This window comes from Procambarus clarkii, chromosome 36 (genome assembly GCF_040958095.1).
Source record: "Procambarus clarkii isolate CNS0578487 chromosome 36, FALCON_Pclarkii_2.0, whole genome shotgun sequence".
NCBI lineage: Eukaryota > Metazoa > Arthropoda > Malacostraca > Decapoda > Cambaridae > Procambarus > Procambarus clarkii.
The window spans coordinates 28,087,441-28,159,529 of record NC_091185.1 but is presented as its reverse complement, the minus strand read 5'-3'; the positions used below and the strand labels follow the sequence as shown (position 1 = coordinate 28,159,529).

General features: G+C 42.4%; 1 long non-coding RNA gene across 1 annotated transcript; it reads right to left on the bottom strand.

Annotated features, from left to right (window-relative positions):
• Positions 1-44,053: 44,053 nt before the first annotated feature.
• LOC138371514 (uncharacterized) lies at positions 44,054-64,767 on the bottom strand. Its single transcript, XR_011230523.1, has 3 exons — positions 64,704-64,767; positions 49,487-49,680; positions 44,054-45,245 (listed from the first exon to the last, which is right to left on the bottom strand). It is a non-coding gene; the product is annotated as an uncharacterized lncRNA (long non-coding RNA).
• Positions 64,768-72,089: the final 7,322 nt, after the last annotated feature.

The following is a 72,089-nucleotide window of genomic DNA, read 5'->3' as shown; positions in this document are numbered from 1 at the left end:
ATGGAACATGAGTGGGTTAGGGAACATGATATGTAATTAGCAAAGGAGGAAAAAGAGAGGAAAATGAGTAAATCACACGAGGGGAAAGTGACCCAGAAGCAAGAGGAGAAGAAGTTGTGCTGCAACAAACTCTCCATCCTTGCATGATTGCTGTCTTCAATATTATGTTACATATAAATTGGCATCCACATTTCCATGTAAATCAACATAGACCAGTCGATAAAGCTTCGGCATCACACACGTGGGGGTCCAGGGTTCGAGCCTCCCAGAGCCCCAGGGGAATGGAATGTTTGGTCACATATATTTCAGATGGTCAAACAGGCTATTAAATGCCTTTCATCTGCTGAAAATGCTGATGAACTGATATTAATGGTGTTAAACCAGCGGTTTCTGCTCCTGAATTGCTGATAATGGTGTCGAACTACTGATAGTGATATTAAACCGTTTGTAGTGATATTGAACTATTTTCTATTCAACTATGTCTCTGCTAAACTGCTACTGAAACATTATTTCTTACAAAACATCTCTGAGAAACCGTTTCTGAGACCACATCAAAGATTAAATACCCTTAAACCCACAAAAACTGTCCATGGAGAGAAATCGTTAACAAACGATATTCCAGCTATCATGACTGATACTAAAGACCGATAACATGTTGTTTTTTTTTGGACATGAGCGTTGCAGCAAGCGACTATCTGGAGAGAGTCTGGGGCTGCGAGCACCGCTAGCCACGAGGGACACAAAGTTATACTAACTTGACTACACAAAGTTTTGTGGCTCTAATTATTTAGTGCCATTGTAGGTCTGTTCCCGTGGCACTTAACCCTTCCAAGGGCAATATTAACCTCGTTGAAAAATAGTAAGATAAATTATAGGTGTTCCTAATGTGTTTCTTCAGGTGGGGGCTCCATGATAGGGCTGCATGCTCTAAGACTGGTCTCACGTCGGTAGCGTTAAGTGCCCAAAATGCTTCTTTACTTATGTTTCTGAATGATGTTCTAACTTTTGCTAGAGTACGCTGCTGTCGTTTTCAGATTTATATGTGCCTCAGGAGTTAGATTTGGTGTTACGTTCCACTCCCAGGTAGGTCCCATTCGAATCGTCACAGGTAGTTAGTTTCCCTTCATTGTGTACTGGCCCTTTGGTCTCCTGTGGTGTGTGTTTGTATTCACCTAGTTGTGTTTGCGGGGGTTGAGCTTTGCTCTTTCAGCCTGCCACTCAACTGTCAATCAACTGTTTACTAACTACTTTTTTTTTCTCTTTCCACATAACACACACACACCCCAGGAAGCAGCCCGTGACAGCTGACTAACTCCCAGGTACCTATTTACTGCTAGGAGTATTCAGGGTGAAAGAAACTTTGCCCATTTGTTTCTGCCTGGTGCGGGAATCGAACCCGCGCCACAGAATTACGAGTCCTGCGCGCTATCCACCAGGCTACCAGGCCCTATGAGCCTGGTGGATAGGCTCTCACACACACATACACACACCTGGTGTGTGTGTGTGTGTGTGTGTGTGTGTGTGTGTGTGTGTGTGTGTGTGTGTGTGTGTGTGTGTGTGTGTGTGTGTGTGTGCGTGTGTGCGTGTGTGCGTGTGTGCGTGTGTGCGTGCGTGCGCGTGCGTGCGCGAGCGTGTGCGTGCGTGTGCGTGCGTGTGCGTGTGTGCGTGCGTGTGCGTGCGCGCGCAATGCTCGCTGAGTGATATCTTTATTACATTAATAACCAGTATTTTGCATGTTTTCGTTTTGTAAAATTCAAGACCACATAAAACCCATTCCACCCAGCTACCAGTACACCCTTCTGTTGTACCCCTACCTGTTGATCTAGATACTCAGGAAGGATTTCCTTCATCAGGATGTCAGTGGCCACTGAAGAGGACAGGAACGCTGGTACAGCAATTTGTGTTGCTGTGCGGACGCCGAGGCCCCCCGAGTCTGACAGGAAGGAAGGCTTGTTCCCACTGAGTCGCTGAAAGGTTGAGGGCTATTCCTAATAGTGATTTCAGCATGCTGTCATATCCCTCTAATTTAATATTATCAATAGATGCCGAGCATCTAAGAAAGTAGATCAGCCTGGGGAGGGACAAGCATCTGGTGATGAGGTAATGTGCATCATGAGCAATCAGGTAAGCGATCTTCTTACTAAGGACCCCGTCAATGGCATTCCCTCCAGGAGGAGCTCCTAGGAGTGTGCTGTCCTCAGGGTTGGTTATATGAATATCAGGCAAAACAGCCTTTATTCGCGCTATTATGTGCTGGTTGGTGGAGGTTATTTCGCACTTGGAAGAGTATTAATATATATATATATATATATATATATATATATATATATATATATATATATATATATATATATATATATATATATATATATATATATATATATATATATATATATTATACACACACACACACTTGAATATCACACTCAAGTATTAACGTTGAATTAGGTCTGTAATTAAATAAGTTTTCCTTTGTAACATAAAGCCGTGATTATACCCACGGTCCCTAATTAAATTAAGTTTTAATTGTAGACAGAGCAATGTTCTAAAATTATGATGATAACTCTTAATTATGAGATGTTTGAGGGTTTTTTGGAATTACGAAACATAAAAAACTATGACAATGGAACCCATGCCCAGCAAATGTAATGTATTTATATATGTAATCTTTGTCCCCCTCTAAAAATGTATTCATCGTTAAAATGTAACATATGTCAGGTAAATATAACATTTGTCCAGAAAATTGTACATTTGTCCAGAAAACTTAACATTTGTCCAGAAAATTTAACATGTGTCGAGAAAATTTAACATTCGCCCAGAAAATTTAACATGTGTCGAGAAAATTTAACATTCGCCCAGAAAATTTAACATGTGTCGAGAAAATTTAACATTCGCCCAGAAAATTTAACATTCGCCCAGAAAATTTAACATTTGTCTTGGATTTGTAGCATATTTTCAGAAAATTAACAATTTATCCCGAATATGTAACATTTATGTTTAGGCTGAAATGTAACATTTGTCCAACAAATGAGACATCTGACCTACTAATGAAGCTTATATTGCCAACAACTAAAAAAAAAGATATCCAGTAACTGAAACAAATGAACAAAAAAATGAAATCTTTAACAAGTAAATAAAAGCTATGACCAGTAAATTGAATCACCGTGACGCACTAAATGTGACCAATAAACAATAAATGGGTGATTAAGTGGCTGATGTTAACAGTTAACGTTGACCATAAAGACCGCATATATAGAATGAACAAGGTTAGGTTAGTAACGCAGTTTACAAAACCATTCCGCTGATCGTAGCGCTGCGTGGTGTTATATTGGAGATGGAACCAGTCAAACTGCGGTTGAAGATTGATCTGCTTGCTGATTCTGCTTGCTGACTCTGCCTGCTGAGTTAGCTGTAAATCTTTGTCTTGGTTGTATAAACTTAAATGTTTCGGTATGGTCTGAGAAAAGCTTTCTTTTACATCAACAATCATTTGTATGTCCCATCAGATACAAGCTTCCTTGTATATTGATAACCTATAGTAGCTGCGTTTGTCATTAAAAAAATTTAATAATATTTTAATTAATTTTAATTAATTTTTACTTCACCCTCTACTTCCAGGGTGCTTTTAGTCCCATATTGTTTACTATCTATCTTGATCTATTGCTGAAAAAGTTAAGAACCAGTAGAACTTGTAGTCACATAGGCGGTACTAAGGCCAATATTTTCTGTTATGCCGATCAACAAGTTGTATTCTCAAAGAGGCTGAAGAAAAAGCTTGGCACGAACATGCTAAAGATCTCGTGTAAAGTTCAGCTCAGCGTTCAGTCCAGGAAAATGTGGTGTAGTTGCTTCTGACTCATTGGACTCTACGTCTAACTCTTCTGACACGAGACTCGATCCCAGTCTCAAATAATAATGCAGAGAGTCCGGGAAACTCAGAAAAGCATCTGGGGCATGCTATATCCTCAAAGGGACTACCTATCAAGTTTTCTTATGCTGATATTTAAGAGACCAGAAGGCCAGGAGAAATGTTATCATTAGTGAATTTGGTCATCTTGATATCTGGTCGAAAATAGAAGTTATTTAACAATGTTTAAGTTTATGTGAATGTGAATTATTGGAATACAAATAGTAACTTTGATAAGCAACATAGTGAATGGAGGAAATTTTCTAGTCGTATCATGACTGATTATGTCCTAATCTACCCAGTTTTGACTGATATTGATACCATCTATTCTGTCGTTAGCACAAAATATGGAATGCTGCTACGAATTCAGTAATATATTTACAGTCTTGTATATCTTCTTTGTATATACACACACACACACACACACACACACACACACACACACACACACACACACACACACAGAGGAGATGCAGGAGGTCCCGGGTTCAAATCCCGGACAGGCCCGAGGATTTTACCTGTTGATTAACGGTTGAGAGGCGGGACCAAACAGCCAGAGCTCAACCCCCGCAAGCACAACTAGGTGAGTACACACACACACATATATATATATATATATATATATATATATATATATATATATATATATATATATATATATATATATATATATATATATATATATATATATATATATATATATATATATATATATATATATATATATATACATACAGCGCCGCGTGCTGTATCAGGATTGGAACCAGGAAAAGGCCCCAAAAATTCTTCACCTCTTCCTTGTAACATCTTGGTTCATAAAGTTTATTATCTCGTGTATAAAATTCCCCTATCATCACAATTTGCAGAAAATTATATGATATGGATCATATAATAATAAAAAAAGAGAGGATTCTAATGAATAACTTTGCTAGTGTTTTGTTAATTTTTCAATATTTGAATTTCTTGTTAAAAATATGCAAGACATTAACCCTTCCATAATGTTTTCTGAAAATGTATTCGCCACTCCAGTGAGTAAGGTGTAGACAATAGAGGGGTGGTGATGGTGTCAAGCTCGCAGGTCCTGAATGGCCTCGGGGTGCTCAGATTGTGCCGTTCCCCCGCCCTGATGGGCAGGAAGGCCCTAGGGGTGGTGGGGACACACGCATTCTGATACTCCCTTTTGCTTCATTTTGCTCACACCGGTGAGGGGGTGGTGATGATGGGAGGGGGGGGGAAGGAGAAGGGGCTGTAGGAGGGGTGAGGGGTCTGAGGGGAGGTGACGGGCACGTCAAGGGGGTGGTAGAGGGGAAAGGGAAGATATCCTGAGGGGCTTGGCAACTGACGTGCAAGAGGGGGAAGATGTTCTGATCTGACATCCTCCCGAGGTGAAGAGATCCTCCACAGCCTCTTCAACATCAATCAATCATGGAGATCAACAATTTTCTTTCGTAACAATTCTGAGCTTTGCGAGCAAACCACCATATATATTAGACTTATAAATTGTTAAGTTACGACATGAAAGGAATAGCAAACCGTCGCATGATTGGCCAAGGTAACTCTAGAGTGAGTCGACATAGAACCGAAACTATCTGGCACACCAAAGCTAATGAACTCACAAAGCAACAAAGCACAGAAAATCAAAGAAAAGATCTATAAAAAAAATGGACCTGATTTGACCAAAATTTGACCAAAAATGGATCTGATTTGACCAAAATTTGACCAAAAATGGACCTGATTTGGTGGTAACCAAAATCGTTTATATATGATTTTGAGAGTATAACATTTGTGAGGGAAATACAAGATAGTATATGGGGCAAGGTGGAGGGTCTGGCAGGCCTAATATAATACAACTGGGTCTTCGAGGTAGTTGTAGACAGAAATACAATCAGATACAAAGACTTCAATAATATCAATCTGATAGCAACAGGAAAATATTCAGTGATCAGGTGAGCTTCAACCTCCAAGCCATAAACAGAAGATTCAAACAGTAATTCGAAGACAGCAATGAATCCCTCAATCGACTTGAGAATGGTCCAAGACGAACCGAAACGTCGTCGTCCTTTCACATTCTAGTGTGTGGTCTGGTCAAAAAATTTCAGCCACGTTTATTGTGACTCCTCGTCTGCAATCCCACAAGGATGAACTTCAAAGAGCAGCACAGAAGATGCAGCAGCAACAGCAACATACAGAACCACAGGAATATTAATGTAAATTATTGTTAAAGAACTCCTTAGCAGAACTTGGAAAACTTTACAGAAGAAAAAGGAGGGATGGGATGAACCTAATTTAGTGGACATGATCTTCACCCAGAATGAGGAAATTAAAAACTTGGTTGCAAATATCAAACTAGTCTCTGACTATAAAATTGAACTAAATAGAGATCGGAATACACCAAAAAGAATTACACGAGAGTAATGTTCAGTCTGTAAAATGTTCAAGGCGAGAAAGAATTTGGGAGAGAAAGCCAGGTTAAAGAATGATGGAGCAAGCCAAAGGAATAACGCATAAATAATAATGGCATAAGGCATAAGAAAAAAGACTTAAGGCATAAGAAAAAGGCATAAAAGCTGGGAAGAGATGCATCCCAGCTGTACCGAACGAGGTGGATGGCTGAATATAACAATCCAATCACCTGGGCTGTAAGACACTCGAACCCTGAACGCCAGGCGTCCGAGGACGAAGCTCTATCGACCGAGCTATTGAGTGGTCTTAATAAGAAAAGTTATTAAGTTCACCAGATAATGCCATGGAGCTTGAGATGAAAGCAGGCTCATGAGGAACTGAGGTGTGAGGCAGACCCCTTGTTAGCAACAGATACTCATAACAGTTATGAGGAAGTGATCATTCACCTCCTCATAACTACCATAACGAGCAAGAAGAGTTCAATTCAATGCTCTTCATCAATTCATCATCTTCATCAAGCCCGCATCAGTTCACCTTCTCATCAGAAAAGATGAACATTAAAAAACTTGTTCCACCTATTAAACTCATGTGAACATTTCTGAGAAAACTCCTGAAATACATAATCAACAAAAAAGTAAATCACCTAACACTAAAAGGAAGATATCGCTCTTCTACAACAGTAAGAATATCACCAAATTGATCGTAAAGAATTTTCCTAAAACCCCCCCAATGGAGCTCTTAGGAAGAAAAAGACATATACCGACTCTGATAGCATGTTTTTTGGGACATTATTACCCTCAACGAGGTCACTGTATAGGCAGCAGGACATCATTCTTTTCAAGGTATTAAACATTGGATAAAAGATAACTATCTACGGGCTCACCATAGCCCGTGTTACTTGCAACTTTTTGTCCTAGGTAGCGAATCTTTAACAACAACAACTGGATAAGACAGTCCATTTACCTGGGTTCTAGGAGGCTCGAACCGCGGGCCCCACGTGTGTGAGGTTCTATGCTCTTTCGATCAAGCTATTGAGTGGTATTAATAAGGAATATTTTTGTTGGATATTCAACAAGGTTCATTTAGCATTCCTCCTATTCTCCTATTTCAGTTTTCTTTCCATTTTTCACCATCTTTTTACCTTCCTTCCCGCTCTCCTCTTTCTCTTTATCTCCTCCGTCACCTTTTCTCTGTCTCCCCCCGTCCGTATCTGTCTTCACCGTTCTTTCTCAACATTCACTCGTCAATCTTTCACTCCTCCTGTTCCCTCTTCACGTTCTCTCATCCGTCCCCTTCCTCCCCTTCATTCCTTCTACTCCTCTCTCTCTCTCTCTCTCTCTCTCTCTCTCTCTCTCTCTCTCTCTCTCTCTCTCTCTCTCTCTCTCTCTCTCTCTCTCTCTCTCTCTCTCTCTCTCTCTCTCTCTCTCTCTCTCTCTCTCTCTCTCTCTCTCTCTCTCTCTCTCTCTCTCTCTCTCTCTCTCTCTCTCTCTCTCTCTCTCTCTCTCTCTCTCTCTCTCTCTCTCTCTCTCTCTCTCTCTCTCTCTCTCTCTCTCTCTCTCTCTCTCTCTCTCTCTCTCTCTCTCTCTCTCTCTCTCTCTCTCTCTCTCTCTCTCTCTCTCTCTCTCTCTCTCTCTCTCTCTCTCTCTCTCTCTCTCTCTCTCTCTCTCTCTCTCTCTCTCTCTCTCTCTCTCTCTCTCTCTCTCTCTCTCTCTCTCTCTCTCTCTCTCTCTCTCTCTCTCTCTCTCTCTCTCTCTCTCTCTCTCTCTCTCTCTCTCTCTCTCTCTCTCTCTCTCTCTCTCTCTCTCTCTCTCTCTCTCTCTCTCTCTCTCTCTCTCTCTCTCTCTCTCTCTCTCTCTCTCTCTCTCTCTCTCTCTCTCTCTCTCTCTCTCTCTCTCTCTCTCTCTCTCTCTCTCTCTCTCTCTCTCTCTCTCTCTCTCTCTCTCTCTCTCTCTCTCTCTCTCTCTCTCTCTCTCTCTCTCTCTCTCTCTCTCTCTCTCTCTCTCTCTCTCTCTCTCTCTCTCTCTCTCTCTCTCTCTCTCTCTCTCTCTCTCTCTCTCTCTCTCTCTCTCTCTCTCTCTCTCTCTCTCTCTCTCCTCTCTCTCTCTCTCTCTCTCTCTCTCTCTCTCTCTCTCTCTCTCTCTCTCTCTCTCTCTCTCTCTCTCTCTCTCTCTCTCTCTCTCTCTCTCTCTCTCTCTCTCTCTCTCTCTCTCTCTCTCTCTCTCTCTCTCTCTCTCTCTCTCTCTCTCTCTCTCTCTCTCTCTCTCTCTCTCTCTCTCTCTCTCTCTCTCTCTCTCTCTCTCTCTCTCTCTCTCTCTCTCTCTCTCTCTCTCTCTCTCTCTCTCTCTCTCTCTCTCACTCTCCCACCTCACCCCTCCCTCTGCTCCCAAATCTCTCCTCACCACCTTTATTTCCCCCTCTTTCCCAAAATCCCCAACATATACCCCTCTCCTTCCCTCATTCTACCCCTCTCTTCCAATCTACCTCCTCTCTCTCACTCATCTCCTCATTCTCCTCTCCACTTCCATCTCGTCTATCTTTCTAGCTTCTCCCCTCTCCTCCGCCTTCTGTTCTTTTCACATCCCCTTCCTTTTCCTACCATTTCTCTACCTCTCCCCACTTTTTCTCTACCCCTACTCTCTCTCTCTCTCTCTCTCTCTCTCTCTCTCTCTCTCTCTCTCTCTCTGAGAACATGCAGTACACACACCCACAAAACACAAAGAGTTACCACAAGGATATTTTTACTATTGTTACTTTGAGTTAAAGGTGTAAGAACCTTGAGGTTACGTTTTCTGTGAAGGAGAAAAAATCTGTTGAAAAAACTCTATGGACAATCAATCCAACATTTCAGATGTTATTGGAGTCGTTGGTTGTCGCAATAGGGGCAAGTCGTTTATAAATATGGGACATAGGGGGTTAAAACCCCGACCGTCCAAATCACACTCCCAATACATTCGCAATTCATAGTTAGCATCTAATGATGTGCCAGTCTAGATGTGGTACCGGCTTGATGGTTTTCTGGTAGTTCTTCTACTCCCCAAGCCCGGTCAGAGGCCAGGCTCGACTTGCGAGAGCTTGGTCCAACAGGCTGTTGCTTGGAGCGGCTCGCAGGCCCACATACCCACCTCATCCTCTTGAAGACATCCATCATATATCCATCACAGCACCACAGAATGGGGTGTTCATATTCACTTGATGTTATTCGGTTGACATCCATTATTTCAAAATGTCTGGAGAGGTTTTGAAGGCGGGATAGAACGTGCTTTCAACCCAATGACCATAAGAAGGACTTATATCCTGCTGCTCACCTTAAAGCAGTGTTCATTGCGTGTAGACGTACGTACTTCTGCTCCATTCCAAGATGAGCAAGTTGGCATTCAATGCCTCAAATTTCTCCTTCACTTTTCTGTTGCTTTTCTAGTAACTGTTCATCTTCTCTAAGACACTAATTCGCCCATGTCCTTGCTATCTGAAAACTTTTAAATTTCTCGTGTTATATGAATAGTATTTTTGTTGTTCAGTTTGATGGTGAACAACAGGCGGCGTTCAAGAGAGGGAAGAGTGGTGAGGTTGGTGTGTGGGATTACTGTGTGACGCCAAGTCCCAGGCGGAGGGAGGGAGACCAATAGCCAGAGGCCAGCACAAACCCTCACTCCCGGAGGAAATTAGCTCCTGTTGGACCCCTGGGGGAAGGGGCTGGCATTTACCCTTCCTACACTTTTATTTCTCCATTTCTCCTCCTCCTCCTCCTCTCTCGTTCACTGCCTTCTCTTTCTTCTGGCTCCTCGTATCAATCTTGAGGTTATCTTGAGATGATTTCGGGGCTTTTAGTGTCCCCGCGGCCCGGTCCTCGACCAGACCTCCACCCCCAGGAAGCAGCCCGTGACAGCTGACTAACAACCAGGTACCTATTTTACTGCTAGGTAACAGGGGCATAGGGTGAAAGAAACTCTGCCCAATGTTTCTCGCCGGCGCCTGGGATCGAACCCACGACCACAGGATCACAAGTCCAGCGTGCTGTCCGCTCGGCCGACCGGCTCAAGGCTACTTATTATATATTATCTTGATGGAAATTTTAAGAAGTCATCCATTAATCATCAATTTCTCTTCACTGTTTTTATATTAAGATTCAACTGGGTGCAATTTTTCCAATGTGTACTTTGGTCTCATAAACTGTCCTCTTGTATAGTATATCGCATTTTGACGCGTCAATCCTCTCCTTCGGCTAAAATATGATGAACTATAAATCATAAGAGGCTTGCGACAGACTGTTACGTTTTCTATGTGCAGGTCCTCCTGTAGGTTAGGTTCGGTCAATTTAGAACATCTTTTTTGTGACGTTGTGGCAACTCGTGAGGCCGGGCTGTTCTCTGATAGACTGGAAGTCTAATATTTACAGTAATTTAATGAACACAAAACAACCTTGTTACTGAATGTTCAGAATGCTGAACACATAATTTCTAGAGCTTGCTTAACGTGTTCAAAATTCCGATTATAAGATACAGTACTGATGTTCACCGTAAGTTTACCAATTAATTATTAATCAATAATGGCATTAATTGTGTATACCGAAATTCAATTGTCATGCAAATCAGCAGTAAGAGAGTGATACAAGACAAGACTATTGCCTATGACACACAACTCAATCACGTGAACATTACAAACCAGGTGCCAGATTCACGAAAGCACTTACGCAAGCACTTACGAACGTGTACATCTTTCCTCAATCTTTAACGGGTTTGGTTACATTTATTAAACAGTTTACAAGCATGAAAACTTCCCATTCAACTGTTGTTATTGTTATGAACAGCCTCCTGGTGCTTCGGAGCTCAATAACTGTTTAATAATTGGAAACAAAGCTGCCAAAGATTGAGAAAAGACGTACAGGTTCGTAGGTGTTTGCGTAAGTGCTTTCGTGAATCTGGCCCCTGAGATCTAACAACAGTATGAGGGCCAACTCGACGTTGAAAAGGACTTGATTCCGCGCAGTGAACGACGCGTTCCAATCTGTTCGGCGTTCAGTGGATTGTTGTCAATCGAGTTACAACGTTAACATTGACATTCCAATTATGCTTCCAATCACCAGTGTGTCAATACGGACCGTTGTCCAATGTTACCTTACGCACCCGGTCCTGTTTACCCGGTACATTGTAACGGGCACCCTGTACTCAGTCCATTGGTCTCGGTTCATTGTACGCAGTCCTATGTACTCAATCAGGTGAATATAGCTCTGTAAACTCGAACCGGTAGAGGTAATTTACCTCTTGTGTTCATTTAACTATGTACATTTTTTACATAGATAAATGTACTCGATGTTGTACAAGCTAACCCGAGGTGGATAGACCTACATATGGAGTACACATACCTACTTTTATGACACTATTTATATGAACTTGAACAGCAGTTCTTGAAATTTATTTTGCTAATGTGTCTGAAAACCCTCACCAAAATTTGGAAGATTCGTCTCCAATCACTGATTGAAAGATTTTTTTGTAGTGGATAATTATCAATTATACTATAACGCAAATTACAGAATCATGTAATTTGAATATTATGATATACTGTATATATATATATATATATATATATATATATATATATATATATATATATATATATATATATATATATATATATATATTATATGAAATATAATATTGTATATGAAATATATACAAGAGTTGTTACATTCTTGTAGAGCCACTAGTACGCGTAGCGTTTCGGGCAGGTCCCTGGAATACGATCCCCGCCGCGAAGAATCGTTGTTACAACCAAGTACACATTTTACTGTTGAGTTAAACAGAGGCTACAGTTAAGGATTTGCGCCCAGTAAATCCTCCTCAATTTTAGTTGCTTGGTCTATACAAAATAATCAGTTTGAGATCCACCAGTTGAGAACCACTGGTTTAGACCACTTAAACCAATGGTTCGAAACTCGGTAGATATGTCATTGTTATCTGGTTCTGTTTGGTGAGATCTGAGCGTAGGCAAGATAACGAAGTCGTTAATCTAAATATATAGCGAGTCTTTCGTGTTCCATGCTTTTCGTGTTAAGGTTAGGTTAAGGTTATGTTAGGTTAGGTAAGGCTTCATTAGGGTTGCATTATTCTCTTTTTATATTTTGAACCAACTATTTATAATGAAGTAAAAGTATAACTTGGGAATATACTGTCTAAGGAAAAAGTTTTCTTACCAGTTTATAAGTAGACTATTATTGTAACCATAATATGCTTTCTGACCATAAATATATAGATAAATAGCCAAGTATTTAACCAAGGCGGCTGATTAGGTCACTAGAATCCCGTTACCCTGAGAACAGCCTCACTTTTTAGTGCACAGTACGTTAAAAACAGATGAATTTATCTTTGTACAACCGCTGCTTTAAAGAGCCTAACCCCAAGACAGGTTGAAGTACGGGCTGCCTCTAGGTGTTGCCTGCTTAAAATGAGGTACATTCTGGTGTTTATGCGGTTCGAGAAGTCTTTGATGCTATGAGTTCTGCACAGAAGACAGAACACGAGAGGTAAATACACACACACAACTATACATGTCGCCTGATAACACGTATTATACAAAACTATACATGCTAATGTAAATTATGTATATTCTTTGGCAGTCTTCCATACTGGGAATGAGCAGAGAATGACTCAGAGGAGGCAAAGTGAATTTAATATGAACAGCTTGAACGCAGAAGCACTAAAGCATGATTGTGTTAAACAAAAGAATTTTTTGGACAAATTTTCACCATTTTGTCCCTTGAATCACAATGTTTCCTGAAGCAGCTGTCTGAGGTCATTTTCCTTGAGGAGATATTGAACGCTAGACGACCACAGATGGAACGAAGTTGTACAAAGAGTGCTACTTGAAGTGGCCAGAAGTGGTATTGAGAAGAGTGGAGTCGTTCCTGAACGACTCGAGGACGCTGGTGTTGTTAGAGAACGACCCGAGGACGTCGAGGACGCTGTTGGTGCTTGGGAACGACCCGACGATGCTGCTGTTGCTTGGGGACGACCCGACGATGCTGCTATTGCTAGAGTACGACCCGACGATGCTGCTGTTGCTTGGGAACGACCCGACGATGCTGCTGTTGCTTGGGAACGACCCGACGATGCTGCTATTGCTAGAGTACGACCCGACGATGCTGCTGTTGCTTGGGAACGATCCGACGATGCTGCTGTTGCTTGGGGACGACCCGACGATGCTGCTGTTGCTAGAGTACGACCCGACGATGCTGCTGTTGCTTGGGAACGACCCGACGATGCTGCTGTTGCTTGGGGACGACCCGACGATGCTGCTGTTGCTAGAGTACGACCCGACGATGCTGCTGGCGCTTGGGGACGACTTGGCGCCGCTGTTGTTGGTGCTCTCCATAGAGAACTGCACCAGTACCACCACCACCGTCACCATGAACTGCAACTCCTTTACGGGAAAAAAATATCTGTGATCAAATTGGTATTTTTTGTGTCACTTGTTTTTGGTCAGCAAGAAGCAATTAATATATATTTATATATGTCAGTTTATGTTTTATGAACACTAAGAAAAAGTACTGTTGATTCTATTATTCTAAATCTGAATAGAGTTAACATTGTGTGTATGTCTGTGCACTTATCTAGTTGTGCTTTGGGGGGGGGGGTTGAGCTCTAGCTCTTTGGTCCCGGCCCTCAATTGTCAATCAACTGGTTGACTCTGTGTGTGTGTGTGTGTGTGTGTGTGTGTGTGTGTGTGTGTGTGTGTGTGTGTGTGTGTGTGTGTGTGTGTGTGTGTGTGTGTGTGTGTGTGTAAACACCTACTCTCCACAGTTCCGACATGTCCAGGTCCACCAGCCCCGCTACAGTGAACACCACACGACTGCTGCTCAACTCCATACGAAAGTTCTGGACCTGAGGAGACCACAAGAGAGAGAAGAGTTACAGCGTGGAGAGTTACAGCGTGGAGAGTTACAGTGTGAAGAGTTACAGCGTAGAGAGTTACAGCGTGAAGAGTTACAGTGTGAAGAGTTACAGTGTGAAGAGTTACAGTGTGAAGAGTTACAGTGTGAAGAGTTACAGTGTGAAGAGTTACAGTGTGAAGAGTTACAGCGTGGAGAGTTGCAGCGTGAAGAGTTACAGTGTGAAGAGTTACAGTGTGAAGAGTTACAGCGTGAAGAGTTACAGTGTGAAGAGTTACAGCGTGGAGAGTTACAGCGTGAAGAGTTACAGTGTGAAGAGTTACAGTGTGAAGAGTTACAACGTGAAGAATTACAGTGCGGAGAGTTACAGCATGAAGAGTTACAGTGTGAAGAGTTACAGTGTGAAGAGTTACAGTGTGGAGAGTTACAGCGTGAAGAGTTACAGCGTGGAGAGTTACAGCGTGAAGTGTTAAAGTGCGAAGAGTTACAGCGTGAAGAGTTACAGCGTGAAGAGTTACAGCGTGAAGAGTTAAAGTGTGAAGAGTTACAGCGTGAAGAGTTACAGCGTGAAGAGTTACAGCGTGAAGAGTTACAGCGTGAAGAGTTACAGCGTGGAGAGTTACAGCGTGGAGAGTTACAGTGTGAAGAGTTACAGCGTGAAGAGTTACAGCGTGAAGAGTTACAGCGTGGAGAGTTACAGCGTGAAGAGTTACAGCGTGAAGAGTTACAGCGTGAAGAGTTACAGCGTGGAGAGTTACAGTGTGAAGAGTTACAGCGTGAAGAGTTACAGCGTGAAGAGTTACAGCGTGGAGAGTTACAGCGTGAAGAGTTACAGTGTGAAGAGTTACAGTGTGAAGAGTTACAGTGTGAAGAGTTACAGCGTGGAGAGTTACAGTGTGAAGAGTTAAAGTGTGAAGAGTTTCAGCGTGGAGAGTTACAGCTTGGAGAGACCTTAGGATTAAGTCCCTCGAGGACTACTCTGGGGGTAGAAAAATCATTTGAAGCACTGAGATGGACTCAAACCAGCGATCAGGACTCGAGTCCGTTCATTGCTCCGATGATTTCCCCCAAAGATACACCACCTCAGTGTGAACCCTTCGTGTATCTGTCCATGGAGCATACAGTGTATACACTGCAATATCTGCACTTGAGTGCTTGGGGGGGGGGGGGTTACAAGTACAACTTAGATTGGCTTCAGTAGAAGCTTACCAGACTTCCTGTTGATTCAGTGGCATGTCCAAGTTCTATACTTTTAACCATGTCATGGTACAAGGGGTTGCTGATTCGAGTCACCTTAGTGCTCTAATTAATTTTCTCATTGATAAGCATCACGTCAGTTTAATTTTTTTTTAAGGTCTCTGATGGTCATGTTGCACTACAGTTATCTGCTTCAGGAAGTTGTAGTGATAATGTTTGTGTTTGTAAATGAGGCAAAAATAATAATGGAAGACAGAAAAGGACAGGATGGCCTTGAGAGATTATAGGCAACATAACAACAAAGGGGCCTGACAGCTGAGTGGACAGAGATCGGGATTCGTAATCCTGAGATTCCGGGTTCGATCCCGGTGGAGGTGTAAACAAATGGGCAGATTTTGTTTCACCTTGATGCGCCTGTTAACCTAGCAGTAAAATAGGCACCTGGGAGTTAGACAGCTGCTACGAGCTGCTTCCTGGGAGTGTATAACAAAAAAGGAGGCCTGGTTGAGGACCGGGCCGCGGGGACGCTATGCCTCGAAATCATCTCAAGATAACCTCAAGATAGACCAGACAAAGTCGCCAATGTTTAATAAAGCAAATCTCTTTCAATAACGTTGAGGGCCGCATTATATTGGCGAAAACTTCGCAGGCTCGGCCCATAAGTATCCTTAAGACGGGGATGGACAGACTGCGCTAAATTACTGGCTCCATCGCGGCCGTATATATCCTTAAAGACTCGAGAAGTTAATCAGGAATTTTTGTTGACTAGACCAGACACTAGAAGGTGAAGGGACGACGACGTTTCGGTCCGTCCTGGACCATTCTCAAGTCGATTGTGGGAATGGTCCGAATAGACTTGAGAATGGTCCAGGACGGACCGAAACGTCGTCGACCCTTCACCTTCTAGTGCGTGGTCTGGTTAACATACTTTAACCACGTTATTGTGACTCATCGCCTCTAATCAGAAATAGTTATCATCGCTCCTAATAGGACCAACTTGTATACACAACTCTCACTCCAGTTTAGAAAAGATAATTCGTATGATAGATGTTCATGAGTACTATAAAAGAACTCATTGATCCTATTTTATTAGTAGGATAGGTTGACTGCATGTTCCTGAATTACCAGAAAGCCTTTGACAACTTTTCACACAGGATGCCATAGTGGGAACTTATGGCACAAGCCAGAGTTACTGAAAGCGAGTTGAAATGAATCAGAGAAAAAGTATCCAACAGAAATATTATTAACATCTTTATTGGCAAAATTATTAACAAATTTTGCCTCATCTGAGAAATTCAATTACGTCTCATTAGAGTGAGAAGGATGGCAGTTTTATAACTATATATAAAGACAAGCATGTGACTGCTGAGATCACATTGAAGTGGTGTACCAAACTGTCACACCAAACTGTCACACCAAACTGTCACACCAAACTGTCACACCAAACTGTCACACCTGTCACACCAAACTGTCACACCAAGCTGTCACACCTAACTGTCACACCAAACTGTCACACCAAACTGTCATACCAAACTGGCACACCAAACTGTCATACCAAACTGTCACACCAAACTGTCACACCAAACTGTCACACCAAACTGTCACACCAAACTGTCACACCAAACTGTCACACCAAACTGTCATACCAAACTGTCACACCAAACTGTCACACCAAACTGTCATACCAAACTGTCACACCAAACTGTCACACCAAACTGCCACACCAAACTGTCACACCAAACTGTCACACCAAACTGTCATACCAAACTGTCACACCAAACTGTCATACCAAACTGTCATACCAAACTGTCATACCAACCTGTCACTACATTGCCCAATGCATTTTGTAACATATGACAATGGCATGACTAAGAAGACATGACCTTGCAAGACAGTGTTTGTCGATAATGTCAAACTATAATAATAATAATAATAATAATAATAATAATAATAATAACACACAGATAAATCACATTACCATAACATATCAAGGAACAAATCCACAGGAGCCGTGATGAGGGCTCGAACCTGTGCGTGTTCAGTAGACAGTTTGGTACAGCTGATTCGACCTCGTCTGGGAACACCCAGTGCCGAGGTTCGAAACCCTTATTTATTTGTTTAATAATAATACATTTACCTTTGTAGTTTATTAAGGTAAAAGTTCATACATACAAAATGAGTTACAGAAAGAATGTTGTATTTCTAGATAGAGTTAATACATACTAGGCCTGAAGCCACTAATACGCACAGCGTTGATCAGACCACACACTAGAAATTGAAGGGACGACGACGTTTCGGTCCGTCCTGGACCATTCTACTTCCCTTTGATATTGTGTGCTACCACCCACAGCGTTTTGGGCAACTCATGAAACAAAACAGAATAGATGACAGTTGCACAATGTTGCAAGTTCACTCTGACATCTTACAAACAGTAAATTTTCTCATTCATTCTTGACGTTAATGTGATTTTTCTGTGCTCCTTGAGAGAGAGAGAGAGAGAGAGAGAGAGAGAGAGAGTTAGAGAGAGAGAGAGAGAGAGAGAGAGAGAGAGAGAGAGAGAGAGAGAGAGAGAGAGAGAGAGAGAGAGAGAGAGAGAGAGAGAGAGAGAGAGAGAGAGAGAAAGAGAGAGAAAGAGAGAGAAAGAGAGAGAGAAAGAGAGAGAAAGAGAGAGAGAAAGAGAGAGAAAGAGAGAGAAAGAGAGAGAAAGAGGTAGAAAGAGAGAGAGAAAGAGAGAGAAAGAGAGAGAAAGAGAGAGAAAGAGAGAGAAGAGAGAGAAAGAGAGAGAAAGAGAGAGAAAGAGATAGAAAGAGAGAGAAAGAGAGAGAGAAAGAGAGAGAAAGAGAGAGAAAGAGAGAGAGAAAGAGAGAGAAAGAGAGAGAAAGAGAGAGAAAGAGAGAGAAAGAGAGAGAGAAAGAGAGAGAAAGAGAGAGAAAGAGAGAGAAAGAGAGAGAGAAAGAGAGAGAAAGAGAGAGAAAGAGAGAGAAAGAGAGAGAGAAAGAGAGAGAAAGAGAGAGAAAGAGAGAGAAAGAGAGAGAAAGAGAGAGAGAAAGAGAGAGAAAGAGAGAGAGAAAGAGAGAGAAAGAGAGAGAGAAAGAGAGAGAAAGAGAGAGAGAAAGAGAGAGAAAGAGAGAGAAAGAGAGAGAAAGAGAGAGAAAGAGAGAGAGAGAGAGAGAGAGAGAGAGAGAGAGAGAGAGAGAGAGAGAGAGAGAGAGAGAGAGAGAGAGAGAGAGAGAGAGAGAGAGAGAGAGAAAGAGAGAGAAAGAGAGAGAAAGAGAGAGAAAGAGAGAGAGAGAGAGAGAGAGAGAGAGAGAGAGAGAGAGAGAGAGAGAGAGAGAGAGAGAGAGAGAGAGAGAGAGAGAGAGAGAGAGAGAGAGAGAGAGAGAGAGAGAAAGAATGGCTTAATATGGTAAGATCAAAGACACAATAGCAAATGAGAGGACGGCATGTTTTAGTAATTAAGAAAACACAATTTGCGATTCCCACTTTATAACATATTAACGAGCTAACATCAGCAGCGTACGCAAAGACGACAAGGAAGATTATAGAACCTTTGCGCTTCGTGTAATGGATTATTATTTTAACATGTATTACAGCTGTTGTATTAATCCAGACAAAACAGCAAGCAAAACGGGAGAATACCCTGAAGTTCAACACAAAAACGTGTACCAAACGTTACAAGGACGAGCTTAAAAACGTTCCCTGATGTAGGCAAAGGGGGAGCCGAGCGGACAGCACGCTGGACTTGTGATCCTGTGGTCCTGGGTTCGATCCCAGGCGCCGGCGAGAAACAATGGGCAGAGTTTCTTACACCCTATGCCCCTGTTACCTAGCAGTAAAATAGGTACCTGGGTGTTAGTCAGCTGTCACGGGCTGCTTCCTGGGGGTGGAGGCCTGGTCGAGAACCTGGCCGCGGGGACACTAAAAGCCCCGAAATCATCTCAAGATAACCCCAAGATAACTAGAATCATCAACCACGACAACATCAAGGAGAGAGCCATTATGAGTGCCACAAGCAAGACTCCTCGTCTTCCTTGTGGCAGGCATTGGCACTGACAAAAATAACAAAGTGAACAAATCCACAAGGGCCGTGACGAGGATTCGAACCTGCGTCCGGGAGCATCCCAGACACTGCCTTAATCGACTGAGCTACGACAGGGTTAAAATCCACAAGGACCGATCCCTGTCGGCCCTTGTGGATTTGTTCATTTGATGCATCACGTTAGTGTGATCTCTGTGTGTAATGATGTAAGGGTGAAGAGGGAGAACGGCCTATTGAAAATCCTGGTTTGTGCCTCGAAGAGGCTACGGGATCCAGTAAGTTCAGTAGAACTCCGGTTTCAACTCTTTTTAACCCTGTCGTAGCTCAGTCGATTAAGGCAGTGTCTGGGATGCTCCCGGACGCAGGTTCGAATCCTCGTCACGGCCCTTGTGGATTTGTTCATTTGATGCATCACGTTAGTGTGATCTGTGTGTAATAACAAAGAAGTGTTGAACATGAACAAAGACAGGACGAGAACACGTGGAAACTAGACACTGAGGTGAGTCAAGAAGGAATTAAGAAAGCACTTCTTGTATTTTAAGATCAGCAAACAAAATAAGAAGAAAAGAAATAATTGAGATTTATAAATAATTACAAGAGATTGAAAAAAATGCAAGTGTTGGGAGTTATAAGCTACCGACGCCAGGGAGGTGGGCCCAGGAGCTGAAGCCTGGTATACAAACACAGATGAAAACAAGCTCGTTCATCACCTCGTTGGCGCCTCGCCTCTTGAAACTTAATGCAAATGAACACAAATTAGTTAATGACGCTTATGAAGTAATCTAATATTCATACGAGGCATTTGAAGATGGTAGTGAAGAACTTGTAGACGAAACGTTCATCTTCCAGCCTCATAAATAAGCACACAAGAGCTCCATTAAGCACTTGGGACGCAAAACGTTTAGGTAAATTGTCTTATATTCACGGCATGTGGGCAGAGTTTCTTTCACCCTATGCCCCTGTTACCTAGCAGTAAAATAGGTACCTGGATGTTAGTCAGGTGTCACAGGCTGCTTCCTGGGGGTGGAGGCCTGGCCGAGGACCGGGCCGCGGGGACACTAAAAGCCCCGAAATCATCTCAAGATAACCTCAAGATAGCTAGCGCCTGTTTTGCTACGACAATATTTTCTTTATTTTTTAAGGCACGGTATTTAAAAAAAATCATATTTTTTCTTGATTTTTTAAGGCAATATATTTGTAAAACATCAGATATTTTCTTCATTTTTTTTTAAAGGCAAGAGGTTCCACTCTTCCACACAGATATGTGGATTAGCTTCTGTGTTGGAATATATAGCTGGACTACAGAATTTGGGTCAAATCAGCATATTTAATAATAAAGTTATCATATATTAACTAGAGTCTTGGACTTCATAACGAAACTAGTGTTTGACACAAAATAATTTATTTTTGTTTCATGGTCGTTAAACTTATTCATTTATGCGTAAGTATCTTTATGGGAAAAAATTTAAGAAAATTTACCCAAGCGCTTTCGTAATTCAACACATTATCAAAAAATAAAGACAACAAAGACACTGATGTGGGTTTATGTCCCCCCCCAATCCCCCCCCATCCTCCCCCAATCTACCCCCCCCCCCACACACACACACCTGAAAACATTAAATACATGAACGTTACATCAAATACTGGAAGCGACGCGACTGGCCATTCCTTAATCCTGGGAATATGCAATCAGATCATGAATCTGATTGACTTATATGAATGTTCTCTAATTCACTACGTTTTTATAAATGAGTATTCAGTAGTATATCCTTCACTAAAATGGATTATACGTTATTGATATTTGTACAGGCGAAGTTGACAAACAGTTTCTTGAAAACGCGGCACAATTTAGGCACTTCGTAGTAAGGTAAGACCAGTGACTTCTTCTTCACGTGACTAATGCTATCAGTGTGCAGACGAGGAGTCACAATAAACTAGCTGAAATATGTTGACCAAACCACACACTCGAAAGTGAAGGGACGACGACGTTTCGGTCCGTCCTGGACCATTCTCAAGTCGATTGTGAGAATGGTCCAGGACGGACCGAAACGTCGTCGTCCCTTGACATTCTAGTGTGTGGTTTGGTCAACCTATCTGTGTGATTATAAAAAGTTTAATTTTGCTTAGAAAAACGCCGAATCAAAGACTGTTTTTGGACATTGCAGCTTCACCCTAATTTCATAGATCTTGGTCTTTTCCTCGTCAATGAATTCCGGGCTTCACACTCTCAGAGCTCTGAGCAATATCGAACAGGGAGGGAGGGAGAGAGAGAGGGAGAGAGGGAGAGAGGGAGAGAGGGAGGGAGAGAGGGAGAGAGGGAGGGAGAGAGGGAGAGAGGGAGGGGGGGGGGGGGGAAGAACATTTCTGAACATATGGCCCTGTATGACTGACCATCCTGCGAGATGGGACATTTAGTATCACTGCTGCCTTATTCACTGTTGTGAACTTCATAACGAACCCGGAGTCTGTTAGTGCAGACTACTTATCACATGCCTCTGGAGAGAGAGAGAGAGAGAGAGAGAGAGAGAGAGAGAGAGAGAGAGAGAGAGAGAGAGAGAGAGAGAGAGAGAGAGAGAGAGAGAGAGAGAGAGAGAGAGAGAGAGAGAGAGAGAGAGAGAGAGAGAGAGAGAGAGAGAGAGAGAGAGAGAGAGAGAGAGAGAGAGAGAGAGAGAGAGAGAGAGAGAGAGAGAGAGAGAGAGAGAGAGAGAGAGAGAGAGAGAGAGAGAGAGAGAGAATTATGAAGGGAAAGCACCAAGCCATTACAATTATATAACACTGGGAAGGGGGTCAGGATAAGGATTTGGGATGAGACGGGGAGGAGGGGGAAGGAATGGTGCCCCAACCACTTGTGGACGGGGATTGAACGCCGACCTGCATGAAGCGAGACTGTTGCTCTACCATCCAGCCCAAGTGGTTGGACTATCGAACAAGCAATATTTAAAAGCGATGGATGGTGAGATAATTAGCCTTTCACTAAACACTAGAAGTTTAAACGATCTCTCAGTCCTATGAATCCTAATGCCAAAGCGAAGCTTCATTTCTTCTTTCTCAGTGGTAAATTTAATTGATTTCAATAACTCCATATTATCAAGATTTGTTAGCAACAAACACAAAATACCTGTATCACTTGATGTGAAAAGGTAGAATTCTAAACAAAAAAAATTATTTAAAAAATTCATGTATAAATTGTTCAAAACTGCGGAAAGATGGTTACCTATAGCCATTCGAAACGTCTGTGAGTAATTTATTCCATTGCAAAGGAACAGTCATTAATATTCCAAAATTAGATCAACTCAGTGACAGTACTAGCCGTAACTTTAAATTGTATTTGGAGAGCTCATCTTGCAGGAAATATAACAAATCTTATAACTCTATAACCTTATAACTTTATAATCTTATAACTTATTAAGGGCACTAACCGGAACCTTGATAAACAACGCAGACACATCAATACTCACAAGATTGAAATTACAGTTAATTTTCAGAGAAGATAATCTGTTAACTAGATAACCATCTAGGGAGAGAGAGGATATCTAATGACCAGCCATATGACAAGTTCACGCATTACCGATACTCCATGCTAATGATAGGCCTTGCTGGATTATTAGGCCTATGAGTCTTAGACATAAAGTGTAGTCTCTGAATGACTTTAGAATTAGGTAACGAGATATTTATTTTTAATTAGGTTGTTTAGGGTTTTGTTATAATAAGCAATAAACTTTTCATTTGGGGCATTATTAATAGGTATTTAAGTATTTTTGTTTCTGAGCAATTCTTACATTTTGTTAAGTTAATTTTCTTCATAATAACTACAGCATTAGATATATCAGATATGGTAATATTAAAAGGAACAATCCTTTTTATGGGGTTTAAATGCTCGAATAAATCTGTCTGGATAATTAGGAGCAGTTCCATTTAGTAATGCACCTTATTTCATGTTTTTTTTGCAAAAGTTAATACAATATTATATATGGGAATATGTGTACATATTTATGTGTACATATGGGAAGGTGTACATATTTCACACGTTCGTTGGAAGTGGCAAAATCTGAGACTACATTCTAATGCTGTATTGGTGCTGTTGTCAAGCTCTTGGTCAGATAAAGGCTAAAATCTTGACTGTCAAGCTTATTCCAATCACTTTGCAAACTGAGCATATTTACCATCAAGTTTTGTACTCTCTCCTGCAGGCCAATCTCAACAAAGATTAGTAGTAGTGTATAGTCAGGCTAAACAATTCAGACTGTATTCACCTAGTTGTATTCACCTAGTTGTGTTTGCGGGGGTTGAGCTTTGCTCTTTCGGCCCGCCTCTCAACTGTCAATCAACTGTTTACTAACTACTTTTTTTCCCCCACACCACACACACACCCCAGGAAGCAGCCTATGACAGCTGACTAACTCTCAGGTACCTATTTACTGCTAGGTAACAGAGGAATTCAGGGTGAAAGAAACTTTGCTCATTTGTTTCTGCCTGGTGCGGGAATCGAACCTGCGCCACAGAATTACGAGTCCTGCGCGCTATCCACCTGGCTACCAGTCCCCTAACTACTGTGCTACGTTAAGGAATATGTACTCAGACCTACTCACAACTTTAAATCGAAGTACGTGAATGTTTTAAAGTGCATCGATATGTTTCAAAAGTACAATTAAGGCTGGGTATCTCGTCAAACTGGCTATCTGGTTGATACCGGGTTGATGGGGTTCTGGGAGTTCTTCTACTCCCCAAGCCCGGCCCGAGGCCAGGCTTGACTTGTGAGAGTTTGGTCCACCAGGCTGTTGCTTGGAGCGGCCCGCAGGCCCACATACCCACCACAGCCCGGACACTTATATCTGACACTTATATAAAAACGTTGGTATAGAGAATAAGGAACGAGGTTCCACTTGTTAATAAAGGCAATTCTTGAGTAACTCTAACCTGATTTTTAAGACGTTACCTTTGACAAGGTAGGAACGTAAGTAAGAGAAATATTTAAAAGTAGGGGAAAAGGGTAGAAGGAAATGGAACGATCAGGTAAAAGCGCCAAGCCATTACTACTATATAGCACTGGGAAGGGGTCAGGATAAGGGTGGGGGGCGGGGGAATAGTGCCCCACCACTTGGACAGTCGGGGATTGAACGCCGATCTGCATGAAGCGAGACCGTCGCTCTCCCGTCTGGCTCATGTTATTCATGTGTATCATGAAGGATCAAAATCACACCGATCTCATTCAATGCTGATTAGAACAATATTGCACCAGAGGATAAACCTTAGCCGCGCCTCATCTTACATTATTCTAACTTCGTTAATTATTATAAATTCTAGCAATTAATCTGTCTGATTTTCTGTCCTTTGGTATTAGATGGCACAGGTTACCTAATTAGTTAAATTATAATCTGGTAATTTCAATAAAATCTATTTTTTTTAAGTCACATTAAAAAACAGTAATACTATGTTGACCAGACCACACACTAGAAGGTGAAGGGACGACGACGTTTCGGTCCGTCCTGGACCATTCACAATCGACTTAAGAATTGTCCAGGACGAACCTAAACGTCGTCGTCCCTTCACCTTCTAGTGTGTGGTCTGGTCAACATTCTTTAGCCACGTTGTTGTGACTCATCGCCTGCAACAGTAATACTATTTTTCCATTTAATCTCAAACTGTATTTGGTCAAGACAGTTGCGTCTAAGCCACGAATAATACTATTATCCAACTCAAGTCACTGAGCTCAGACATCAACAAGGATGTTGTTAATATTTGACCAGAAATCTGAATTTGAGTATTTATTAATACTATTATTAATGTGTTGACAAGTGTTGATCTTGATAGCCCCATGATTGACTTGTCTTTTGTAATCTCGTACCGCCATGTGTCCGGACACTTGCCTGTTACTGTCATGTGTAAGGACACCTGCCTGTTACTGTCATGTGTCCGGACACTTGGCTGTTACTGTCATGTGTCCGGACACTTGCCTGTTACTGTCATGTGTCCGGACACTTGCCTGTTACTGTCATGTGTCCGGACACTTGCCTGTTACTGTCATGTGTCCGGACACTTGCCTGTTACTGTCATGTGTCCGGACACTTGCCTGTTACTGTCATGTGTCCGGACACTTGCCTGTTACTGTCATGTGTCCGGACACTTGCCTGTTACTGTCATGTGTCCGGACACTTGCCTGTTACTGTCACGTGACCAGATACTTACCAGTCTTGAAAATTCGTCGTCCAAGAAATCTTGAGAATCGAGTTCCTTTATTGCTTGGTTTGCCTGAGTGTGGATAGACAGGTCTTGTTAAAAGTTATTCAAAGTCACAGTATCTCTCTCACACACACACACACACACACACACACACACACACACACACACACACACACACACACACACACACACACACACACACACACACACACACACACACACACACACTGCAAAGGGATGAGGAACTAAGAGGAAAGACGGTCCTGGAAATGATGGACCAAGTAAAACTGAGGTTCAAAGTGGCAGAAGAGAGATTCATACCACCATTAAGGTGGAAAAAGTAAAACATATAATAACCCGCGGTTCAACAGACAGTGCCAGGAAGCAAAAGGCAAAAAGCAGAATGGAGTGAAGGAAATACAGAAGGCAAAGGACAGAGATAAACCGGAATAGATGCAACAGAGCCAAGAATAATTATATACACATAAACAGATTGAGAGAAAGAAACTATGAAAATAATATTGCCTCCAAAGCAAAGATCCAAGCAAAACTCCTACATAACCATATGAAAAGGAAGAGAGCTTTCATGCGTTATTAATCTATTATGACTTATTAATCTTTCAAGACTTATTAACCTTTCGAGACTTATTAACCTTTCGAGATTTATTAATCTTTCGAGGCTTATTATATAAAAAGGAAAATAACAATGAATGATCAAGTGACCAGGTTACGAAAAAGGAGAGGCCAGTATACAGAAAATGATGTTGACCAGACCACACACTAGAAGTTGAAGGGACGACGACGTTTCGGTCCGTCCTGGACCATTCTCAAGTCGATTGACTCATCGCCTGCATACAGAAAATGATAACAAAAATTGTGAGGAGCTCAGTGCTAGGTTTCATGGAGTGTTCACTACTGAGCCTGAACAGCTCCCGGAGCTTGATGAGGAAGCCGTCGCTGACGAGAAACTAGTAGATATCGAGGTAACAGCAGAGGAAATAAGAATAACTAGCATACTGGATGTAACAATAGCTACTGGGCCTGATAGAGTATCACCCTAGATGTTAAAAAAAGCAGCACAGGCCCTCAGCATACCTCTCGCACTAATCTTTAACGAGTCACTTACAAAGGGAAGTATTCCCCAGCTGCTAGAAGAAGGCAAATGTGGTGCCAATCTACATGAAAGTAGATAGAGAAGAGGCACTTAACTACAGACCAGTGTTGCTCACAAGTATCCCTTGCAAAATACTTGAATTATAAGGTTAAGACAAGTTGCACAACTAGAGAGAATTAGGTCTGTAAGTAAACAACAACACTGTTTTAGAGAAGGAAAATCTTGCCTGACGAACCTCCTAGAGTTTTATGACAAGGTAACGAAAATAAGGCACGACAGAGAAGGATGGGAAGATTGCATATTTCTGGACAGCAAAAAAGTCTTTGATACAGTTCCACACAGGTTACTATACAAACTTAAGAGGCAGGCGGGAGTAGACGGAAACGCACTTTCAAGGATAAGGAATTACCTGACAGATTGGTATCAGAGAGTGACAGTGAAGGGCGAGGAAAGATATGGCGTAGAGTAACAAGCAGGGTACCTCAAGGATCGGTACTGGGACCCATTCTATTTCTCACTATGTAAATAACGTGACTGCAGGAGTTGAACTTTATATGTCAATGTTTATAGATAATGCAAAACTAATGAGGAAAAACGAGAAATGGCTGCTAGAGTTAAACACTAACAAGTGCAAGGTGATATAAATGGGAACAGGTGCCAGGAGACCAAAAGCCCAATACACGATGAAAAGAAATTACGTCCGTATAACGTCTAGAGAACAAGACCTGGGAGTGGACATAACACCAAACTCCAGAGGCTCATAAAAAACAGAATAACGTCAGCCGCATACTCTACTCTAGCAAAAGTCAGAACATCATTCAGAAACTTGAATAAGGAGTCTTTTAGATCACTTTATACCGCCTATGTGAGGCCAGTCTTAGAGTATGCCGCACCTGCCTAGAACCCCTATCTTAAAAAAGTACATAAGGAAGCTCGAAAGGATGTAGAAGTTTGCAACGAGACTCGTGCCAAAGCTGCGAGGGATGAGGTACGAAGAGAGACTGAAGGAACTAACCCTAATGACATGGGAAAGGAGATGGGACAGGGGGAGGGGACATGATACAGACGTATAAATTACTTAGAAGGTGAAAACAAGGTGAAAACAGAGTAAATATTTACAATGAATATCAACAGAACAAGGGGGCACGAATGGAAGTTTGAGACTCAGATGTGTCATAGAGATATTAGAAAGTTATATTTTAACGTAAGGATAGTGAGTAAATGGAAAGATCTCGGGAGTAGATTGTAGATGCCATCTTCATTCATAACTTTAAAAGCAAGTATGATAGGAAAAAAAGGACACGAGTCATTTAATTAAACAACCAACGGCTGGAAAAAGAGTTAGGGGTCGATCCTGCAGGCACAAATAGTTAAGTATATACACACCTATATACACCCCCCCCCCACCCACACACACACACACAGCCTCCCCCACCAGCAGAACACTCACCAAGGAGGCGATTTGAGAAGGGACAGAAGAAAGTGAGCCTCAAAGCGATGTACACTAACATAGATGGAATTACAAATAAAGCAAATGAGCTTGGAGAACTGGTACTAGAGGAAAACCCAGACATAATAGCCCTCACAGAAACAAAGATCACGAAAACAATAACAAATGCAGTGTTCCCACAGGACTATTATGTTATGCGGAAAGAGAGGGAAGGAAGAGGTGGGGGTGGTGTAGCTCTGCTGGTAAGAAAAGGCTGGGATTTTGAGGAGATGGATATTCAGGGCTGTGAAGGTTTCAGTGACTACATAGCAGGTACTGTAACAAATGGAGGGAAAAAAATTATAGTCGCAGTCATATATAATCCACCACCAAATGACAGAAGACCTAGACAGGAATATGATAGAAACAACATGGCCACCATTAACATAATAGAAAGAGCAGCTTCTGTTGCTAGCAGGAATGGATCTGGACTACTAATTATGGGAGACTTCAACCATGGGAAGATAGATTGGAAGAACAGAGACCCGCATGGAGGACCAGAAACATGGAGAGCTAAGTTGCTGGACGTGGCAACAAGAAACTTTCTAAGCCAGCATACCAAAGAGCCAACAAGAATGAGAGGAGAAGATGAACCAGCAATGCTTGATTTGATATTTACCCTAAATGAATGGGATATAAGGGAAGTTAAGATGGAAGCGCCCTTGGGAATGAGTGACCACAGTGTATTGAACTTTGAGTACCTGGTAGAGCTAGGACTTATCTCCGCCCAAAAAGAACTAGGAATCAAAAGGCTGGCATACCGAAAGGGGAATTATGAACATATGAGAAGTTTCCTAAGTGAAATACCTTGGGACACAGACCTCAGAGACAAGTCTGTACAGGGTATGATGGACTATGTTACCCAAAAGTGTCAGGAGGCAGTAAACAGGTTCATCCCGGCCCAAAGGGAAAAATCCGAGAAGCAACAGAAGAATCCATGGTATAATAGGGCATGTATGGAAGCGAAGAAACTGAACAAAAAGGCGTGGAGGAACTTCCGGAATAACAGAACACCAGAAAGCAGGGAGAGATACCAGAGAACCAGGAATGAGTACGTCAGGGTGAAAAGAGAAGCAGAGAAAAATTTTGAAAATGATATAGCAAACAAAGCCAAGACCGAACCAAAGCTACTCCACAGTCACATCAGAAGGAAAACAACAGTGAAAGAACAGGTATTGAAACTTAGAACAGGCGAGGACAGGTATACAGAGAATGACAGAGAGGTGTGTGAGGAACTCAACAAGAGGTTCCAGGAGGTCTTCACAATAGAACAGGGTGAGGTCACTGTGCTAGGAGAAAGGGAGGTAAACCAGGCGGCCTTGGAGGAGTTCGAAATTACGAGAGAGGAGGTCAAGAGACACCTGCTGGATCTGGATGTTAGAAAGGCGGTTGGTCCAGATGGGATCTCACCATGGGTACTGAAAGAGTGTGCAGAGGCACTTTGCTTGCCACTCTCCATAGTGTATAGTAAATCACTAGAGACGGGAGACCTACCAGAAATATGGAAGACGGCGAATGTGGTCCCAATATACAAAAAGGGCGACAGACAAGAGGCACTGAACTACAGGCCAGTGTCCTTGACTTGTATACCATGCAAGGTGATGGAGAAGATCGTGAGAAAAAACCTGGTAACACATCTGGAGAGAAGGGACTTCGTGACAAATCGCCAACATGGATTCAGGGAGGGTAAATCTTGCCTTACAGGCTTGATAGAATTCTACGATCAGGTGACATAGATTAAGCAAGAAAGAGAGGGCTGGGCGGACTGCATTTTCTTAGATTGTCGGAAAGCCTTTGACACAGTACCGCATAAGAGGCTGGTACATAAGCTGGAGAGACAGGCAGGTGTAGCTGGTAAGGTGCTCCAGTGGATAAGGGAGTATCTAAGCAATAGGAAGCAGAGAGTTACGGTGAGGGGTGAGACCTCCGATTGGCGTGAAGTCACCAGTGGAGTCCCACAGGGCTCTGTACTCGGTCCTATCTTGTTTCTGATATATGTAAATGATCTCCCGGAGGGTATCGATTCATTTCTCTCAATGTTTGCGGACGATGCTAAAATTATGAGAAGGATTAAAACAGAAGAGGACTGTTTGAGGCTTCAAGAAGACCTAGACAAGCTGAAGGAATGGTCGAACAAATGGTTGTTAGAGTTTAACCCAACCAAATGTAATGTAATGAAGATAGGTGTAGGGAGCAGGAGGCCAGATACAAGGTATCATCTGGGAGAGGAAATTCTTCAGGAGTCAGAGAAGGAAAAAGACTTGGGGGTTGATATCACGCCAGACCTGTCTCCTGCAGCACATATCAAGCGGATAACATCAGCGGCATATGCCAGGCTGGCCAACATACGAACGGCATTCAGAAACTTGTGTAAAGAATCATTCAGAACTTTGTATACCACATATGTCAGGCCAATCCTGGAGTATGCAGCCCCAGCATGGAGTCCATATCTAGTCAAGGATAAGACTAAACTGGAAAAGGTTCAAAGGTTTGCCACCAGACTAGTACCCGAGCTGAGAGGTATGAGCTACGAGGAGAGACTACGGGAATTAAACCTCACTTCGCTGGAAGACAGAAGAGTTAGGGGGGACATGATCACCACATTCAAGATTCTGAAGGGGATTGATAGGGTAGATAAAGACAGTCTATTTAACACAAGGGGAACACGCACAAGGGGACACAGGTGGAAACTGAGTGCCCAAATGAGCCACAGAGATATTAGAAAGAACTTTTTTAGTGTCAGAGTGGTTGACAAATGGAATGCATTAGGGGGTGATGTGGTGGAGGCTCACTCCATACACAGTTTCAAGTGTAGATATGACAGAGCCCGATAGGCTCAGGAATCTGTACACCTGTTGATTGACGGTTGAGAGGCGGGACCAAAGAGCCAGAGCTCAACCCCCGCAAACACAACTAGGTGAGTACAACTAGGTGAGTACACACCCCACACACACACACCCCACACACACACACCACCACCACACACCTCCTACACACACACCCAGACCTCCCCCCCCCCACACACACATACACAAAGGTTTGCCACCAGACTAGTACCTGAGCTGAGAGGTATGAGCTACGAGGAGAGACTACGGGAATTAAACCTCACGTCGCTGGGAGACAGAAGAGTTAGGGGGGGGACATGATTTTTTTAGTGTCAGAGTAGTTGACAAATGGAATGCATTAGGCAGTGATGTGGTGGAGGCTGACTCCATACACAGTTTCAAGTGTAGATATGATAGAGCCCAATAGGCTCAGGAATCTGTACACCTGTTGATTGACGGTTGAGAGGCGGGACCAAAGAGCCAGAGCTCAACCCCCCGCAAGCATAACTAGGTGAATACACACACACACACACCACCACCACACACCTCCCACACACACACCCAGACCCCCCCCCCCACACACCCAGACCTCCCCCCCCCCCCACACACACACCCAGACCTCCCCCCCCACACACATACCCAGACCTCCCCCCCCCCGACACCCCCCCCCCCACACACACACACACCCAGACCCCCCACCTCCACACACACACCCAGACCCCCCCCCCACACACACACACCCAGACCCCCCACCTCCACACACACACCCAGACCCCCCCCCACACACACACACCCAGACCCCCCCCCCCCCACACACACACACACCTTCCTTGCACAGCGAGCAGGGAAGTAGTGAGTGAGAAGGAGAGCACAGTAGGGTGTGAGAACCTCGACCAGGAGAAGGTAGAGCTGGAGGTCCGGGGTGGAGACGGAGGTCCTCATCCACAACACCGTCCAGCTCATACAGGTTGTGGACATGGCCAGAAAGTAGCACATGGCCACCGAGGGCCACAGGACCTCTTCCACCTCCTCCACCGCGAACCTGTGGAAGAACATAAGAACATAAGAACATAAGAACATAAGAACAAAGGCAACTGCAGAAGGCCTATTGGCCCATACGAGGCAGCTCCAATCTATAACCACCCAATCCCTGATGAAGGTCAATACAAGTCCATACAAGTCCACCTTTATCCCAGGATATTGTGGAGATCTTCCCTAATAGATACAATATAATTCCTGTATAATAGTTTCCCTTATAAATCATTCTTTAATACTTATTTACCTAATAGATCTTCTGACATCAAATTTATTACTTAATAATTGCTACTTAATCATTCTTTCGTTATTAATTTTTTTTTGTATCTTATTGTAGTTTTCAAATATTTATTTCCAAGTCGTTCTCGTCTAAGAATGTTTTTAACTTGGGTTAAATCTTCGCGTCTCACATTCTTTCTATTATATCTGGTTCAACTCTATTCCTAAATTCTCAAGATTGTGTCATGTATATCTGCTTTTGAAATTGTGTATTGTTGTTGCTGCTGCTTAAACTGAAATTGAAATAAGTTTATTGAGGTAAAATACACACAAAGGGATAAGGTAGCTCAAGCTATTCTCACCCCGTTCAGTACATCGTGTTAATACATACATATACACACATCACAAACAATAAACATATTAGCTTAAACTGCATCTTCTCAAAGTCTCCTTAATCCCTTTCACTCATATACTCATACTGAATGGGTACTTCCTCCCTCCTGTGTGAGGAAGTACCCTTATGAAGCGATGAGTCACAATAACGTGGCTAAAGTAGGATGACCAGACCACACACTAGAAGGTGAAGGGACGACGACGTTTCGGTCCGTCCTGGACCATTCTCAAGTCAATTGTGACTTGACAATCGACTTGAGAATGGTCCAGGACGGACCGAAATGTCGTCGTCCCTTCACCTTCTAGTGTGTGTTCTGGTCATCAAGTACCCTTATGCCTTAGGGACTTCTGGGGGTTATATTTTGGGCTTTTGGCAAGATTTTTGTGTTCCTTGCTAGCGCTGCATACTCCGGTACTGGTCTGTCATAGGTTTTATATAATTATTTGAAGGAGAATTTGTTCATTAATCGTATAACTGTCTTAAGAGTATGCTACTGTCATTATAATATTTGTGTGAGTGTTTTTTGGAGGAGGAGTTTGTGATCTAAAACTCACCAATCATTCGTTCATGAGGAGGCCATGTTTCCAGTGACCGGTGAGTCATATAATGAGTGCTACTCCTCATTTTACTCACTATGTTTACTGTATAGAAGTTGATTAAAAAATGGGACTCTTAAAATCTCTTACCAAAACAATTTGGTTCCACAAAGCTCCCCTCATCTGAAGGTCTTAAACGTAACCCTTCTGCAACGCCTTTGGAATTCTATTCACCTGGGCTCCATAAAAGCCTCAAATCGTGGACTCCACTTGTGTGAGGCTGTGGTTCGAGTCTCCTAGAGCCCAGGTGAATTTAAATGTTTATCTCCACGTTAGTGTGGATAACAGCCAAAGGAATGTTTCTATAGGAACCCCATAGGAATGCTATAGGACAGCTATAGGGCAGCTTATAGGAATGTTTCTATAGGGTGACTACCTGACCTTTCCCAACCTACTGGAGGTGTGGCAGAGCCTCGTGGTAGAGTGCTCAGAGAGCCACAGAAGGATCTCCACGTCTCAATCTCTGTCACAGAGCCAGAGAGAGAGATGATACAATCCTCCATAGAGCCGCGAAACGCCAAACACTGAGTTTATATATATATATATATATATATATATATATATATATATATATATATATATATATATATATATAAATATAAATATATATATATATATATATATATATATATATATATATATATATATATATATATATATATATATATATATATATATGTATATCACGAAAATAAACACGTGATTAAGAATGTGACAATGTCAGACCACGGAGGAAAATGAAACAGGAATTTCCTTAAGTACTTTCGTATATTAAATACATCTTCAGAAGGAATGAAGATGTATTCCTATATACTCAAGTATATAAGTATATACTTAAGTACTTAAGTACTTAAGTACATATACACTTAAGTATATGTACTTAAGTGTGTGTATATATATATATATATATATATATATATATATATATATATATATATATATATATATATATATATATATATATATATATATATATATATATATATATACACACACACACAAAAGCTGCAGGATATTGTCGCTATTTTGGGGGTAAAAAAAGACATGAGCATCAATAGCTTTAGTGAGGTGAATAGCGTCCAGCACTTCTAGGTCAGAACCACCTCAAGTTCGACGCAGAACCACCTCAAGTTCGACGCAGAACCACCTCAAGTTCGACGCAGAACCACCTCAAGTTTGACGCAGAACCAACCAATTGTGAGGCAGAACTATTTGACCAGACGTTTGACGCAGTTTTAAGGAACTAACAGTTCTGTACCTGTACCTGGATTGTAATTGGATGGGGTTCTGAGAGTATCTTCTACTCCCCCAAGCCCGGCCCGAGGCCAGGTTTGACTTGTGAGAGCTTGGGCCACCAGGCTGTTGCTTGGAGCGGGCCCGCAGGCCCACATACCCACCACAATTTCTAATTTTATATCACAGTTCTAGTTTTAGGAAATGTTTCTGGTTTAAAAGAGTTTATCTGCTGTTGAAGAACTAGTCTGATATAAGGGTGCATATATGATTTCATTATATAGCTGATTTGAAAAAGAAATGTATCATTATAACAATCAAACAAGCTCATTACATTAAAAATATATAATGTATTAAAACCGTAATCTTTTTCATTATTCGCAACAAAGTCTGGTTTATGAATCATTTTGGGAGTTATGAAGAGTGATGAAATATATTAAAATCTCAAGAAAATTACATAATACTTTACTGAGAGAGAGAGAGAGAGAGAGAGAGAGAGAGAGAGAGAGAGAGAGAGAGAGAGAGAGAGAGAGAGAGAGAGAGAGAGAGAGAGAGAGAGAGAGAGAGAGAGAGAGAGACAGAGAGAGACAGAGAGAGAGAGAGAGAGAGAGAGAGAGAGAGAGAGAGAGAGAGAGAGAGAGAGAGAGAGAGAGAGAGAGAGACAGAGAGAGAGAGAGAGAGAGAGAGAGAGAGAGAGAGAGAGAGAGAGAGACAGAGAGAGAGAGAGAGAGAGAGAGAGAGAGAGAGAGACAGAGAGAGAGAGAGAGAGAGAGAGAGAGAGAGAGAGAGAGAGAGAGAGAGAGAGAGAGAGAGAGAGAGAGAGAGAGAGAGAGAGAGAGAGAGAGAGAGAGACAGAGAGAGAGAGAGAGAGAGACAGAGACAGAGAGAGACAGAGAGAGAGAAAGAAGGCAATAATATTTTGTAATAATTCAAAGGAATAACACTGAATTCGCAGTAAAATTTCGCTAAACTGTAGACATTTCAATTTTATATAACTTTTATAAATAATATTACTGTAGACAGAATTTTTCAATAAAGTGGCTTGGAAATTAGACACGCAAGCCACAAATCTTGCTTCTAACCAATTTCTATATCATGACCTATTTCTATACCTTAACCTTATTCCAATACCTTTATCTTATAAACTGACTGTCTTCTTCACTATTTTTCAGTTCAAGTCTTGATAATGACCCAAGACGAACCTGGCCTGGCGTGACCTAACCTGACCTGGCCTGGCCTGACCTAACCTGGATTGACCTAACCTGGCCTGACCTGACCTGACCTAACCTAACCTAACCTAACCTGACCTGGCCTGGCCTGACCTGACGTGACCTCACCTCACCTAACCTAACCGAAACCGTTCCAGTTCCTTTATTTTTCGGATCTACAGGCTGATTGCCAACACATTAATTCCTCATATTTTAAAGTTGATGCAATAAAGAAAACGGCCCGCGTTCCCATCAGTATTTGCGTGATGCCTGTGCTTCCCACCTGAGTTTCTGGTGCGTCAGCCTTGCCTCCTGGAGTTGCTTGGTGCTCCTCGCGTCAACAGCTGCCTGAAGCAGCGAGGTGACTGCTTCGAACTTGTGAGTCAGATGTGCAGCCACGGACCACAGAAGGAAGGTGTACATGTAGCAGGCTACCGTCATGTACGTGGAAATAACCTGAGGCAAAGACGTACATGGTACTTAAAAAACCTTATATTACACATATTGCTGCACAGTGACAAAAATGTATGAAAGAAGAATCTATTATACTCTAAATATCCTCACTTCTCATTTATATTCTCTTGTTTATTCTTTACGGGTTTGTTAAGAATTATATTGGCCAGCTTTTTGCATCATACACACACACCCTCCCACACACACTCTCACACACACTCTCACACACACTCTCACACACACTCTCACACACACTCTCACACACACTCCCACACACACACTCTCACACACACACACACCCACACACACTCACACACACACACACACACACACACACACCCACACACACTCCCACACACACTCCCACACACACACCCACACACACACCCACACACACACACACACACACACACACCCTCCCACACACACTCTCACACACACTCTAAAACACACACCCACACACACACCCACACACACTCCCACACACACACACACACACACTCCCACACACACCCTCCCACACACCCACACACACTCCCACACACACACCCACACACACTCCCACACACACTCTCACACACACACACCCACACACACTCTCACACACACACACCCACAACCAGTTGATTGACAGTTCAATCAACTCTTTGGTCTCAGACAGGCGGGATCAATGAGCCTGAGCTCAACCCCCGCAAGCACAACTAGGTGAGAACAGAGAGTAATTACACTATTGTGTTGTAGACGATGAGTCACAATAACGAGGCTTGAGGAGATGAAAACTAAACGACTCATCAGAAGATGAGGAGACGACGACGTTTCGGTCCGTCCTGGATCATCATGAAGTCGAAACGTCGTCGTCTCCTCATCGTCTTGTGAGTCGTTTAGCTATCACATTGTGACGCATTAAAGAGCAAATCCCCAGGAGTCGTGATGAGGATTCGAACCTATGTGTTAGGTGTTCCCAGATGTACGCTCTAGACCACTACACCACAACATGGTAACAAAAATAGCAACCTGGTGTTACTACTGTACCCATAAGGTTCCCGAGGTTTCCATTGAAGCCTAACCGGGGCTTCCCACAACCTCCCCCCCCCCCCCCGGTAGGTTAGGTTCTCGGCTCCCCCGGGAGCTGGTCGGCCGAGTGGACAGCACACTGGACTTGTGATCCTGCGGTCCTGGGTTCGATCCCGGGCGCCGGTGAGAAACAATGGGCAGAGTTTCTTTCACCCTGATGCTCCTGTTACCTAGCAGTAAAATAGGTACCTGGAGTGTTAGTCAGCTGTCACGGGTTGCTTCCTGAGGGTGGAGGCCTGGTCGAGGACCGGGCCGCGGGACACTAAAGCCCCGAAATCATCTCAAGATAACCTCAAGATAAACCTCCCCCCCCCCCCTCCCACCCACTTTGGCTCTGTCGTCGAGTAGCTCTGCCTCAGACGCTACTCTTTCAAAACACATAAACCACATTATAGTGATGAGAAAATCCATAGGAGTCATGAATGGCCTTGTTCTGTTGAGCATGTCGTGGCGTAGCACACTAGAGCGTGCATCTGGGAATACCCAGCGCATGGATTCGAACCCTAATCACGGCTCCTGTGAAATTCCACATCTAGTAATAACAAACAAGGCATTGACACACACAAAGTTACGATACACACATGAAAATAATACACATAAGATAATATTCACGAAAGTTAAGAACACCCAAACGGGGAAATAACTTGCCAGGAACAATACGAACTTACGAGATGCGCAACTACGCTCCCAAGATTGTTAGTTTCGCCTTTAATGACCTCCAAGACGCCGGAGACGACCAGCGACGTGCCGAGGAAGACGACGACCACCACCTGGACGAGGACGACGCTCGTCCCGCGTGTAGGGAGGCTGGCGTCCAGATCCGCGATGCTCACCTGCCATCTCTCCATCCCGCGGCACCGACCCAGCATCACCCAGGCCGACGCGTAGGTAACTTGTGGTAGAGAGGGAAGGGAACTATCAAGAGGGAAGGGCTCTATCAAGAGGGAAGGGAACTATCAAGAGGGAAGGGCTCTATCAAGAGGGAAGGGATCTATCAAGAGGGAAGGGATCTATCAAGAGGGAAGGGATCTATCAAGAGGGAAGGGAACTATCAAGAGGGAAGGGATCTATCAAGAGGGAAGGGATCTATCAAGAGGGAAGGGATCTATCAAGAGGGAAGGGCTCTATCAAGAGGGAAGGGATCTATCAAGAGGGAAGGGCTCTATCAAGAGGGAAGGGAACTATCAAGAGGGAAGGGATCTATCAAGAGGGAAGGGCTCTATCAAGAGGGAAGGGCTCTATCAAGAGGGAAGGGCTCTATCAAGAGGGAAGGGATCTATCAAGAGGGAAGGGATCTATCAAGAGGGAAGGGATCTATCAAGAGGGAAGGGATCTATCAAGAGGGAAGGGATCTATCAACAGGGAAGGGATCTATCAAGAGGGAAGGGAACTATCAAGAGGGAAGGGAACTATCAAGAGGGAAGGGATCTATCAAGAGGGAAGGGATCTATCAAGAGGGAAGGGATCTATCAAGAGGGAAAGGATCTATCAAGAGGGAAGGGAACTATCAAGAGGGAAGGGATCTATCAAGAGGGAAGGGATCTATCAAGAGGGAAGGGATCTATCAAGAGGGAAGGGCTCTATCAAGAGGGAAGGGATCTATCAAGAGGGAAGAGCTCTATCAAGAGGGAAGGGAACTATCAAGAGGGAAGGGATCTATCAAGAGGGAAGGGCTCTATCAAGAGGGAAGGGCTCTATCAAGAGGGAAGGGCTCTATCAAGAGGGAAGGGCTCTATCAAGAGGGAAGGGATCTATCAAGAGGGAAGGGATCTATCAAGAGGGAAGGGATCTATCACGAGGGAAGGGATCTATCAAGAGGGAAGGGAACTATCAAGAGGGAAGGGAACTATCAAGAGGGAAGGGATCTATCAAGAGGGAAGGGATCTATCAAGAGGGAAGGGAACTATCAAGAGGGAAGGGAACTATCAAGAGGGAAGGGAACTATCAAGAGGGAAGGGATCTATCAAGAGGGAAGGGATCTATCAAGAGGGAAGGGATCTATCAAGAGGGAAGGGATCTATCAAGAGGGAAGGGATCTATCAAGAGGGAAGGGATCTATCAAGAGGGAAGGGATCTATCAAGAGGGAAGGGATCTATCAAGAGGGAAGGGAACTATCAAGAGGGAAGGGATCTATCAAGAGGGAAAGGATCTATCAAAAGGGAAGGGATCTATCAAGAGGGAAAGGATCTATCAAAAGGGAAGGGATCTATCAAGAGAGGAAGGGAACTATCAAGAGGGAAGGGAACTATCAAGAGGGAAGGGAACTATCAAGAGGGAAGGGATCTATCAAGAGGGAAGGGATCTATCAAGAGGGAAGGGAACTATCAAGAGGGAAGGGATCTATCAAGAGGGAAGGGATCTATCAAGAGGGAAGGGATCTATCAAGAGGGAAGGGCTCTATCAAGAGAGACGGGATCTATCAAGAGGGAAGGGATCTATCAAAAGGGAAGGGATCTATCAAGAGGGGAAGGGAACTATCAAGAGGGAAGGGAACTATCAAGAGGGAAGGGAACTATCAAGAGGGAAGGGATCTATCAAGAGGGAAGGGATCTATCAAGAGGGAAGGGAACTATCAAGAGGGAAGGGATCTATCAAGAGGGAAGGGATCTATCAAGAGGGAAGGGAACTATCAAGAGGGAAGGGAACTATCAAGAGGGAAGGGAACTATCAAGAGGGAAGGGAACTATCAAGAGGGAAGGGATCTATCAAGAGGGAAGGGATCTATCAAGGGGGAAGGGATCTATCAAGAGGGAAGGGATCTATCAAGAGGGGAAGGGAACTATCAAGAGGGAAGGGAACTATCAAGAGGGAAGGGATCTATCAAGAGGGAAGGGATCTGTCAAGAGGGAAGGGATCTATCAAGAGGGAAGGGATCTATCAAGAGGGAAGGGATCTATCAAGAGGGGAAGGGAACTATCAAGAGGGAAGGGAAATATCAAGAGGGAAGGGAACTATCAAGAGGGAAGGGATCTATCAAGAGAGAAGGGAACTATCAAGAGGGAAGGGAACTATCAAGAGGGAAGGGAACTATCAAGAGGGAAGGGAACTATCAAGAGGGAAGGGAACTATCAAGAGGGAAGGGATCTATCAAGAGGGAAGGGATCTATCAAGAGGGAAGGGCTCTATCAAGAGGGAAGGGCTCTATCAAGAGGGAAGGGCTCTATCAAGAGGGAAGGGATCTATCAAGAGGGAAGGGATCTATCAAGAGGGAAGGGATCTATCAAGAGGGAAGGGATCTATCAAGAGGGAAGGGAACTATCAAGAGGGAAGGGAACTATCAAGAGGGAAGGGATCTATCAAGAGGGAAGGGATCTATCAAGAGGGAAGGGATCTATCAGGAGGGAAGGGAACTATCAAGAGGGAAGGGAACTATCAAGAGGGAAGGGATCTATCAAGAGGGAAGGGATCTATCAAGAGGGAAGGGATCTATCAAGAGGGAAGGGAACTATCAAGAGGGAAGGGAACTATCAAGAGGGACGGGAACTATCAAGAGGGAAGGGAACTATCAAGAGGGAAGGGATCTATCAAGAGGGAAGGGATCTATCAAGAGGGAAGGGATCTATCATGAGGGAAGGGATCTATCAAGAGGGAAGGTAACTATCAAGAGGGAAGGGAACTATCAAGAGGGAAGGGATCTATCAAGAGGGAAGGGAACTATCAAGAGGGAAGGGAACTATCAAGAGGGAAGGGAACTATCAAGAGGGAAGGGAACTATCAAGAGGGAAGGGAACTATCAAGAGGGAAGGGAACTATCAAGAGGGAAGGGATCTATCAAGAGGGAAGGGATCTATCAAGAGGGAAGGGAACTATCAAGAGAGAAGGGAACTATCAAGAGGGAAGGGATCTATCAAGAGGGAAGGGAACTATCAAGAGGGAAGGGAACTATCAAGAGGGACGGGAACTATCAAGAGGGAAGGGAACTATCAAGAGGGAAGGGATCTATCAAGAGGGAAGGGATCTATCAAGAGGGAAGGGAACTATCAAGAGGGAAGGGATCTATCAAGAGGGAAGGGATCTATCAAGAGGGTAGGGAACTATCAAGAGGGAAGGGAACTATCAAGAGGGAAGGGAACTATCAAGAGGGAAGGGATCTATCAAGAGGGAAGGGATCTATCAAGAGGGAAGGGATCTATCAAGAGGGAAGGGATCTATCAAGAGGGAAGGGAACTATCAAGAGGGAAGGGAACTATCAAGAGGGAAGGGATCTATCAAGAGGGAAGGATCAAGGGATAGCACCAAGCCACTGTGACTATAGAACACTTGAAAGGGATCAGGATAAAGATTTGCGATGGAACGGGAGAAAAAGAATGGTGCCCAACCACTTCGACGGGTCGGGGAGTGAACCCCGACCGAATTAGTGGGTCAAGTAGTTCCCCCCCCCCCCCCTTCAACGCTTCTCCTCAAATGCACCATGAAATCACATTAACATATCAATGAGAGAATCATCAGGGGTTTAGAGAGCAAGTTAGGGAGTACCAAGTGAGCAGGTTCGAATCCTTTTCAAGACTCCTACTGATTGTCTCAGTGATACATCACGGTAATATAAATTCATTGTGTATATATAAAAGTGTGTATACTAGGGTGAGTTACATGAAGCACTGATAAACCTCTCCAATCAAGAGTCAAAGCTGTGAATCTTTCCTGATTAAGAGCAGCAAGTAAGGTAATGATTAGCAGAAATACCTAAGCCAACAAGTGAGAATTGAATCATAATATTCAGCTTGAATCTTCTCCACTAAGAAGAAAGTTAGACATGTCACCGGAACATGTCATAACAACACTACGAATTTCCTTATGCAGACGAGGAGTCACAATAACGTGGCTGAAGTATGTCGACCAAACCACACACTAGAAAGTGAAGGGACGACGACGTTTCGGTCCGTCCTGGACCATTCTCAAGTCGAAACGTCGTCGTCCTTTCACTTTCTAGTGTGTGGTTTGGCCAAAAAATTTCTTGAGTATCTTCAGATACATACAGCCGTACATGTAGGTGATCCAGACGTTCATAAACTCGTAGAATTTAAAGGTGTCTTTTCCCTCAAATGGTTCTTCTGTAAGGGGAAGAAACGGAGCTATCAATGTAGTCCAACATGAACATATTAATTATCATCCACACTTCCGTGGAAATAAAAATTCAATTCACCGAGGCTCTATAAGAGATTCGAACCCTTGTTATTCCTTTATCGACTGACAGCCTCACATGCTTGAGATCCACGGGTTCGAGGCTCCCAGAGCCCCAGGGGAATGGGACATAAACAGTCACGCAGAGTCTGTCAAGGATATGCGGACATTAATATAATGAGAATATGTAGTATGTGTTCGCGTGAAGATATAATGAGCAGAGTATAATGTAGATATAATGAATTCTCTATTTGACAGTTAGGCTACTAGCATAGTCCGCGGTTTAACTAGATTAGTCCACACGAGGGACTAGAATAGTCCGCGGATTGGACTATAGTAGTATGTAGCGGGCCTAGAAATAGTCCGTGGTTAGTTTAAGAGTTTTAATTTAGGAGTTTAGTTTTTATATCCCAAGAGGAAGACGCGTACGAGTGGTATCCATATGCAGGCGATGAGTCACAATAACGTGGCTGTAGTATGTTGACCAGACCACACACTAGAAGTTGAAGGGACGACGACGTTTCGGTCCGTCCTGGACCATTCTCACAATCGACTTGAGAATGGTCCAGGACGGAACGAAACGTCGTCGTCCCTTCACCTTCTAGTGTGTGGTCTGGTCAACAAAATGGCCATTCATATTTAACTGACTATTCCATATAATAGTCAATACTTCTCAAGGTAGAATATAAAACTGTTAGAAAATCCATATTTTCATGGTGATTTTCCATACTAGAAGGCTATCAAATTCTTCAATATAATTGTCTATTAGTTGTTAACCATCATTACGATAGCTGAACTTTCTCTAAACAAGATATCATGCCGTAATGCAATTAACAAATATGTACTTTATTTTCCTCAGCGTTTCCACGCCCAGGTAAACTTAATATGCAAAAATATGCATTTGAGTTTACATGCAAAATACAACAAATCCGAGAATCTCGTTTCACGCTGAATAGGCACAGAAAGATCGGCTTACTATCTCAACATAGACCTAACGTATACTTACAGGTTAATCAATACGTTTTTACGGCGGCTGTAAGAATTTGCTCTTGTGATCAGAATATCCTACAAGAGGTTGTTGATATAGTTTAAGCCCAGGGTAGTGGTGTTGACAGGGGGAGGGAGTCTTAACGTGCCCTTAGGCCCCTGGGGTATGCATACCATTTGACTGGGCATTACACAAAGGTCAAATGTATTATGATATTTTGATGTTAGTTTCTCTCTTTTTGATAAATGATCTTTTTTTCATTTTCCTGTCAATCTTTACCTGTTTTTTTTTCGCTGTTGTGGTTGCTCGCACATATGGCCTTGATGACTCCCCGCCACACACCTGTCTCCCAGCTACTGCTTCAACAGGTTTTTTTTTTACACACCTGTCACTGAAACGCTTCTGGTAGCTGGTGCTATCTGAGATTTGCATTTAGAGAGTTTTCTATGGATTTTTTAACCCACAACTTTGTCTGATTGCATTAATCTCTCTTACTTTAAAGTATCCAAAATATATATATATATATATATATATATATATATATATATATATATATATATATATATATATATATATATATATATATATATATATATATATATATATTTATATATATATATATATATATATTCTAACAAGAGAAATTTACAGGTTTCCTCTAGAGATTCAAGCTTGATTGGGGTGTTGTTTATTCTCACGGTTTACAACTATATAACCTTTGTTTATCACAAGTAGACCTCAAGACGTATACTCCATAAAAGGATTAGGAACTTTACGTTATGCTCAATAAAGACAACTTTACATAAAGGCCTCGAACTTAATCACAATAAAAACTCCAGTAAAATTTAATTCAGTTGAAAATCAAGATGTCTGCTACCCACTGTACATGTTTACATGTTTACAAGGCAGTAAGTTCATAACACATTGTTTACAGGTCAGTAAGTTCATGACACATTGTTTACAGGGCAGTAAGTTCATGACACATTGTTTACAGGGCAGTAAGTTCATGACACATTGTTTACAGGTCAGTAAGTTCATTCTCATATTGTTTTACAGGTCAGTAAGTTCATGACACATTGTTTACAGGTCAGTAAGTTCATTCTCATATTGTTTTACAGGTCAGTAAGTTCATGACACATTGTTTACAGGTCAGTAAGTTCATTCTCATATTGTTTTACAGGTCAGTAAGTTCATGACACATTGTTTACAGGTCAGTAAGTTCATTCTCATATTGTTTTACAGGTCAGTAAGTTCATGACACATTGTTTACAGGGCAGTAAGTTCATGACACATTGTTTACAGGGCAGTAAGTTCATGACACATTGTTTACAGGTCAGTAAGTTCATTCTCATATTGTTTTACAGGTCAGTAAGTTCATGACACATTGTTTACAGGTCAGTAAGTTCATTCTCATATTGTTTTACAGGTCAGTAAGTTCATGACACATTGTTTACAGGTCCGTAAGTTCATTCTCATATTGTTTTACAGGTCAGTAAGTTCATGACACATTGTTTACAGGTCAATAAGTTCATTACACATTGTTTACAGGCCAGTAAGTTCATCACACATTGTTTACAGAGCAGTAAGTTCATTTTCACATTGTTTACAGGTCAGTAAGTTCATTCCCACATTGTTTACAAGTCAGTAAGTTTATTCCCACATTGTTTTACAGGTCAGTAGGTTGGTCACACATGATAACACTTCACGTGATACAATGTTCCCTCTCGATAAAGATAACCAAACCTACCACACAGGTGAACGGGTTTACCTTACCAAACCTGCCGGTTCCAGCGTTGCTTATCAGGACGAAGACCCAGACCAGAGACAGGAAGGTTGGGAAGCTTAGTGGGAGGAGTCTGAACCTCGCTCGCCCGTCGTGGGGTTCTGGAAGGACAGAATACTATGCAGGCGATGAGGCACAGTAACGTGGCTGAAGTATGTTGACCAGACCACACACACTAGATGGTGAAGGGACGACGACGACGTTTCGGTTCATCTTGGATCATTCTCAAATCGACTTGAGAATGGTCCTTGACGGACCGAAACGTCGTCGTCGTCGTCCCTTCACCTTCTAGTGTGTGGTCTGGTCAACAGAATGCTTTTTTTGAGGGGTGCGGGTGTTTGAAAATATTAATTGATGGTATGGAGTGGTGGTTGGTGGGTTTTGGAGTGGTGTGGAGTGGTGGTTGGTGGGTTTTGGAGTGGTGTGGAGTGGTGATTGGTGGGTTTTGGAGTGGTATGGAGTGGTGGTTGGTGGGTTTTTGAGTGGTGTGGAGTGGTGGTTGGTGGGTTTTTGAGTGGTGTGGAGTGGTGGTTGGTGGGTTTTGGAGTGGTGTGGGGTGGTGGTTGGTGGGTTTTGGAGTGGTGTGGAGTGGTGGTTGGTGGGTTTTGGATTGGTGTGGGGTGGTGATTGGTGGGTTTTTGAGTGGTGTGGGGTGGTGATTGGTGGGTTTTGGAGTGGTGTGGGGTGGTGATTGGTGGGCTTTTGAGTGGTGTGGGATGGTGATTGGTGGGCTTTTGAGTGGTGTGGGATGGTGATTGGTAGACTTTGGAAAGATGTGGGGGTGGTGATTGGTTGGCTTTTGAGTGTAGAGTGGTGATTGGTTGGCTTTTGAGTGGTGTGGGGTGGTGATTGGTTGGCTTTTGAGTGGTGTGGGGTGGTGATTGGTGGGCTTTGGAGGGATGTGGGGGGGGGGGGTGATTGGTTGGCTTTTGAGTGGTGTGGGGTGGTCATTGGTGTGCTTGTGTGTGGTGGTGATTGGTTTTCTCGTTAGAGTGGTGTTGGGGTAGGGATTACAGGTCATTTTAAAGTGATATAGGGTGATTGGTAGTTTTAGCTGGTGTTATGTAGTGTTGATTGGTAGCCTCGCTAAAGTGGTGTGGGATGATCGACAAAAATGGTGGATTGGGGTAAGGATTGGTACTTACCCAATTGTAACCAATCATCCAAACACCGACAATAACAGCTAAATTAGCATGTAACCATGATGAAATGGACCTAGATGTTTGTGTGTAAAGGCGAAGTAAACTCTCTCACCTGCATGTCTCACCTTCGCTTGAAACAACTCACATGCATGTCTCACCTTCGCTTGAAACAACTCGGCAAAGCCACGTCTGGTACGTTACCCAGTGCGTGACGTTAGCCTGACGTTGATTCGACGTAAATAACGTTGAATTGGCGTTGCTCTTCGTTATTGTGACCACTTGGTTATTTTTGGCATAAATCTACGTCCCTGTTCGCTATACCAAGGGTGTGTGGTACGTCCCTGGACGCTATAGCCAGTATGTACTCACCTAGTTGTACTCACCTAGTTGTGCTTGCGGAGGGTTGAGCTCTGGCTCTTTGGTCCCGCCTCTCAACCGTAATATGGTTGAGAGGCATAGGGTGTAGCCTTAACAACCAATCCACATATATGTGTGCGGTATATGGTGTAAGAACTAGCGAGGTGCCACCGCTTAGGGCATGGTTGGGACTGCTCCGTAATTAGGTTGGCTTAGGAAACGACCAAGAAGCTGGTTGAGCAAGAAGGTAAACCTCAGCCCTGCCAAACACTCTGATGGACAGAGATGGAGTGTTGACAGAAGTGATGACTTTCCATGTTCTCCTTCCACGCGCTCCCTCCTCCTCTCTCTCTCTCTCTCTCTCTCTCTCTCTCTCTCTCTCTCTCTCTCTCTCTCTCTCTCTCTCTCTCTCTCTCTCTCTCTCTCTCTCTCTCTTTCTCTTTCTCTCTCTCTCTCTCTCTCTCTCTCTCTCTCTCTCTCTCTCTCTCTCTCTCTCTCTCTCTCTCTCTCTCTCTCTCTCTCTCTCTCCCTCCCCTTTCTCCTTGCTCGTCTCTCTTCCTCATGTTCCATGAAACCCTACCGTCACTGTGATCACCTAACAGTGCTTGCCAAACTGTCTACGGGACAGTCCTGTCTATAGTTCTCTATGCCCCGTCTACCAGGGGCCTTGTTGTACCTGGTGCGTTACACAGCCATACACAGTTTCAAATGTAGATATGATAGAGCCCAGTAGGTTCAGGCACCTGTTCACCAGTTGATTGACAGTTGAAAGGCGGGACCAAAGAGCCAAAGCTCAACCCCCCGTAAGTACAACTAGGTGATTACAGCTTAACTATTCTGACGAATTTCTTTGTGGAATATGGCTTCGAATCTTGAATGTTTTATTGAATATGAAAAGGCTATCCTTGTCCACTTACATAGTCTCTCCTGCTGGGTGCCTTCTATTGATAAATACTTATTGAGTCCAATCGGTATCTTGTATGTTGTAATCATGTCCCCCCTCTGTTCCTTCTATCCTCTTGGGTTGTGAGATTGAGTTGCATTAGCCTATTCTTGATGGCTTAAAACCCTCTTAGCTCTGGAAAAAAATCTTGCTGCAAGCCTTAATATTTCTTCAATTTGGATTTTATTATCCACAAGTCCGGATTGCACGGCGCCGCTTTTAGCTAAATATCCAATAAAACAATAAAAAAATCTTAGTTAAATATAAAAAATTTGTTTACTGTGTGAAATACATGACTGTTGACCCGGAACTCACAGTTCCTGCGACGGCGCTGGAACCAGTCGTACGGGCGTTTGCCTTTCCATTGGAGACTTTCAGCGCCGTGGAGAGGGTGGACCTGCTGCATGGGTAACAGCTTCTCTCCCCCCGTATCAACTTACCCTGGCTTAGCGCCCTGGTGAGGCCACTCCAGACCAGGGGCCAGATTCACGAAAGCACTTGCGAACCTGTCCATCTTTTCTCAATCTTTGGCGGCTTTGTTTCCAATTATCAAACAGTTAATGAGCTCCGAAGCACCAGGAGGCTGTTTATAACAATAACAACAGTTAAATGGGAAGTTTTCATGCACGTAAACTGTTTAATAAATGTAACCAATGCCGTCAAAGATTGAGGAAAGATGTACACGTTCGTAAGTGCTTGCGTAAGTGCTTTCGTGAATCTGGTCCCAGGCCGACACCCGAGTGCAACTCCGTAGTCTCCTGAGACTGATGGATGCCTGCTGTGTGTGACTTCACAGATAGCGGCCATTGGATGGGCCACAGCTGCATGACCAGAACTCGTGTAACTGGCTCATCAAAAGTGTAACTTCCTGGGCTTAGAGATGATGAATATTATACACAATACTAGAGCAGGCGATGAGTCACAATAACGTGGCTAAAGTAAATTGACCAGACCACACACTAGAAGGTGAAGGGACGACGACGTTTCGGTCCGTCCTGGACCATTCTCAAGTCGATTGATTCAAAATCAATCCACAATACTAGAAAGATGAATATTCACAATTCTTCTTCTTGACACCACAAAGCTATCGTTGTCATATCGATTAAAGCTAACTCAGAATATGACATTCAGGATTTTTTTTTTAAATTAAGTTTTCACCAAGATTATTATATTATTATATCGGTAATATACAGATTATTATATCTAAAGCACCCTGGTTAGGTGGTAATATAATAACACCCTATAATAAGATCGAGGCACCCTCGTATATACCAACCCGTTCTCGCAAATTTAATAAGTCAATATTGACTTATTAAATATGTGCATAGGTGACATACTTAACATAATAGTTTCCCTTGAAAAGCTTCATAGAAAACACCGACCTTACCTAACCTACTTAGTATGTTAAGATAAGCATCTTATTGCTTGGTAATAACAATTACAATAATTGTACTTCGTACAATTATTACCTAACCTATACCTATAATAGGTTAAGTAACAATTGTAATTACGAAGCTATAAGATGCTTATTTTAACATACTAAGTAGGTTAGGTAAGGTCGGTGTTTTCTATGAAGCTTTTCAAGGGAAACTATTATGTTTAGTATGTCACCTATGCACGCAACTAATAAGTCAATATTGACTTATTAAATTTGCGAGAACGGGTTGTATATACACACGAGGAATATCATAGTCCCAGACAAGTTACAGCCCCGCTCCTGTGCCAGGTAAGTCCACTACGGGCTCACCATAGCCCGTGCTACTTCGGAACTTTTGTTCTAAGTAGCTGAATATAAAACAACAACAACATAGTCCCACCTAGTAAACATACCGTTTTCTATAGAAGTTCTTACGTTATTATATCTAAGGGGCATAGCGGAGTCCACTAACCCTCTGCTCACCATTAGTCGAGATTTTAGTCCCATTGCGGGTGTCAGAGTAGGGGAAGACTCCCGTCCCTATGCCCAACCACACCAGAGGTCTGATAAGCCCACTGAAGTCCCTGGATTTCCTCTCATTCGTTTGCCAAAGCATCGCTATTTCTTAGTTATCTCCTACTCGTGAGCTCTGGAACTCGCTAAACCGTTCACGAAACCTGTTGAAAGCAATGGAACTCATTATAAACAAAAAAACAATTATCCTGTCAGGTAATTTAGTATTATACATCATATGAAGTATAATAATCAACCCTAAATATAAACAATGCATTTATAATACAATTTCATCCGGTTAAATGATATGCAAATACCCATGATATCATGGATTGAATCTAATAGGACAAGGATGATTGGGTCGAGTCTCAAGGTACCTTTGTTGTGGTCCAGAGAAGGCTTAAAGTCTCATTTGGGTACATATTGGGTACATATAGACACATACACCAAGGGTAAACAAAAATAATTTGTATTTAGGGTAGGTGTAACCTGTGTGGCCCGGGTCTTTTTGTCTGTCTCCCGCCTGTCCATCTATCTATCCATTCATCTATGGGTCTACTTATTTTTTCATCCATCTATCCATATATCTATCCATCTACCCGATTATCAGTTTAGCTGTCAACCTATCCCTCCATCTATTCAAACGTCTATCCATATTATATATATATATATATATATATATATATATATATATATATATATATATATATATATATATATATATATATATATATATATGTCGTACCTAGTAGCCAGAACGCACTTCTCAGCCTACTATGCAAGGCCCGATTTGCCTAATAAGCCAAGTTTTCATGAATTATTTGTTTTTCGACAACCTAACCTACCTAACCTAACCTAACCTAACTTTTTCGGCTACTTAACCAAACCTAACCTATGAAGATAGGTTAGGTTAGGTTAGGTAGGGTTGGTTAGGTTCGGTCATATATCTACGTTAATTTTAACTCCAATAAAAAAAAATTGACCTCATACATAATGAAATGGGTAGCTTTATCATTTCATAAGAAAAAAAATAGAAAAAATATATTAATTCAGGAAAACTTGGCTTATTAGGCAAATCGGGCCTTGAATAGTAGGCCAAAAAGTGAGTTCTGGCTACTAGGTACGACATATATATATATATATATATATATATATATATATATATATATATATATATATGTCGTACCTAATAGCCAGAACGCACTTCTCAGCCTACTATTCAAGGCCCGATTTGCCTAATAAGCCAAGTTTTCATGAATTAATGTTTTTTCGTCTACCTAACCTACCTAACCTAACCTAACCTAGCTTTTTTTGGCTACCTAACCTAACCTTACCTATAAATATAGGTTAGGTTAGGTTAGGTAGGGTTGGTTAGGTTCGGTCATATATCTACGTTAATTTTTACTCCAATAAAAAAAAATTGACCTCATACATAGAGAAAAGGGTTGCTTTATCATTTCATAAGAAAAAAATTATAGTAAATATATTAATTCAGGAAAACTTGGCTTATTAGGCAAATCGGGCCTTGAATAGTAGGCTGAGAAGTGAGTTCTGGCTACTAGGTACGACATATATATATATATATATATATATATATATATATATATATATATATATATATATATATATATATATATATCCAAATATCTATCCATTCATCTTTCCATCGATCCATCAATTTTACTCTTATCTGCTTGTCTCTGTCTCTCTGTCTATCTCTCTCTCTCTCTCTCTATCTGCCTCTCTATCTGCCTCTCTATCTGTCTCTGTCTGTCAGTTAGCCTGTCTCTATGTATCTCTATCTCACTTTCTCGCTCTATCTCTATCTCTCTCTATCTGTCTCTCTTTCTCTATCTTTCTGTCATTTTCTCTGTCTGTATTTTACTCCGTGTCTCTCGGCCACTTTCGAGATGCCGAGCAATATATGGTTGTTGAGTAGTTAAGAGAGTATCTACGATTTACTTTTATGTTAAAGAAGCTAAAAATTTACTCTTAAAAAAATGTATTTTATCTTTATAATCACTATCGTTCCTCACGCATTATTCGTCTCCTTTTTTCCCTATTTTACCATAAAAGTAAATCGTAAATACTCTTCAAACTACTTAACAATATTCGTAAAGTAGGACTGAACCATCTTGGTCAAGAGTTCCATCTTTTGGTCTTCTAATATTTGTATTCCACATCACATCACGACAGTATACTTATAATGCATTTGGTGTATCACAAACTGTTCAGTTCTAAAGCCTTTCTATTTTATTTTCTAATGCCACATCAGAATTTTACAGACCTACATATAAGGAAAAGTTCCCCCATAAAATAGTATAGTTGTTTAGATGTGTCTGTTACCCATCATATATATTTTTGTATATTGTATTTTATACAATATTCAATATATATATATATATATATATATATATATATATATATATATATATATATATATATATATATATATATATATATATATATATATATATATATATCTATAGCATATATCTTGGGTCCGTGGAACTTGTGTATCAGTGCTCTATAATACATCCTGGGAGCCATGGATCCTGTGTATTAGTGCTCTATAATACATCCTTGGGCCCGTGGATCTTGTGTATTAGTGCTCTATAATTCATCCGTGGGCCCGTGGATCTTGTGCATCAGTGCTCTATAATACATCCTTGGGCCCGTGGATCTTGTGTATTAGTGCTCTATAATACATCCTTGGGCCCGTGGATCTTGTGTATTAGTGCTCTATAATACATCCTTGGGCCCGTGGATCTTGTGTATTAGTGCTCTATAATACATCCTTGGGCCCATGGATCTTTACCGTCATAGAGCGTTTTATAATACAGTTAGTGGAGGACCCTACACGAGAATACACCAAGAAAATAGTCTGAAACATTAACATGTCTATCGATGACAATCTCTCACAGAAACTCACTAATAGACTTCGATCTCTGCCTGCAAATTGCCATTCAAGTTACAGCATTGCATATGCATGAGTCAATGAATAAACTGGGTTACTAATCACGAATATCATAAAGCAGAGGACAAAGTTCATTGATCTCTGAATAAATTACTAAGTTCAATGAGTTGAGCAAATATGACGGGTTTTTAACACGTTATTTATGGAGATTAATCAGAAGTTGAGTAATTTTAGGCCCATCAGAATGAGGTGTTGGCTGTGGAGCATCTCCCTTTATTGTGTAATTGTTAACTCATATATTAAACATATAGTGACATTAACCGATCCGACAATACCAATGATTGGTTCGGGTAGATGGATAACAAGGCTTTTCAGGCCTCCTGGACAAGTTTCAGTGACCGAGGCTGTCTCATGAGGAAGATCAAGCTAAGTTTCAGACCACAAATATATTTTGTCTCACTCTGTCCGTCTCTCTCTCTCTCTCTCTCTCTCTCTCTCTCTCTCTCTCTCTCTCTCTCTCTCTCTCTCTCTCTCTCTCTCTCTCTCTCTCAAAATAAAAATTAGTTCCCCTATTGCTTTGACGCTTCGGAAAATATGGGGGCAGTGTTGAAATTGGGTGTTTATAGTAGTACGGCTGAAGTTTGAATATCCGAAAATTTATATTCCTTGAAAGAAGAAATTTACCCATCTGCTTTCTATCTGTGCGAAGGTGGGTATCTGCCTTCGGTTGGTAGGGCTGAGGGAGGAGTTAAGACTGTATTTAACATGTGTGTTTATTGTGTTACGGACGAAACATGAATATAAAAAAACGTTAATTTTCCCCTGTATCAGCGAATGATGTTTCATATAATTAGAAGAAAAATAACCACTCGTTGGAAATTTTTTGTTTTTAAATTTACATGGTTAGTTTGCAGCAAGTGCGAAAACTCCTCATGGGGGTCTGAATGTGACCCTCTAACGCTGTTTCCGTCTGCATTCGGGCGACTCCGGCCAGCCTATGTTTATCCTATACCCCAGAATGTTCCTACTGCCAATTTAGGTGAGCTTAGCCCCAAGGGACAACGTTGGACACACTGACATTCTCTCCCATATATATATATATATATATATATATATATATATATATATATATATATATATATATATATATATATATATATATATATATATATATTGTAACTTAGAAAAAGTTACAATAGTCAGTAATAGTTTATTATATAAATTAAAATTTATTAATGAAAATTTAGTCCTTTTTTTTAATTTTCATTCAAAAATAGTACTCCCTGCTTTTAATCTCTCATGGTATCAACACCGCTGAGCCAAGGCGAAAAAAAAATCGCGATCATTTGGGCTCGACCTTGGAGAGGCTGGTGCTGGCTGAGGACCACACTCGTGGAGTCATTACTCAGAGCGCACCCATTACGGTATTCGAGGATATGCCCACGCAAAGTCTATCTCGGTGGCTGGGCCAATAGACTCAGCAATTTCGAGAGAGTTAGCAAAGATTTGGAATGGAATGACTGAGCTCGCTGGCCCTCCCTCTCTTTCCTGCGATAAAATTAAACGCTTAGTGTCTTTATGAATAAATCCACAAGGGCCGTGACGAGGATTCGAACCTGCGTCCGGGAGCATCCCAGACACTGCCTTAATCGACTGAGCTACGACAGGGTAAAAGGGTTGAAAGAGATTGAGAGATGCTTAGTGTCTTTATTTTTGTGTTCTAATAATTCACCGCGTATAGTAAACGGTAGAACGGATTTTTAAATCTGAAAATACGGCCATATAGGTCAGGGAAAACGGTTCCTGTTGCTCCTGTTGATATGTAAACGGTCGTCAACCCGGATGCATCTCATCTTCCCGCCTGAAGAATGAAGACACTTACCAACACACTGAATAGAGCGCTCACTTCGTTAAAGTAATGAGGGCATATTCATGCTACGAGTCATTAGACGCGAGTCATTTACCCAGAATAACCGGCGATGTTTGCCCGATAGTTTTACCACAACTTTCATTGAGATTTGCAGTTTATTTTGGCGTTCTAAGAAGAACTTGATCTAATTGAGCGGACACTGGGAAGGCGATCATGTGTTGAACTCCCAAGACTCCGACAGATTCTTTATCTCCTTGAATCAGTCTCCGCGAGGACTTGGTCTCATCAGCTGATAGAACTGACTGAATTAGATAGCCATAGTGGGACTTTTCATTTGTCATTATATACATGAGATGATATTCAGGTCAATCTGATCGCTCATTTTCGCTGAGGCCATTAGTAAGCGTTTTATGGAAAGTGAAATTAGTGGGTTTTGATCACCTGCATGCAAAACGGATTTACACACACATACACACACACACACACACACACACACACACACACACACACACACACATGAGCCACAGAGACGTAAGAAGGAACTTTTTCAGTGTCAGAGTAGTTAACGAATGGAATGCATTAGGCAGGGATGTGGTGGAGCCTGACTCCATACACAGTTTCAAGTGTAGATATGATAGAGCCCAGTAGGCTCAGGAACCTGTACACCAGTTGATTGACAGTTGAGAGGCGGGACCAAAGAGCCAGAGCTCAACCCCCGCAAGCACAAATAGGTGAGTACACACACACACACACACACACACACACACACACACACACACACACACACTCATACAAGTATTAGATGTAATGAGGACATAGAATTAGATACAACAGAGTTAGGATCGAATATATTAATAAAAGGAGAGAATTGGATAGAAACAATCAGAACGATATTGCGATCAGAGAGAAAAATAAACCTAAATTACTACATAGACATATAAGAAGGAAAATGTCGGTGAACGACCAAGTGACAAGACTAAGGAGAACAAAAGGGGCATATACAGAAAGTGACAAGGTAATCTGCGACGCACTGAATACCAGTTTCCATGGAGTGTTCACTACTGAGCCTGAGCAGCTCTTAATTGGTAGAAGAGGAGATGACCCAAGATGAGAGACTAACGGATATAGAAGTGACAGTAGAGGAGGTAATGAAACAGTTAACAACACTGGATGAAACTAAAGCAGTTGGACCAGACAATGTATCACCATGGATACTAAAAGAGGCAGCGCAAGCCCTCAGCGTGCCTCTGGCAAGAATCTACAATGAGTTACTTACGAAGGGAGAGTTGACCAATTGCTGGAAGAAAGCAAATGTGAAACCAATTTTCAAGGAGGAGGTAGGGACGAGGCACTTAACTGCAAACCAGTATCACTGACAAACATCCCCTTTATAGGAACAAATCACCAAGGGCCGTGACGAGGATTCGAATCTACGTCCGGGAGCATCCCAAACGCTGCCTTAATCGACTGAGCTACGACTTGGTCAAAAGGAGTTGAAACCGAAGTTCTACTGAACTTACTGGATCCTGCAGCCTCTCCGAGGCACAAACCAGGGTTTTAAACAACTACCCCCTGCACCCGTGCTATGTTAATAGGCCGTTCTCTCTCTTCGCCCTTACATCATTACACATAGAAATCACAATTGCGTGATGCATCAAATGAACAAATCCACAAGGGCCGTGACGAGGATTCGAACCTGCGTCCAAGACCATAAGGCAGCGTCTGGGATGCTCTCAGACGCAGGTTCGAATCCGCGTCACGGCCCTTGTGGATTTGTTCATTTGATGCATCACGCTATTGTGATTTCTGTGTGTGCTTGAAGGAATAATCAGGTTAAGACTGGTTACGCACAGAACAGAACAGAACCTAACCTAACCTAACCTAACCTTTTACCAGTCTCCGTGGTGTAGTGGTAAGACACTCGCCTGGCGTTCCGCAAGCGCTTTGTCATGGGATCGTATCCTGGCCGGGGAGGATTTACTGGGCGCAAATCCTTAACTGTAGCCTCTGTTTAACGCAACAGTAAAATGTGTACTTGGTTGTAACAATGATTCTTCGCGGCGGGGATCGTATTCCAGGGACCTGCCCGAAACGCTACTCGTACTATTGGCTGTACAAGAATGTAACAACTCTTCTATATATCTCAACATTAGGAATGTAAACAAACACCAACATTGGTTCAGAGAAGGGAAATAATGTCAAACAGACCATCTAGAATTCAATGATAAAGTAACAAAAATAAGGCAGGACAGAGAAGGATGGGCAGACTGCATATTTCTGCACTGTCAAAAAGCCTTTGATTCAGTACCGCACAGGAGACTGCTACTCAAACTTCAGAGGCAGGTGGAAATAAGCCGAGAAGCCCTTGCTGGAATTACCTAACAGGTAGGAGCCAGAGAGAAATAGTCTGGGTCGAGGAGTCAGACTGGCGAACAGTAACGAGTGGAGTACCTCAAGGATCGGTGCTGGGACCAGTTCTATTTTTAATATACGTGAACGACTTGTCTACTGGAGTCGAGTCCTGTATGTCGAGGTTCGCGGATGACGCGAAACTAATGATACGATTTGTCAGATGAGGATTGTAGAAACCTGCAAGAGAACTTGAAGAAGCTTCAGAGATGGTCAGAGAAATGGCTACTGGAGTTCACCACGAGTAAATGTAATGTTACGAAATGGGACTAGGTGATAGGAGACCAAAGGGACAGTACACAATGAAGGGGAACACCTGTGACGACGCGAGAAAGAGACCTGGGTGTGGACGTAACACCTAATCTAACTCCTGAGGCACATATAAATAGGATAACGACAGCAGCGTACTCTACACTGGCGAAAGTTAGAACATCATTCAGAAACCTAAGTGAGCAGGCTTTTAGGGCGCTTTACACTGCCTACGTGAGGCCAGTCTTAGAGTATGCCGCCTCATCATGGAGTCCCCATCTGAAGAATCACATAAGGAAACTGGAAAAGGTTCAGAAATTTGCGGCGAGGCTTGGCCCAGAGTTGCGACGGATGGGATATGAAGAGTGCCTGAAGGAACTAAACTTGACTTCGCTAGAAAAAAAGGAGGAACGGGGAAATATGATTGCAACATATAAAATACTTAGAGGGGGATTGACAGAGTGGAATTAGACGAAATGTTCACACGGAATACCAACAGAACGAGGGGACATGGGTGAAAGCTAGAGACTCGGAGGGGTTACAGAGATGTTAGGAAGTTTTCTTTTAGCGTGAGAGGAGAATTGGAATGAATTAAAGGAGCACATTGTGGAAGCAAACACTAGTCATAGTTTTAAAACTAGATATGATAGAGAAGTAAGACAGGAGTAATTGCTATAAACAACCGGTGCTGGTTTCAAGAAAGTCGGGATCCAAGAGCCAATGCTCGATTCTGCAAGCACAAATAGGCGAGTACAAATAGGTGAGTGCACACCACACACACACGCACAAACACACAAACACACAAACAAACACACACACACACACACAGGGAGGACTGGTGGCTGAGTGGACACAGCGCTCTAGACCCGTGGACCTAGGGACCGGGGTTCGATACCAGCAGCCGGCGGAAACAGATTAACAGAGTTTCAGCACATATTTCACAATGAATGTTAAAAGAAACTATGAAGACTGGCAGTCCTTCCTCCAGCTTTAAATGGGGACCATTAGGAATGAAGTTTTACCCAGCTGTTGGGTAAATAGAAAATAAAAAAATGGGTAAATAGAAAATTGGGTAAACATAAGATGACGAATGTCGTACAAAACTAGGTATACGTTCCTAGTATACGAAACTAGGGAGGAAAGGGGACACTTAACTATATATCAGTGTCACTAACATATCCTGCGAGGTACTTGGTAATGTAACAAGGATAAAATCATGTTTAACACCTTATCTCGAGGTTATCTTGAGATGATTTCGGGGCTTAACGTCCCCGCGGCCCGGTCCTCGACCAGTGCCTCCTTTTTGTTACACTCCCACCCCCAGGAAGCAGCCCGTAGCAGCTGTCTAACTCCCAGGTATCTATTTACTGCTAGGTAACAGGGATATCAGGGTGAAACATTTTGCCCATTTGTCTCCGCCTCCACCGGGGATCGAACCCGGAACCTCAGGACTACGAATCCGAAGCGCTGTCCACCCAGCTGTCAGGCGCCTTGAGAGGTATAAATAAGTAAATATAGACCAACATGGATTCAGGGAAGGGAAATCATGCCTAACAAGCCTATTGAAGTTCTATGATAACCTAACAGAACGATAACGTACACGAGACAGAAGAGAGAGGATACATGATAGAGATATCAAATATAAATTGTTATCCACACTTCAGCGGTAATAAATAGCTCAGTCGCACGGGTCCGAGGTTCGAGTCTCCCAGAGACCAGGTGAATGGAATGGATGTTATCTTGAGACGATTTCGGGGCTTTTTAGTGTCCCCGCGGCCCGGTCCTCGACCAGGCCTCCACCCCCAGGAAGCAGCCCGTGACAGCTGACTAACACCCAGGTACCTATTTTACTGCTAGGTAACAGGGGCATAGGGTGAAAGAAACTCTGCCCATTGTTTCTCGCCGGCGCCCGGGATTGAACCCGGGACCACAGGATCACAAGTCCAGCGTGCTGTCCGCTCGGCCGACCGGCTCCCTCACGTGGCTACATCACAGACAGGCCAAACATACTCATGCCACAAGCAGTTCACCATCACACAACCAGATCCCTGGCCACAGCATAGCTCTGTGCCACGGAAGCACAGCGTGCTGTCCGCTCGGCCGACCGGCTCCCGGATATATAAAATACTTACGGGGATTGAACAATAAAATGTTCCAAATGATAACCAGTAAGCCAAGGTATCATGGATGGAATCTTGAGAATCAGAGAAATAGAAATGTTAGGTAATTTGCATATATCATAAGTGTTGTAAGAAAATGTATTGAACTCTACGAGTAAATTGAAGAACATTAGTAAACACTTGAGAGGAATGAGTCAATTCATAATTTGAATTGGAAGGGGGGAGGGAGGGAATTATCAGGGAAAAGCGTCAAGCCATTACGACTATGTAACACTTGTTTGGGGTCAGGATAAGGATCTGGGATGGGACGGGGGGGGAAGGAATGGTGCCCAACCACTTGGATGGTCGGGGATCGAACGCCGACTTGCATGAAGCAAGACCGTTGCTTCCCCACCATTTGGGGGCACCATTTGGGGAATGAATGGTTGGGAATGGTCCTTCCATTATTAATGGAGAGAAGGAATAGTCCTTCCCACCCGTCCCATCACAAATCCTTATCCTTACCCTTTCCAAGTGCTATATAGTCGTAATGGCTTGGTGCTTTCCCCTAATAATTCTCTCCCTCCCCCACCCATCCTCTTTTTCAAATATGTAAATTAACCTCCAAGGAGGAGGGAAGGGAAGAGACTTATTCCTCTCAGTGTTTGCTAGTGTTGTAAAAATTATGAGGAGGAACATAGGAATTATAACGGAAAGACAGCAATAAGATGACCTGGACAAGATGAAAGAACTGTCCAACAAATGCCTACTTGAACGTAACTCATAGAGAAGAATCTTACTTAAGAAATCACAAGGAACTTGTCTATTGAAGCTCATATCAACATTATGTCATCAGCGGCATGTGCAAGACTGGCTTACAGTAACTTTGATCAATTTGATATAAGGAATCATTCAGAACTTTGTATACCACATACCTCGGATCAGTCCTGCAGTATGCTGTTTTGAGTCCTGTCAAGGCAAGCACAAGACGAGGTAAGAGAAGGACTAAAGGTTTACCACTAGACTAGTCCCGGATCTACGAGGCATGAGTTATGAGGAAAGGCTGCGTGAATTACACAAGTCGCTGGAAAATGGAGGAGTTAGAGGAGACATTAACAGACACTTAAATTCTCAAGGGGGATTTGAATGGGTAGATAAATACCCATTTATTAAGGGTGATACACCCACAAGGGTCACTAGTGGAAACTTAGTATGCAAATGAGACAGAGAAATTAGAAATAATTTTTTCAGTGTCAGTAGGTAATGAATGGAATGCATTAGGCAGTGATGTGGTGGAGGCTGACTCCATACACAGTTTCAACTGTAGACATAGAGCCCAACTGATATACAAGAACAAATCCACAAGGGCCGTGACGAGGATTCGAACCTGCGTCCGGGAGCATCCCAGACACTCATTACACCAGTGTAATGATATACAAGAACCTGTACACCAGTTGCCTGACCCAAGAGCCGAGACTCGGCTCCTGCAAGCGAAATTAGATGAGCGCACACGCACGCACGCACGCACACACACACACACACACACACACACACACAGAGTTGTGTGTGGAAACTGAGCGCCCAAATGAGCCACAGAGATATTAGAAAGAACTTTTTTAGTGTCAGAGTGGTTGACAAATGGAATGCATTAGGAAGTGATGTGGTGGAGGCTGACTCCATACACAGTTTCAAATGTAGATATGATAGAGTGTAGGCTCAAGAACCTGTACACCTGTTGACTGACAGTTGAGAGGCGGGACCAAAGAGCCAGAGCTCAACCCCCGCAAGCACAACTAGGTGAGTACACACACACACACACACACACACACACACACACACACACACACACACACACACACACACACACACACTTACGTCCTTGAAGCTAATTCGATTCTAAGTTTTATATGTAAATGCAATTATGTTCACTGCGAAAAAGACATTTATCTGACTAACCTGACGAGGCCATTCACGTCATGTCTTGGAGACGTCCGCACTATCACTCACCAGCTAAATCGATAATTAAAACTTTCATCATAGTCTGTGCTTTCCGTCAGTCAGTTTTCAACACGGTGGAAGAGAAGTCAACTTTTCGTCTAAAAACGATCAAATACTCGTCTTAGTAACTAATATTTTTGTTTACTTTGATTTGCAACATTTAACATTGAATTCCATTCATCTGGGCTGTAGGCGACTCGAACCCTGGACCCCACGGCGTGTGAGGCCGAAGCTCCATCGACTGGGCTATCAGTAGCCTTAATAAGGAAAATTTCCAAAAAGCAGCATCCTTTTAACATAAAAATTCATCTTTATCAAAATATCACCCAAGATATCACCTTGAGCAAGATATAAGTTCAGATATCTGCATCACCTGCCAGCTAGAGGAAACATTGTATGATGAAGACTGAGGAAAGACTGAGGACAGACTGAGGACACTTTAAACCGACGTTTTCATGACGTTGGAAGACCTGAGGAGACCGGGCTGCCTCATCAGTGGAGTAGATTTACAGTCGCAAGTTAAACTCCCCCAAACTTCTGTCTCTGGGTCTATCTTAAACGATATTAATACATTTATATAAATTCAGAAATTATCAGGAACGTCAGATTCAGAGATTATCAGCAACGTCAGATTCAGAGATTATCAGGAACGTCAGATTCAGAGGTTATCAGGAACGTCAGATTCAGAGGTTATCAGGAACGTCAGATTCAGAGATTATCAGGGACGTCAGATTCAGAGATTATCAGGAACGTCAGATTCAGAGATTATCAGGAACGTCAGATTCAGAGGTTATCAGGAACGTCAGATTCAGAGATTATCAGGAACGTCAGATTCAGAGATTATCAGGAACGTCAGATTCAGAGATTATCCAGAACGTCAGATTCAGAGATTATCCAGAACGTCAGATTCAGCGATTATCAGGAACGTCAGATTCAGAGATTATCAGGAACGTCAGATTCAGAGATTATCAGGAACGTCAGATTCAGAGATTATCAGGAACGTCAGATTCAGAGATTATCAGGAACGTCAGATTCAGAGATTATCATGAACGTCAGTAAACTTGCCAACGACACTAAAATATAGTTTATAATAAATTCAGTCAAAGCCCAGCAAATATTACAGGGCTTTGACTGAAGGGCTGAATTAAACAGACAAAATTGACTGAAAATTAAATTTCAATGATAAAATCTCTACTTCTAAGCATATAAAGATAAAACAGGATTACAAGCCATCATTTAAAGATTCTAAGCAATAGTGAAATTGAAAATGCAAATTGCTCAAAGCATCTGGGATTCACGATTAGTACGAAGCGAGGACTAATCTGCTAATCAGTGCTCGAAAGAGAGCCCCGCAAGCTGAAATATATTAACAAAAGCGTGAATGTTAATCCTCAAGACTTATGTTTTGCGTGTAAGATCCACTTTGTTATTCACTGGAGAACTGAGCAACGTGCTCTAAGATTTTTTTTTTCAATTTCTTTCTTTACTCTGCACCCCATACCCATCCTGTGGGCGGTGGTGGAAAGAGTTACAGAGGCACATAATGGGTTCAGGAACTGAACCCCATAGTTCGTTTAGCTAAGCAAGAGACAATCTCTCGTAGATACACAATTATTAATGTTATATACACATGTACGTACGTATATATATATATATATATATATATATATATATATATATATATATATATATATATATATATATATATATATATATATCACAAGTGATTCAACAAGAGGCTCAAAACAGTCACTACACAAGGCACTTTACATCTATGGTGAGTCACACAGTTACTAGTCTTGCTCCACACATTTGCCATTAAAAAACATAAATTTTGAACAATGGAAACCAAAATTTACTTGTTCTTGACGGGCGTAGAGCAAGAAAAGTGTTGAGGAAAAATACACAAGCGGATGAAAATGTTGAACAAGGGAGATACAGATTTGTGCTTTAAAGAGTCAATTTAAAATAGAACAAGACAGAGTGGACTCAAATAGTTTATAATCAGAAAATAAATAAACTCTGCGGTTCAGAATTGTAGATCTGTTGAATTACTAAGTATCAGAAAGCAGTAAATTTATTGGAATGTTTCAAACACAGGTTTGATAAGTACATAAGTAAAGGTTGGTAGATACAGAGAGGAGCTGTTTAATATAGGGGGTCAATGAACCTTTTGCAAGTTCCCTTCTTCATCAACTGACCCATTTCATCAAAGGAAATTACTAGAGGAGCGGAAATTGTCAGTCAAATCAGAGACTACATTTTGAATTTGTTAAAATTTGGAACTATACAATCACAGTATTAAAAAAAGCTAGGAAAATCTGCTAGCTCTACAAGACGCTCTACAAGACGTCTACAAGACGCTACAAGACGCAAGACGTTTCTGCCTGTTCTCCACGAGGCCACAAGTGCCGTGGTGGGGGAGAGTGAAGCAACATACTCGATACTTTCTCTCTCTAGAAGCATCTGCTTCACTAGCCAAAGTGCTCACGCATACGACTTGAAAATCGATATTCAATATTCAGCACACGCCTTGCCAGCACCTCTACCATCTCACCAAGATGTTCAACACACACCTTGCCAGTACCTCTCCCATCTCACCAAGATGTTCAACACACACCTTGCCAGCACCTCTCCCATCTCACCAAGATGTTCAACACACGCCTTGCTTGTACCTCTTCCAATCTCACCAAGATGTTCAACAACACACACACCTTGCCAGCACCTCTCCCATCTCACCAAGATGTTCAACACACACCTTGCTTGTGCCTCTTCCAATCTCACCAAGATGTTCAACAACACACACACCTTGCCAGCACCTCTACCATCTCACCAAGATGTTCAACACACACCTTCCCAGCACCTCTCCCATCTCACCATGATGTTCAACACACACACACACCCTTGCCAGCACCTCTACCATCTCACCAAGATGTTCAACACACACCTTCCCAGCACCTCTCCCATCTCACCAAGACAGCGTGCGTGGACCTGGCCTGCGACAGTCAGGCCTCCAGCCATAAGGAAGGCGCGTGCACAACTGTTTACGTTCCGACACTCAGATGTCCTGATGGGATATCTCACGGTTTATGCCAAGTGGAAGGTGTTCGATCCCTGAACGCGAGGAACAAGGATCGAACAGTACACCGAACTGGTAAACATTCATGATTGACGGCCGTCAAAATTGGGTGGAGTGAGGACTGGGTATTTAGGGCGGATGTGTGATGGGGAATCGATTAATAAGGTGTTTTATTATCCTTAATAATTCAACTTCCTAATGGCTTGTACTTCAGGATGTCTGTATCAGCGAGTTTAATGGACTGCCTCGCTAAGAATTTGATAAACCTAACAGTCGCTCACAATCAGATAAATTGTTATGAACAACAATGGTAATATGAAGTCTGCCTTCGTCTATTGAACCGAAATATAATATAATATATAATATAATATAATATAATATAATATATATTTATAGATATATCTTAGGATAAAGCGTCACAAGATAAACTTTTCTTTTCCCTTATCGCAAAGTGAAATTGCGTGGCAATAGACGCTAAGGTGATTTTCGAAGCTTCGCACGACTCCTCCTCGAACAGTAGGATTATTAAAGGATCAATAATCCTCATTAATGTTATTGACCCTGACCTTACGAGCAGCTGTGGTACTGATGGGTGAGAATGGTCCATTGAAGTACCGGATTGTCCTCTCTGATGAATAGAGAAAGTGAGTCGGTTCTTTATTCAAAAATGTGTTTCTAATTCCAATAATAATATATTACAATAGTAGTACAAGTGAAAAAGTTAAAAATGTAAATTTAACATTTAATCTATCCTTCAAAAAGGATTGATTTGTGGGTCACTGGAGACAGCCTAACCTCGTAAACAAATTTCAAATGCTTAATTATCCAGCCTCCCAATTACCTCTTTATGAATGGAAAAGATTTAACACACGATTCGCATTTTTCGTAACTAATTGCGTTTGTCTACAAACGTTGATCAGTGAGCTCACCTTCTGTGCTCAAACCGCACCCCACTAAATGCTTTACCCAAATTACACACACAAATCCAGCCCGTCCTCCAAACAAAGATCCAAAAGTGATTCCATGCACCCGCCAAACCCCCTGTTTATGAAGGAAAAACGGTTTACACACGACTCACAACTCATTTCGTTCGAACACTTCCGGAATAAGTGCTTCACTGACGAATTATGTTCGAACCACATCGCTATAAATGCTTCACCCACGTACTACAAATACAAATAATCGCCAACAGAACCCAACCACCTAACCTAACCTATGCCTATATATGCACAATATGTTAATATATCAAAATATTAATTCATATTTGAGAAAATTCCTGTTTTGAATGAACAGCATGTTAAAATTTATGAATGCGTCTGTGGGGTCGACCGCTAGTTGTAATGGACTTGAGTCGAGGACGGGTTGCAGAAATCACAATAGCGTGATGCATCAAATGAACACATCCATAAGAGCCGTGACGAGGGTTCGAACCTACGTCCGAGAGCATCCCAGACGCTGCCTTAATCGACTGAGCTACGACATGGTAAAAGTATTTTTACCGTGTTAATTGTTGTTGATTTTTTTCTTTACCCACGTACTGCCAATAAAATTAATTGTCAACATATTCTAAACACCTAACACAACCTAACCAAGGCTTAATAATACAAAAAATGAACATATATATTAGTTTATATATGATAAATTTCCATTTTCAGTTCCACAAAACGTTTAAAACTACGTTAACTATCTTCTTATGTTATTATATATAAATGAGATTGGGTGGATATAATGATGCCTGGTAGGGCCAATAGGCCTTCTGCAGATACCCTCATTCTTATGTCCTTATATTCTCTTGTCTGTTTTTAACATCAAGTTCAGTTTGAACGATTATAGCCTGGGGGGTTACGTGGCCTGCAACCCGTCCTCAGACCACGTCCATTCCATCCAGCGGTCGACCCCAATCACGCAATCATCAATTTTAATATGTTGTTCACTCAACATATAAATTCTCACATATATATAAATATTGTTATATATTAGCATACTGGGCATATTTAGGCATTGGTTTGGTTAGATGTTTAGGTTCTGTTGGTGATTGTTTGAATTTGTAATATGTGAGTGAAGCATTTACAGCGTTGTGGTTCGAACAAAAGTCGTCAGTGAAGCACTTGTTCCGGAAGTGTTCGAACGTCAGCAGTTGTGAGTCGTGTGACAGCCTGTCCTCATAAACAAATGCCAAATGCCATTCCATGCACCCGCCAAATCCACTCTTTATGAATGGATAACTGTTTACATGCGGCTCTTTATAGTTATTAAGAGTTAATTCTCTATAATTAATAAGTGATTTCATCTTTAAATCAAAGTTCTTCACCGGTTGATTATCTCTGCTATCTACCTCCTTAGTAAGTGAGTATCTCTGCTATCTACCTCCTCACCAGGTGAGTATCTCTGCTATCTACCTCCTCACCAGGTGAGTATCTCTGCTATCTACCTCGTCACCAGGTGAGTATCTCTGCTATGTACCTCCTCACTAGGTATCTCTGCTATCTACCTCCTCACTAGGTATCTCTGCTATCTACTTCCTCACTAGGTATCTCTGCTATTTACCTCCTCACTAGGTATCTCTGCTATCAATCTCCTCACTAGGTATCTCTGCTATCTACCTCCTCACTAGGTATCTCTGCTATCTACCTCCTCACTAGGTATCTCTGCTATCTACCTCCTCACTAGGCGAGTATCTCTGCTACAAAACAATTATCCCAAACGTAGGAAACATTTTTGGTCACGGTAAAATTTTCTCCATACATCATGTAACCTTATCCCTACCATAATAAAGCTTATCCCTACCATAATAAAGCTTATCCCTACCATAATAAAGCTTATCCCTACCATAATAAAGCTTATCCCTACCATAATAAAGCTTATCCCTACCATAATAAAGCTTATCCCTACCATAATAAAGCTTATCCCTACCATAATAAAGCTTATCCCTACCATAATAAAGCTTATCCCTACCATAATAAAGCTTATCCCTACCATAATAAAGCTTATCCCTACCATAATAAAGCATCGTTCCTACAACATTGAACTTTATGTTAACCACTTTAAAACTTTATCCTCTGAAATATTGATTATTTTCCATTACTGCAGCAAAAAAAAATTTTTCACCCTGTCGCAATACAACTTAATTCACTTTGCACCATTAAAAAAGCTTCGTACTTTACCCTATTAAATTTGACTAACTTTACCTCAGCTTGACCGCAAGAGTGCCTCTTGACCACTACCTGACTGCAATTTGACCGCTCTACCGTCACCTAACGCTCTTCCTAAAAAATGTTATCCCTAAGTTTAGAATGGTAATACATCAAGTCACTTTCTAACTTAACCTCTTTGCCTTGAAGTTTCCTGCACCCAAGCCAGACCTCTTGCAAGGCACGTTATCTTGAGGTTATCTTGAGATGATTTCGGGGCTTTTTAGTGTCCCCGCGGCCCGGTCCTAGACCAGGCCTCCACCACCCCCCCAGGAAGCAGCCCGTGACAGCTGACTAACACCCAGATACCTATTTTACTGCTAGGGAACAGGGGCTTAGGGTGAAAAAAACTCTGCCCATTGTTTCTCGCCGGCGCCTGGGATCGAACCCAGGACCACAGGATCACAAGTCCAGCGTGCTGTCCGCTCGGCCGACCGGCTCCCTCACGTGGCTACATCACAGACAGGCCAAACATACTCATGCCACAAGCAGTTCACCATCACACAACCAGATCCCTGGCCACAGCATAGCTCTGTGCCACGGAGGCCATAACCCAGCTCTCTGTAGCTTCACTCTCACTGGCGGGGAATGCCGTTCTGTGCGTGGTTTACGAGCCGGTGCTCAACACGCCTCGACCGTCGACACATGGGAAATGAAATTCGATATTTAGGTGAAGAAAAATATTTGTGCGGGGCCATTTTCCGTGACTTATATTTGTCCGTTGAGTGTGAGGGGTAGAAAATCATCAAGTTTTTTTTTTTTTAATAACTTGAACTTTATTTTTTGGCGAAATACGATTTTCGGAAATTAGCACAAAAAGTGGGTTATATTTTTTTCAGGAATTTAAAATCTGATTTCAAGAATTGATGTAAAATTTGTTTAAATAACATTCGGAATAATAGATTATGTTATTGAACATTAAACTGAACGTAGTGAAAGTTTTAAAATTAACTATACCGTGAAACTTAGAAAATTAGTAGGAATAAAATTAAAGCCTAATCAAGAATATTTTATACTAGTCATAACATCATGTTTACCTATAACAAATAAAAAAAAGGGTTTACTATCGAGGGTAAACTCAACTATAACGTTTGTAGAACGTTGTAAATGCCTGAAAATGCTGCTTACAACAGGACAATGAGAGTTAAGAATGCTTCAAGCTAACCATCCAGAAATCAACGGATTGATTGATGAAGATTAAGCCACCCAAAAGGTGGCACGGGCATGAATAGCCCGTAAGTGGTGGCCCTTTGGAGCCATTACCAGTATCAAGAGCTGATACTGGAGATCTGTGGAGGTGCGACTGCACCCTGCGTGACGGGAGATGTCTCCCAAAAATCAACGATACTAAAGGTTGTTTATATCGCACAGATGCTACTGACAGGCGTCAGGTTATATCTTGGAATGATTTCGGGGCTTAGCGTCCCCGCGGCCCGGTCCTCAACCAGGCCTCCTTTTTGTTACACACCCCCAGGAAGCAGCCCGTAGCAGCTGTCTAACTCCCAGGTACCTATTTACTGCTAGGTTAACAGAGGCTTCAGGGACTGAAAGAAACTCTGCTTATCTGTTTCCGCCTCCACCGGGGATCGAACCCGGTGGAGGACTACAAATCCGAAGCGCTGTCTACTCGGCTGTCAGCCCCCCCCCCCGACATAGTATGACTGTAGTACGGTTAATATGACAGAGACGCCGTCATGAGCAGTGACGCAGAAACACTCATGACAAGTATGACATTCGAAAGAAATAATAATAAACAAAATTATTTAAATAAATGTATCTGTTAAATAATTATCTATGCATGAAAACCCGGCATGAATGTTGCAATATTGAAATTTTAGTTACAGCAACATTCCTTTCGTAATGATATACACATTTCAGTGGGCTCACAATTTTATTAACTGCATATGATAATTAAAAATACTCGCTCGTCATAGCCACATACATTATACTGACGGCATCTATAAGCATACCACCTATATATAAATATGGCATATCATCGATTACTTTGTGATTGTCAAATTTGATTTTAGGAAAAGTCGTTCTGCTTTTGACCCTCTCGTTATACTTCTTCACTATGTGGCATCACGAATTAGTACTATTCCAGTGTTAATTCCATAAGTTGTTGTTGCTCTGGGCACTACAGGAGCCTGTGATTACCGCTTGATATATGAGGCTCCATTTAACTTCTAATATGGGGATATTATCAAGAACGCAGAGAAGCCCCCTCAATGGAACTGACTCTTAACATCACTCAGTTGGTGCCAACATAACCCCAGTGTGCAGAGACAGTGTGCTTGGAACTCTGTTGGGAAGGGTCTATCTTAACAATCCACCTCTTCTCATCCCTGAAGCTCAGGCCACTGGTGGTGGCTACAATCTAACCTTTACATATGATAAAGAAGAAATGCTTACTGCCACGAGGCTCATTAATGGCGTACTTGCAGTAATATGTACTCGGTACAGGCGAAGCCAAGTTACGTTTGCACCAATAACAGAAGACACAGGAAATGGGGATAACGAAAGAGCATAATATTGTAATTGAGATATGTACACACATGAGAATCAGAAACCTGGTGGTCGGTGACGAAGTGGAAGTCTTGAGAATGCAATTTGACTCTTAAATGATCGTGGAAAGTCACGTCCTTAATTATACATGCAAGGCAGCCAAGTTCCTTCCAAGGCGAAAGGCGAATCTTGCAACTTGTCGACAGCAGCGGCTGCAAAATCTTACTCAAGGCGCAAGTTTTGCTCCCATTTTGGGTACGCACTTCTCTCCTGGATATGCTGTCTCCTATCCTTTATCAAAATTTTTGACAAGATGTACAACTATGTAGGAAGACTGATCTCAAGTCTAGACCTATTCCGTATAGACTGGTTAGCACATCAGATCCCACAGCATCTGAGAGATGTAGGCGAACTTACTGTTATGTAAAAAGGCAAATTGTCTCAAGGTACTGCACCTGTCCCAACTTCGTGGACAACTAGAAGTTGCGAATCATAACACAAGGTGCTCAGCAATTACCAACCTCATACTGGCTGTGACATTCTTAAGAACGTCACTCTCTCTCAGCGATAATTCCTCCCCCAGGCTGATCTCACCTTTGCAACACGTTTGCTCAACATGTAAATACAAGCTAAACAAAACCCACTGACCAGATGAAGGTTTCAACACACAGCTGGCGAAGGATTCATCCCGTTCCTTACTCGATTTTTTCTTTGCATGAAAATTTATTGGAATAGGGACAGGCTTCATTTGAGCTGATGACGGATGAGAGCTCTCAGCTTTCAGTTTGACTACGATTTTTAGCACAATTCGTAATGAATCCTAGTTTTAGTTTAAAAAATGAGAGAGAGAGAGAGAGAGAGAGAGAGAGAGAGAGAGAGAGAGAGAGAGAGAGAGAGAGAGAGAGAGAGAGAGAGAGAGAGAGAGAGAGAGAGACACAGACAGAGAGAGAGAGACAGAGAGAGAGAGAGAGAGACAGAGAGACAGAGAGAGAGACACAGACAGAGAGAGAGAGACAGAGAGAGAGAGACAGAGAGAGAGAGAGAGAGACAGAGAGAGAGAGAGAGACACACACAGACAGAGAGAGAGAGAGACAGAGAGAGAGAGACAGAGAGAGAAGAGAGAGAGAGACAGAGAGAGAGAGAGAGAGAGAGAGAGAGAGAGAGAGAGAGAGAGAGAGAGAGAGAGAGAGAGAGAGAGAGAGAGAGAGAGAGAGAGAGAGAGAGAGAGAGAGAGAGAGAGACACAGACAGAGAGAAAGAGACAGAAAGACAGAGAGAGAGAGACAGAGAGACAGAGAGAGAGAGAGAGAGAGACACACAGAGAGAGAGAGAGAGAGAGAGAGAGAGAGAGAGAGAGAGAGAGAGAGAGAGAGAGAGAGAGAGAGAGAGAGAGAGAGAGAGAGAGAGAGAGAGAGAGAGAGAGAGCTCCAAGAGTGTGTAAAGTGGTCTCTCACTCTTCATGATTCCGGCCAAAGAGTCATATCACGCGCCATTTTTATTCGACTTGCAAACTTGCGGAATTTGGTTGTTTGTTACTAAGTGGAAAGTGGAAAGAAAACTCTACACACCAGTTTTAGGAACGTGTGAAGAATTTGACGGATGGAAAGAAAAGTTTAACATGTTATATTTTATCTTACATAAAATTTTAGCCATATATTCTCATTACCAAAAAATATCCCTTGAGTTATATCATTATCCAACGAGTGGCTGTGTGTCTTTAGCTGTGACCCCAACAGCCTTGTTGGGGTCACCGCCTTGTTGGGGTCACAGCCTTGTTGGGGTCACAGCCTTGTTGGGGTCACAGCCTTTCTTCACCCTTGTTTTGCTTCAAGGGTGAAGAAAAACAGGTGAAAGGGAAGCTCCTGAAGGAGAGAGAGAGAGAGTGATAGCCAGAGAAAAGACAAAATATTACTTGTTCCTTGACGTAGCGGGCGTCGAGGGAGCGACAGGCTTGATTGCCTATTTGGGCCTCGTATGGTTGGGCGCCGCTGACACAGAGACAAACTGGCGGTTGAAATTGCGTCTCAAAAGTGATGCAAGAGTTGACTATCTCTTCACTTGATGAGTTTGCTAAGAGGGGCGACTTTGGTCCTATGATTTGCCTCTCCACTCTTGATGAAAACTTTGCAACGCAACAGCTGCATGATACAACAGCTGCATGATACAACAGCTGCATGATACAGCAGCTGCATGATACAGCAGCTGCATGATACAGTAGTTGCATGATACAGCAGCTGCTTGATACAGTAGCTGCATG